Raw genomic sequence first — 72,089 nt, 5'->3', positions numbered from 1 at the left:
GTTTCTAACACATACTTCATCATTTAATTTTGAGCTACAGGTGTACCTTTAAGTACTTTCATACAGCTTCAACAAAATATGAGCGCTAGAACAACCTGTGTAACAAAAGTCAGGCTCTCACACACCTTGTCTTGATGTGGTCTTTAGGTATCACACTTGTTTAAGTGTTCTGCTGCTACAATATACCCTGACTTCAGTTTTCTTTTGCTTCTTATTGCCTTCAGAACTGCAGGCTCAGCATCTTTTCGTGAAGCAAAAGTAAAGAAAAAGAGAATAGCATGCCTGCGACCGCTGATCTCAAATAGATGCTAACCGAGTTCAGAGTGCAGGAGATCTGCTCTTGGGACAGTGAAACTTGCATATGCAGACACATTTCTCATTTGAACCATTATGTCATAAGTGGTAGAGATGTGTGTGAGGTTTTAAATACTTTTTTCAATGTCATTTTGATTGTTTGTGCCCCCAGCAAGCTTAGGGGACATGGCTGTTAAAATCAGGGGAGCTGCCTGCAGAATTATTCCAAGTGCTGATTGCAGCAAGTTGGTGATACCTGTGGTGGACCACTTTTAATTTATTTTGCTCTTAAAAACATCCTTTAGCCTAAGTCTATGAGAACAACCCTAGGTCTTCAGTTAACAGAACAGTTTACTGTACAAACAGGAAAGAATACCAACATGCATCTTGGAACTTAACTTGAGAAAAGTGTGACTAGAGTTATTTAAAAAAAAAAATTCAGCAAATAGAAAACCCCAAATATAATTTTTCAGAGACTTTTTCTCCCTCTACACAATGTAGGTACACTTCAGAGCATTTCCACACTGCTTTCTCAGTAGTCAATTTTATACTTAGATTGTCTCCAGCTAGCAGCTCCTATTGGCAATAGAAGCTGAATTCCTTTCATGGCCTTCACAAAAAAATAGGTGAGCCTCTAAAAAGTTTGGGAGTAATTCCAAAAATACTCTTTAAAAATCCCCAAGAACAAGTCCTTGTTGTGCATTTGTCAATGGAGAGAGAAGATAGATATAAAAGCAGCAATAGCTAGTGTTTAGGTCAGATGATGGGGAGTAAAACGTTAGAACTCCCATTTCAACTTCAATACTTAATCATACCATCTCTGACAAGTTATAGCCACTCTATGCCTCAGCTTTCCCCCTCTATATATCGAGGGTAATAATACTCACCACCATTTCTGAAAAGGTTTGAAAGTTTTATACAAAAAGCACCAGATAAGTATAAATAACCATCATCATCGATTTGGGTTATTAGAGAGCTTAAGGGGCTCCCTTCTCACATGGCTGATGGTTGCCTTGGGAGGAAAATGAAGTCTTTGGGGAAGATTCTGCCTTTTGTTACCTTTTCTGCCTTTAATTACACACCCAGCTGCTCCTTACTTTTCATCTTCTGATTAAGCTAGTGCTGACCTGGAAATCTTAACCAGAGTCCTAAGTGAAATAAACCACTCACCTTTTTATTTGACAGCGTTGGAACTCTTTCATTGTATATGGAGATACATTAATTCCTTATTCTTATTTTCCTTCCTTCCCCCCTGCCACTCAAATGAAGAGGCTAATCCTGTTTTACTCTTCCTGAATGACAGCAAAGGTGTGATTCATCTGCTCTAATTTAGGCACCATCTGCCCAAGGTCTGAGGCAGGTACCCTCAGTTCCCTTTATTATCAGTAGAGAGAAACAGGCATCTCCAGAGAGCAATTTCTCTTATCTTGAGATGGGGGTGTCTAAAATAGGTCAGAAAAAAATCACACTCTGGAGATATCTGTTGTATTTCTGTGACTATTAAGGGAGCCTAGGTGACTTGCTCAAACTTGGGCCCATAACTTTTAGACATCCCACCCAGAATATCCGCAAGAGCTGTTAAAATGATCGCATGGTAGTTGATCACCTCAGTATAATTCTCACTGCAGGCTGGTACAGTCTAAATGGGACCGATAGTACTTCCTGCATCTCACAGCACAGATGAAGTCTGGCACAGACAGTCATAGTTAGCAACTGTGAATTTGATGCCTGACATTAATCAGGAGATAATAGTTAGATTGTAAGCTTCGAGAGCCATCAGATGAACTCGACCCAGTCATCATCAATCAAACATGCCTCGCTTTTACATCCCATACATAGGGGTCTCCGTGCATGAGGCAGCAATACTAAAATGTGCCACTGAGCATCTCTTTTTCTGCGACAAGAAGTTCCTTATTTCTAATAGTAGTAAATTAGTTACTATTGATTCTCAGACTTCCCACTTGTCCCAGACTAATCGTTAACTTTCCTGTAAGGTAGGAAGGTTCCCTATTAAGGGGAATCAATTTTAGATTTGGGGCCTCACAAAAAAAAAAAAAAAAATGTTTAAGGTTTCTCATGATTGCTCAGAAACTTAGAGGTACTTTTGACAACGTGGTAAAGATGTAAGAAGATTTATTTTGTCATGTAACTCAAACACAATACACAGATCTCCCCAGTATGTGGATAATCATCACTGTAACCATCACTGAAATGCAATTGTCTCGCAGGGGACTGTGGTACATGTTTCACAGCATACTGCAACAGCATGTAACGGTTTAGGACAAGAATTAGCTAAACATATTGAGTTGCTGACACTCCTTCCCAATAAACTTTGGTTTATATGTTATTAGAGAAGAGGCATCAAGTGAGAAGATAAATTAACAAGGAAACTGCCAACAAATTAAAAAAAGAAGAAAAAAAATAAAAAGCCATAACTTCTCTATAAAAAGCTTATTGGTACCTATGGAAAGTTGTCTGAATCTGTCCTTCCCTTGAGCTTTCCTCTCCTGCAATCCTGTTGCCATCCTAATCACTTCATATTTTGAGTATTACAGTTGCTTCTTTTACGATCTTATTAAACCCCAACTCTTCAGACTTCAGGTGTTGAAGGTACTGAAGATAAATTGTATACTGCCCTGGAAAGGGACTATATTCTCAGCAGCACTAATTTTCTTTACTTATAAAGCAATTTTAATTTAATTCAGTGTGACAGACCACTGCACCCCCCTCAAAAAAAAAAATCTTCTCGTTTGAACTCATACCACTTTCTGCTCATTATTTCCTTATTTCTTAGTTTCAACTGACTCTCAGTCTTAGCAGCTGTCCCTCACAACCGCATCCATAATTTTTCCCCCTTTTCATCCCACATGAACATCACAACTCCAAAACCCAAAAGGAAATTTTCTTTTTTCTCCCAGAAATGCCTTTCAAGAGGCCTTACACTTCTAAGTCACTACAATTCTTGAAAATTTGACTTCGTATCTTCTCCCTTTTGAGAAGATACATTCCCCATTAGATATAAAAAAGGTGAAATTTAAAAAATTTGGAGTACTCACAAGAGTGAAGGAAGAAAGTGCAGCAACTAGCACTCTAGCTGCTTACTAACCCGTTAAGCTACAGCTGCCCACTTCTCCCAAATTTAAAGGGTTAGCCTGAAAGGGGGTGGGGGAAAGGAGAGGATTTCTTCTCTCTAGGAAAGGTGAATAAGAAATATGCAGACTTAAAAAAAATATATATGTTTTAAGAAACTCTTACTTCTCTGTATTAAATGACAGAAACTGTTGAGCTCTTCCATTGACAGTCTTGCTCTTTGTTTTATATAATTTCCCAGTCAACAACATTTTGCATTTTGTGGTAATGTGCACAACAGGGACCCTGTATAGAAGCATGCACATTCAAACTCTTTATATTTTCACTGGAAATTAGTATTGATTATGGTTTTTAAGCCAGAATTTTATTCAAAGAATCACGAGCGTGCAGGAAACTTGCATCCAAATAACAGTGCTAAGACACTATTCTCCTTGTTTACAAGAAACAAAATAGTTAATAGACTTACAGTAAAAAATGGATCTGTGAATAAAGCTCAGAATTCACAAATTTAAATGGGCATTTGTGTATAGATATTTGATAAGCAGTTGTACAAATGCTTCACTTGCACATGCGCATCCTAATTTACTGTGTTTATTAGGTTTAGATCTAGAGGCACATCCCTGTCTCAGAGTCAGCAATAATCTCCAATTTACATTTTAAATGAGTAAAATTAGACTAGAAAGATGGTACCAAGGAATAAAATGACTTCTATAGATTTACTACTCAGGCCAATAATGGAACTGGGAACAACAACAAATTCTCCTGATCCCTGGTCTAGTGTCCTTATCACAGGCCCAACTTTCCTTTTAATCAAAGTTGCTGCAAAATAGAGCAGCACTTTGAGCACACAGTCTAAAATCCGTGTGTCTCATCTGAATGCAAAAATGCAGTCAGATTTCAGGCTTCGTATAGAAGTCATATTTGTCTACAGAGGCTTGTGTGCTTGTTATATACAAATGATAATTGTCATGACTGGGAAAAGCTGATCTCTTACCCGAGTCTTAGGGAACAAAGCTGAGCTGGGTGCAGAAGCACAAGGGCTACAGCCTGCGTCAAAGGTATAATCGTCCTGACCAACGTAGTAAAAACTATTCAAGTCACACCACAGGTATACTCAAAAATCAACACTTCCCTGAATGCAAAATGAGACTGAAACCAATAGTTTGCCTGAAGTTTGTTCACAAATTCAAATTGCTAACAGCAGCAATGCCAGCTCTCACTGTTTTCTCTGGGACTGTTGTGATATTTGTTATTCTTCTTAAAGTCCCAGCACCTGTGGTCAAAGGATTAGGTGATGATCTCTGCTTTCTTCTAAAATAAAAGCAACTTTCTCAAATTTGAGGAAATGCTTAGAAATGTTGCCTGCACATAGCAGGCTACAGACTAGCTCTTCCCGTGCTCCAGATTAGCGAGACACAAACCAGCTCTGAACCAGAAGCCACACAACCGGAATGGTGCTTAGCCTGTGTTACTAACCCCTGCTGAGGTGTAAGTGCTCAAGCTGTCCACTATTAAGATTTTTGGAGAGCAGCTTGCTTGTGTCCTGCTGGTCTAAAGCACAGGCAAAGCAAATTCATGTCTACCTGTTAAGAAAAAAAGAGAGAGGAAGTGAAGAAAAAGGACCTCAAAGCCAGGTTTTCTCCAATATTTGCTCCAATCTCATTATTTTCTTGCCAGGTGAGACACATATGGGATGCAGGATGTTTCTGTAGTCTAAGAGGTTGTGAAAACACACCTGATACTGCATATGAGAGCGCTTTCCAGTGCTGTCCTTCCCATGTCCTGCTCAAAGAGTGCCGTACAAATAGTGTACAGGATACAGTTCAACTTTTGGTCTTGCAATTTCAATCCACTTACACCTTTAGTGGGACTCCAACACAGTCACTTTTCTAAACCTAAGTAATTGAGTGGAAGAGGAAGAAGAAGGTAAGTGGTAAAGGACTATTTTTTTTCCTTTTGTGATTTTGGCTATTATTTGATAGGCATTCCAAACAGATGTTGTTCCTAAGATACATAAGCAATATAAGTTAAAGACAAGAAAAGAGGAAACATCCTAAAAATATTCTTTGTGAGCAGTCACATGTGCAAAACCTGCTGTTATTGTTAATCTTGCAAGGACTGGCTAGTAAAAGAGAACCTTACAGAAATCAAAGACTGCAGATGACCAATGGAAAGAAGAACAAAGAATGTCTTCATATATTTTTGATTTTGCATGGTGTTTTCCTGGAACGACCTATCTGAATCTGAAGATTTTTGTTTATCATGCTTCTGGAGTGAAGAAATGAACATTCTCCTGTTTAGTGTATATAAACGGGGCTTCCCCTTATTCATGAAACACTTTTTGTTTCTTTTGTTGTTTGAATATCTCTTTAAAGCAAAAGGTTTAAAATACAAGTAAAAACAGAAGTTCAGGAGTCAAATTCTAAATAGCAGTATTTGCCTGGTCCTGGTATCTGTGACTTTCTCCCAGTCTTATAAAAAACATGTGACCCCAGTGAAATTGGGCTGGGTTTCCATCTTTGTAAGCAATTCAGAATCGATTCCTGTATGAATTGATAACGTGTGTTAAATGTGATCCATTCTGCAAAGCTTGCCTCAAAATTATTCATGTTCAAGGGACTATTATCAGAACAGTCTTAACTCTCAAAGTTCAAATTCCAGTTTTCCCAATGTTTGGATGAACCAGATTATTTACCAATACCTTTAAATGAAATCCCATTTCTAATATTCATATCCAGCTTAATCCTGGCACATATGTAAATCTATCTTCCAAATACTTTATTTTTTTGATAGCCATTTAATCCAAATGAAATAAACCAGGCAATGTACAGAATAGATTTTTACCTGCTGCTCTGAGGCCAGATGTGAATATAACCAACACTGGGAAAGTACATTTCTAATTTTGCTGAATCACAAGACTAGAAATAAAATGAGAATCCCCATTCAGAGAGAGCAAGCTTCCTTTTAGGACATGAAGGGAAGATGTATGAGGTAAGAAAGGTATATCTGGGTGTCGTCTGCCTTGATTTTACCATCTCTTTTAATTTTTCTAAGGAATAGCAAACTATCTGGCTTGAATTCTCAGCAAGTTAGGCTCACAAATATTACTGAAGTGTAATAGCTCCCCCTGCCAGGTTTAGATTACAAACTACATTTCACACATGTATACACAACCACACACCCACTCTCAAGAAATAAATTAACACCTATGTCAGTATTTGCTGTCACTACTTTACTCTTCAATGATTATTACAGCAAAAGAAAAAAAAATATCCGCAGTTGATACATAATGTGTATTAAAGTCATTTTATAAAACTTACAAAGAAGTAGATGTTAATATTTACAGTCAGTGTGGGCAGGAGAAATATAAAATTATTCCAAGCAGAAAGGGAGAAATAAACTAAGTACAAAAGCCTGATTTTGCTTTAATTTACTGTTTTCTTTTCAGTCTTCTATCAAATTAACCTATTTTTTGTCTTAAACACTTAATTTCATGAATGATAATTGTAGTCCCTAAAACTGCTGTCTGCTGGCAACCTAAGACCAAACCCTCTCTGTGTTGCACCGTATTTGGTCCATTTTTGCCTTCAGTAAAGCTGATGGCAGAAGTCCAGCCTGCAAAAACCTATGCATGTGACCAATGCCAAGAAATCCTATAGGATGATTTGTGAAAGTCAAGCTATACAGCTAAAACTGTATCTGAAAGGATAGAATTCAAATCTGTCATGAAGCACCCAATCTTAAAAAAATACTCAACAACTCTATGGACACACAAAAATGTCCAGGAGTCAGACATCTATGAAGATCAAATCTGTCTTTCCAATAGCACTCATTAGTGCAATCTTACAAGGAATGAATTATACTACACTGTTGCACTAATGCAGCACTTGTTTGCAGGGAAGTCTGTCAACTTTGATTCCCTTTCACAGGAGTCTTGGAAGAAAGGTAAGTAAAAACATACATTTTATAGGTAGCTAAATTAAGAAAAGCTATTCATTTAAAAGTATAGGATAACCTAATCTGATGTATTTTGTACTATGTCTCTGATACACAGTGGAACTCCAACAGCATAATCTGAAACACATGAAAGTCAATCTTTGGAGTAACCTTTATGTGAATTTAAATAGTCTTAATCTCAAGAAGCATAGTTTATATGAGACACAGTGGAATACATTAAATAAAACATCAGACTGAAACTCAAGAACATGGGATGTTTTTCCAATTCTGGAACTTGCATACTGGATTATTTTACATCTCTCTGTTTTGTTTTCTTCTCTGACAAAAGAGATATAATGTTAATGACTAGACTGAAGCCTTGAAAATCTGTGTGTGAAAATATCTGGTAATAATATTATGTACTTATTCAAGAAAAAAACCATTATTTTGCCATACTCTGCTCCCCCACCCTCGACCCCTGTAGTTTATACATGAATAGACCCAGCAAAATGTTTGATAATCTTGCAGTTAATTTACAATGAGTCAGTCAGGCATCCTTCACCTTTAATGCAAATTACCAGTGTATATGATGAATGAATTTTTTATTGCTGACTGTTTATACTATAGCCAGTTCAAAGCATTCAGAAACTATAAATTAGGTCCCATGGAAATCATGGAGTTGTTCAGGAAAACATGGTCATAATGTAATTAAAAAAAAGCAGGTTCTTCAGTTTTTGCCTTTTCAGCTCTTGCTAAGCCACTTATTTGGGATGCTTTTCACAATCATGACAAGACATAAAATTTTCCAGTGAGTTCACCAAGTCCTTAAATTCAAAGTCATACTCTGGAAGGAGTTGGATCCTGTGATAAGGATGAAAGGGGAGGGTGTGCCATGGCAGTTGTGCTATTGGGTAGCTGTGGGAATAGAAAAGGTGCTTGCCAAAAAAAAAAAAAAAATATCCTTCTGGGAAACACCAGTTATGATTTTAAGAGGGAAGGCACTGGAAGAGCTAAGTAAAGCTAGTGGTGGAGTCTCTTTTATTATCTCTGTAAAATTTGTTAGAATGATAAGTGTTTATATGAAACTAAAAGACCACTTTGATCTCACTGTGGTGATGGAGGTGACAACAGCAGTAAACAGTCACAGAGAGTCTGTCTGTCGTGATTTTAGATGCTGAGCTTTAAGAATACACAAGAGTAGCTAAAATTGAGATGAAGATAAATGTGCTTATTTCCTCATGGTTATTCCATTTTACTCTCATTAGCACAGAAATTCTCAGCCACAAACAGCACCATATTCAGAAAAAGTTATTCAACAGGCACATATTTTTCAAGGCTGTCCATTGCTAAGCAGTGAAGACAAGGCTATATTTTGAATTCTTTTGCCCATTGTTTCACCATTATTCCTTTCACCACTTTTAAGGAGAAAAATATGGAAGAAATTCCTTTCATTTAATGTTTTGGTATTAAACCATCAAATGCTTCTTCTGAGGCTGTGATCAACTCCAAGCTCATATCTTGTGCTGCTGACAACTGTAATAGTATGAGTATGGATCCCAGAAAAAAACGCAGTAAACTGAAGCTGAGGAATTTTGGCAGCTTGAAGTCTTGTGTCCTTTATAAGTGAAATGTGTTTTTGATGCCTCTTTCTATGAAAATCAAAGGCAAAGCTCCTGTTCGACATTGATTTATAAATAGGGATACGTTTTGTCCATTTGACCAGAAGTTTGAAAGTGAATACTGACTTTGAGTGCCACCAAATAAAGAAAGGAGCCTGACTTCCAGGAAATACTGGAAATAAAATTTGACAGCTAAAGTTCCAGACTCCCCAGATCATTAGTCAGTTTTGAACATCTTACCTTTCCCTTCTAGCAGCTGGTTTAGGAATCTATCTGGTAGGGGGGAAACTCCATAAAAAGAAAATGAAATTACCAAATTAAGCAGGCATCAGAGAAGAACCTTGTCTATTAGGTGCTTTGTCTTTCATAATAGCATTACAAAGACAGAGAATAAAACAATACATGTTGAATTTAGGAGAGGACAAGTAGCCAAGAATAAAGCAAGCCACTTAAGTTTGGATGAGAGGTAAATGAAATGCATAATAATCTGTTGTTTATAATTGTCTGCTTTCATCACGAAAACACTTTAAGTCTCTTTTGTATGATTAAGGTACATAGGTCTTAAAATATAGAGAGGTGAGAACAGGAATAATGTGTACAGAGGTAGAGGACAAAGTGCTGCTGTCCACATCTAGAATAAATTGTGGTACAGTTTCATTTGACTTTATATCTGTTACTAGCACAGGAAATTTTGTAAATGTATAATTAGCATGTCCATTTGACAGCCTACATGATCCACCAGTACATCTGAGGAAAAAGATCAAAGCAAAGAATTCACAGACTTGTGCATGCAACTATGAAGTTATTGTATGACGTTTTTCAGTTTAACTACAAATTCTACTTGTATGTAAAAATGTCACTTACATTTTTTGCAGAACTTCTTCTAAATTAACTTTCATTATTTATTAATTTTATCTGATGATGTCTTATAATTAGAACTGCTGAGAGATTGACTACAGTATGACACTCTCCTATAATTAGAACTGCATTGTTCATGATTGTAGAAGTTTTTAATATACTCACTCACACCTCTGGTTGCTTGAGGAAGGATGAAAAGGGATGAAGACACTGAAAATATGATCACGTGTAAATACACATAACTGTAAAATTTTTCTTCCTAAAATCTGAAAGCAATGGCAAGTTCCATTTGAGGGAAAGAGGAGAGAAGAGATAAGGGCAGAAGAATAAAAGAAAAAAGATAATTACCTTCAAGTTGAGAAACAGGATCTGAACTTAGGTAATGTGTCCAGTTCTGTACCACAAGCGTATGGACAGATGCATTTTCATACATAGATGTTTGTTTTTGTGTTCTGTATTATGTTACTGCTTGATTGCTGGCTCCTGACCTGTCCCAGGCCCTTTTACACACTGAGCATGAAAGTCCTTTTAACATTGCACATAGCATTTGTACATGCACATTTGCAACAATTGTGGAACCAGCCACAGCCACACAGCCAGTTGCCACCGCTCTGCTTACAAATGATGACTGATAAGCACAACAAGCTATTTACTTGCAAATATTAATCTGTATCTTCAAACAATCTTCCTCTTTGGTTTTTATACCTCTTGGTCATACCTGATTTTTAAAGGGGAATTATACTGCTATTTTTCTCTTGACTTACAATTCAAACATAAAATTTCGCAAGTTTCCACTGGCATATTTTTGGCTGTCACAATAAGCATTAAAAAAAATGTTACTTTAAACTTCTCATATGGAAAATTAAGCAATTATGTTTGTTACTGGCTAGGAGTTTGCCTATAGTTAGTTATCACAAGTGGTAAATCATTAATACATATTAACTTGATTATGTACACGGGAGGTTAGACTGTAAACTTGGCCAAACAAGTTGTGCATCAGAACGTCAGTGTGGTTATGAACACTGTGACTTTGTGCCCCTAAGAGGTAATAATGGTTACAAATATAGGCCAAGAATAGTTTATTTTAAGTGATTTAGATGGCAAAAAGTTATTCTGACATGGAAAGAAACAGTAGTAAAGTAAATGGTAATCCAGACCTTGTTAAATTATACATACCTGCTCCTTAGGGGTCTGGTTATATAGCTGTGCATTTCAATACAGGAATAATGACAAATGATTGTTGCATACTGTAATAATCATTGCTTTTTATTTATAGTAGTATGAGTTACCTCCATTTTATATTGGAATAACTAAGGCATAGAACTGGTCACTTTCTCCAACAGCTTTTTCAGCCAAAGAATGGCAGACCAAGAAATGACTCCACTCTCTTTTAAAAGAAAGAGAAATCACGGAGTAAAGAAATTGTCAAGCTATATCTCTAACTTGTTTCCCTTTATTACACATCTGACACATTACTTTGTGCATCTGAGTTTTTAATGAGCCCAGCAAAGACAAAAGAAAGATGTTCTGTTCTCGCTGACCTCCCTGGCTACGGCAAATCCCTGAGGTGTGAGGCAGGGAGGTGGGGAGAGCAAACAAAGTTTTTCAAGAAAGCTAACATGCTGGGATGGCAAAGCAGCAAAACCTTCCACTTTCCAGATGGAGCATTGTTAATATTCTGGATTTGTGGCACTGCGCTATTTTGAAACAAATAAACCCAAGCAATAAAAAAAAGAAGTTCATTTGCCATATGGCTGTTTATTTCTCTGTGCTACAGCTCAGAGATAAGTAATGTATGGTTTCTCAATATGGCACATCTACACACACCCCCCACAGGTGCATACAATATAGCACACCTAGATTAACACAAGACAAACTCCTTTTGATTGCATCGAACATGTGGCATCATGGCTTAAGGGATTTTCTCCTTCAGTTGAAGTATAAGATACATTTGACAGCCAGGAGAGTATGAGGAAAAGATGCATTTAGGACTGAATGGAAGAGTAAAGGGGGAAGAAGCAGGTGGATGTAAAAGCACAGAAGATAATGCATGTGGTTTGTTGTTCAACATTTTCTATCCGAAATTAGTGCTCAGGAATGATAGGGTTCCGACAACACAGACGAACAAAGATTTGTCTAAAGAGAAAGGGAAACATGATCAGCAGCATCCTTGGCTCACAACCATCAGGAGATTTGACTGGATGCAAATTTCTGGTACTCAGCAGAGAATGACCAGAGAATGGCAATACTTCCATTACACCTCAAACACTTACGGTTCTGTTCGGGAGGGGAGTGGGGGGTGATACACACTCCCCCTTGCTACTCCAAGTTTGTAGTGCAAGGAAATGCCTGTGTTACAGGCATTTCATGGCTTTTGAAAGTTACAAATATAAAAAGAGATATCTAGCTAATGTTAAATTATCTCCAGAGCTCTCCTATTTAGCATGGAGCAGCCACAGTCTGTTGGCCTTTCTGTCCTGTCCTCTGTTTTCTCAGCAGGTGTACCATGATCTTTTTTTTAAAAAAAAAAAAAATTGAAGAAACTTGATAAGGATCTTAAGATCATGAGTTACTTCATTTTCCTGAATTTGTCAAAGCAACACTGCCAAAGAAATGCTAACCCTGACACAGCTGCAAGAACCTCACAAGTTTGGAGCATCTGGGTCTATGTGTATGTTGTAGGAGAGCGTAGGGGTGCATTCTTGTACACTGCTACCTGAGTACGAAAGTGTGGTTGAGGATGCCAGCATTACAGTATAGGTCATTTCATCTTTGCACTAGAACAATTCAAATCCAGAACAGGTAACTTAGAGTAGCTGCTCCACTACTTTTATCTTCTTTAGTCCTGATTTGAGGTTTTCTATCTTATTTCTAGGGCATGACTGAAGTTGTCATTTGGAGCAGTAACACTACACCGTTGCCTGTAGACACAGAAGTATGCCAAGGGATAGCACCACTTCCAGTCTCACAGGTCAGTGATGTAAAATTCTGGCAACGTTAGATGACTGAGGCTTACCTTGTGCTGACCATATAATGCTCATGCAAAAAAATATATGTACTGAGAAGCTGACTCCCAGAGCAATTATTCTCACACTTTCTCAGTGCTGTTAATTTAGAACAGTCATTTAAGAAAATCAATGATAATATATAATATTCTTTAAATGCCTTTGCATCAATGAAATCCCAACCAAAGGCCTAAGATAAGGAAATAAAAATGTGGTGCCCACAGAAAACCAAAAATATCCTACTTTTTTTTTTTTTGAGATGAGACCTCAGAGATCCTGCAGGTTTCACTGTGCAGAAAGTTCTGAGTAGGCATCAAGAGTAACTTGAGGGGAAAAGGCATTGTAGATCCTCCATTTTAATTCTGGATAACAAGGCAAAACTTACCTCCTGATAGCTTTCTAGCTATTCTGGTGATAGGAACCTCAGTACAAAGCACTTACGCGTGCACTTAATTTTAAACCCAGCAGTAATCCTGATTAAATCAAGAGGTCTACGTTTGTGCTTAAAGTAAAGCATGTGCTTAAGTACCTTTTTGTATAGGGGCCTTAATTACATTATGTGTGTGAGAGGATATAATAGTTTCAGTTGGCTTTCCCAAGAGAGCCTTTAGTTAATAAAATAACTAGGTTTAATACTCCACAGGGTCATATGGGAACAGAATTCTGCTCCTCCTCCTATAGCCCAGCACAGGGTAGACTGTAATTTAATTGTTGGAAGCACAGAAAGTGCTGAAATGCTGTATGTCTTAATATTGTACTGCCAGAGCATGTTTGTTTCTGTTACAGAATACCTTGGGAAATCCACTGTGCAATGCTACCACTAGTTATTCATAACAGCTTTTGAATTTACTGACATTCAGTACCAGACTTTAGCTGTTTTAGTGGATCAGATAAGGGAGAAAAAGATCCAATCAACAGAATTTTTTTAAAAAGTGAAAGAATCAAAACAAAAAGAAAACTCCTGTTCTTTCCCACCAGAATCACCTGCTCCAGTAAGGAAAATTCAGAATAATAAAGAGTAGACCAAAATAAAAGTAGGGCAGATCACTGTGTCTGTTTGCAAATAATTCCTTCAAATTCCTTTATTATGATTATTCTATTTTATCTGTTTATGTGTGCAAAACAGTGTGTAAATTCAGCCCATGAAGTGCATGACTGTGAAAGACAGTAGTGAGCAGAGGAAGAGCTGGCAAACTCATTGTAGATCATCAGACATCGTTCCCCCATAGACAAAATTGTACAGATATTCAGGTGTCCATTTCAACCTTTGATTCTCCACAACATGTCACCAAAATGTTTCCTACACAATCAGCTGCTCCCAAAGCTGATTAAAAGCAACCCTTCAAGGTAATAGTTTGGGCTGGGCTACTGCAGGCAGGTGGAACCCAAGAGCCAGGTTTTTACCTGAACCTTACACTGCACAATTTATACCAACAGCTGTAGAGCCTGGGAGAGAATTTTCCTGTTTGGTAGGCATATTTCGCGTGGTCATATGTATATAGCATGAGTCTTTGCATAACATTACACTGAGTAAGACCAGACCAGAGCTTCTTAAAAGTAGTTTCCCACAGGGGTACTGACAATATGCCACTGACTTCAGAAGGTGCAAATTCCAGTAACTGTTCTGAAACAACTGAAACAAAGCTGATTCATATCAGACTACTTAATACGTATTTTGGTTCTATGCCATAGACAGGTTACATCACAGTGTGTTTTTGCTTAAAAAACAGTCCTCAGCTGGAAAAAAGAAACAAAATATTTTGAATAACCATTAGAAAGATATTAAAATAAAAAAATAAAATCATGACAAAGAAATAAGCATGCAAATTATAAATTTTTTACATATTTTTTTAAATAGAAAAATGATCTTTTACCTCAAGGTAGAGAATGAGATTCTATGTCACTGTTGTAATTTAGCATATGTTGTAATTTAGTATTAAGATTTACAAGGCTAAAGATTAAAAAAAAATCCATTAGGAAGTGTTAATTTTAATAGTGGCTTCCTAGAATTTTCTCCTCTGTTCTCTATGGGTGTGATTCACAAAGGGATTTATGCACCTAACTACTACCTCAGGCACCAAACTTGCACAGTTTAGCTCCTCATGGTCTATCATCAGATGCCACTTTTTGGCCATCAGCTTGCCTGTAGCTCTACAGGAACAGATATTCCACACATTTCCTAATGCTTGGGATGCAGTGATTCTTCTACAGCCACCCACCCTTCTCAGTGAAGGAGAAATGAATTAACAGCAGTGACTTATTTGCGTGGATCTCCATAGAAAACCTAGGTAGCTGCGACTGTGGGCCCCCGCAGGTGTGCAGTGTTGGTGTAGGTCCGGGCTGCAGTCACTTCCCGCACTGCAGAGTAGCAGAGAAATTGCTATTTTAATAGCTACATGTTCGGAAGTGTCCCCCAAAAAATGTGGGCAAAGTTGACTGCTTTTCCAGCAGTGCACTAATAGATGTGTGGGTGTACAAGCCCTCACACATGATTTTAGGGGAGAGGTTTGATAAAACGAGCCTCAGTGTTAGTCAGGAAATTGCAGTTAAAAAAGTGATTTTCAATAATGTTACTATTTACAGGCTTAACCTTGTTTCCATCTGAGTCAGCAACAGACATCCAATGGCTTCAATACTGGAGGCTAAAGCACTCAATACCTTTCAAACTATAAGGTCAGAACACAAATTCTTGATGTATAGACCCCCTGCTGGTGAGGGAAAGAGGGGAAGAGATGAAGGTCTATAACGTATACGTTCAGAAATTTGAGACCTCAGTTCATCTGCATCAATTTTCTATTTAAATATGTATAAATTCCTAAGCAATAGAGGAACTAAGTTGGCAAAGTACACATATATTAACCTAAACTCAGATTAAGTTCAGATATATGTAACAAACAGCATCACTTGAGTAGTTAAATTGCTTGAATGGCTTAAATTTAGTCATATGCTTAAATCTCTACTGAACAGAGACCAGACTGTGTTTTTTGGGAAGTTTTACATTTAACATTTGCCTAAATACTGACTTAAGCTCCAGGACTTAAATCTACTGAATAATTTTAATTTAGAAAGGACAGAGGTAGGTAGGGGGAGGAAATTCTTTCCTTCTTCTGAGAAGAGATGTAAAATCATAGACAGAAAGGGACCCTGATATTTCACGTAACACCCCTTGCCATCCTCCCCCTTCTACCTTCACTGTACATTGAAGTTTACTTATTACCATTCACTCACAGGAATCAACTAATTTGAAAACTGTTGTTACATCTCCCTTCAGTTTTCTGATCTTCAGACTAAACAAGTCCAATCCTCTCAAATTTTGCTTGTAAGACATTTTGCTACAGGTCTTTGATCATTTTTGTCACTTTCCTCTGGACTGCCTCTGCTTTCTTCACATCTCTCTTAAAATGTAGTAACCTGCACAGGAGATGAGAGTTGAGGGCTTTACCAGAAGATTGAAAAGATTACTTGCTGTGATTTATATGTGACCCTTCATTTTATACATCCTAGTACAAGTGGTTAAAATTATTGATTTATGTACCGATTATTATCCCTTATAACCCCAAAACCATTTCTGGCAAAACTGCTGCGTAGGCAGCCCTCCCTCATCTTGTATTTGTGCAGAAGTCATGAATTTGGTCAGGAAGAATCAGAATAAGCATAGCACCTTGGTCTGGACCTTATTAAAACATCTCTTATTTTTCCAGACTATGATTCTAATTTGCTGAGACTGTTTTGAATTCTAATCCTGTCCTCCAAGGTGCTTGTGAGTCGTCCCGATAGGGTATAATCCACAAAAATTATTACATATGCTCAACTCCACCTTTCATTACTGAAAATGAGGAATAATACCAAACCAGGACAGGTCAAAGTATGACTCCTCTCCTCCTTTTCTGTATTGCTCTAGTTTAACAGAAACCTATTTATAACTATTTTTTTAATTCAGTTTTCTAACTTGGTGTGCTTACAGTACTTGCTCATTCTGCATTTTCTTGGTTTATTTATGGTAACGTCTTTCAAATCATGTCAGAATCTGATGGTGACTCACAACTACTTCATTCCACAAATCCTGTTACCCTGCCATTGAAGGAACTGTGATTGGTTTGACAGATTCTTAGTCTGATGTATCTGTCAGTTGTTACTTATCACTGTTATATCCTTTGCTTACAGGTGGGTTGAGTGTTGCTCCTTATCTATTTGGCCTAGAATTCCTTTATCTGCAATTCTCCCCTGTTTAATAATCAGATACTATGCTTCCCCATTTCCTGTATTCTAGGTTTCCAGTCATTCTCTCATTTTCCTGTTCACCTGTTCTGGATTATTCCAGCCCACCCAGAAATAATAGGAAGAGTTCACGTTTGTCAAAGTGATCTCTAATTTATTCTTTGCTTATATGAATCTCCTATTTCTTTGTGCTGGACAGCTGAATTTTTTTTTAGTGAAGAATAGAGCAAAAACCCCTTCAGAATTCCAGCATCATCTTTTAGCCAGTCCAGTAGCTAATGGGAGGACTAATGGTGGGGTTCTACTGGGCAGAATCAAAACTAGCAGAATCTATCCAAAACATACCCCAACAACTTAACCGAAGGCATGGGTTTTACTTTATTGTTTTTCCTTTTAACATCAATTCTGTCCTTCAAATCATCCTGTCAGCTGATTAAAAAAGGCCTTGTGTATTTGATCTTCCTGTTTTGTTGGTGAATAAGACAAAAAAGACATTTTGCATTTCAAAGAAGACACCTTATTGCTGAAGCCTGGTACTGGATCACAGTAGTGGAACACCAGTTTAGTATGTTCATAATACACCAGTTCACAACTGCATTGCAAATGTGAGCACTTACTCAAATGAGCCCATTTGCTCTCATAACTGAGATGGGTGATTACGGTACGGGCACACATATATACAAATATATATATAACAAACTGCATACTGAGCACTTGAAAAATCAGATTAGCAAGAAGATGAAATAGCTTGAAAGCTATTTCAAAAACACCTTTCAACATCCCTAAAATTATTAAAATCTTGGAAAAAATCTAGCTTATATTTATTCTTAGAACTACAAATACAATAATTATAGTTTTGTGCCATGTTGTTCCCAACCTATTATAATAAATATTTTGCATACATTTCTTTTTTCACTTTCTCATTTATTGAGCCCCATGCAAAAGTGTATTTAATATGAATACAGAAACATGAGTTAGGCAAGATTCTCCTTTGCATTTGATGGGAATAATTTATACACGCTTCATTGATGGTTTCTCTACATTCACCTGTATATTGTAATGTTTCAGTATATTTTATGAACAAAGGAAGTATACATGTAAAAGTGTTGGTATAAACTTGGTGACATGGTAGGGCTTTTACTTTTTCAGCCTGCTGAGCAGAGAAGAAGAGAGGTTAAGGAAAAGACGGGAAAGGATCCATAATAAAGGAGGCATCCAACACCCGGGCATAAATAGAAAGTTTTAGATTTGCCAAAAGTAAAAAACAAATAAAAAAACATGACTGTAACTCGGCACTATCACCCTAAGTTTCCAAGTCCACTTAAGACTGCACCCTAGAAACGAGGAGTTTGTAGTTGTTAAATTAGACAGACTTTGCTCTGTGATGCAAACGATGGTTGTGACCTAAAGCAAGAATATACAATGCCTTTCAGTTAGAGAGTCTGTCACTCTTACTTGCTTTGATGCTCTTCCTTCACTTTCAGGAAGAGAGCACAGGGAGTTAAGGTTTGTGTCCTGCTCCCCTGTTGTCCCTCATTTTGCAAGCATTGAAATCCAGATGAAACCTCAAGCTGCATAAGAAACATACACACACACAAAATCCTGTTCACATTCATCAGTAACTTTTTCCTTTATGAAAGTTTCTATCAGAGTGCCAGTGAGCCTTATTATACAGTCATCCAGCTCTAGTTACCACACAGTCATTCAAAATGAAGCATTATAGAAACTCCCATAAAAGGTTTCTTCATCTGAACGAACACTCACCAAGGTCCTTTCTTCCTCCCACTTTGAGATGCAGTAGAAGTGAATGAGTCTCTGCGGGCGCTTTGGCTCCTGCAGATCACAGGGGCCTCTGTGGCCCCTCATAACCTTCTTGGTTGTCTTTACTCTAGTGACAGCATCCCTATATATATAGGGAAGGCTGAGTCAGCAGCCTAAACCTATCATCCCTTTGTTTGAAACTTGTCCATAAATATTAGCTGTAGGCCTACGTTTAGTTACCCTGTAGCAAACTTCTCTCTGCATCAAAATTACACATATTTATCACGTCTGGCGTTTCTGGTTAAAGGTGGTACAAAGCTTGCAGTGTCTCCTGCAACTAACTATTTGTTAAAATCAAAACAGGAAACTGGACCTGGATTTGGTCAGAACTACCCCAAATATGTGCTATGGGGGCGCTCCCCCAAGAAGAGAGAGAGAGGTGGTTCACGCTCTTCTGTCCCTCGCTGAGTATAACACAGCTGGACCATATTTAACATATCAAGGACGCGGGCCATCTTCAGCAACTAGCATAAGATTGTAGACTTGTTTTGTTCTGTGTTTGCATCCTGAGTAGACTGCTATCTGTGTTGTTTATTCTTTGGAAAAGGTACCAAAAACAGTAGCGTTGCTTTTTGGGACTGATGGGAACCTAACTCAGTAGGGTTAGAGCACATGGCAAAACGTCTGGAGCTCGGTCTATGCTAATGCCTCTACTGCTGCTGCTGCTTAGAGGAAACAACTGGAGATGAATTACTGGTCTTAACTTCCCTAATTAAGGAAGAGCTGGAGGGAATACATCATGGGCAGTAAGAAAGAAACTGAAGAAAAAGAAATTTTTCTGGTTTATGCTTCAAATGATTCATGACCTGTAATACATCATATGCAGTCCTGATTCAACAAGATTCTTAAGCAAGTGTATTGCTTTAACTTGTAACCCTCTCTGAAAACTATGGTAAAATTAAGTAGTGTTTCATTTAAAAAATGAAAGACTAAGTGAGGACAGAATTTAGACCCAAGAGGAACTGGGTCCGTTATATTGTTTTCACCAATTTTTAGAGACACTTTTTTCACATCAGACATTTGTAACAGATCGCCGCCTTCAGTGGAACTATTTGTGTCTCTCAGTTCAGAAATGTCTATGTCTGTAAGATGTAATAGAGTTTTTAGGGACACAGATCACAAACAAAACTGAAGTAATCTACTCTCAGCTGTGGTCATCTCCATGTCCACCTGAATAGAAGATATGATCTCAGGGTCTCTCATATATAAGTAACATCTATATAGCACAGAACAACAGACCTAGAACAGAATTAGATTAATGTTTTCCTTCTCTTCGGTCATAATTTCTACAAAACTGATACCTTCCTGAAGAAGACTTCAATTCAGCACTCCTACAAGGAAAAGCACCTGCCCATGTCATGTACACCACTCAAATGCAGTTCTCTCTGGGAAAAATATGGCATGTGCTGAAAGACATGGGATACTGCACAACAGTTTGTCATGAAAAAGATGAGAAAAATAGCTCCTGTTGGAAATGGAGGAAGAATTTAAGGAGGCAAAATTCAGGAAGATTGTACCATGTAATTCCTTGCATTTAAAGAAACCATAACTGTGACACTGGGATTGCAATTCACCTTGGAAACAATAAATGAGAAGTGGTCAGGAATCACAAAGCCTATGACTGGGTGTGGAAATACCATGTCCCTTAGCACACAGGGACAGTGTGCTATCTCCTTAGGAGGATAAAGGCCCCATATTAACTTGGAGTTTTGTTCCTATCCCCAGAGCAAATCCTGTTGGAGTAGCAGAGCATTTCAAGGGGGGGTGTCTTGTTTAAGTGGATAATGCAATTTTCAGCAACATTTTAAATTTATGTATTTCTGTGTATCAGCTAAATTTCCTAGCCGAGGTAAATGTGTGAAGGGACCTTCACCTAATAGTATTGATATCAGGTATCCTGGATTTTCTGATCCTTTAATAGACTCCAGAAGTTCTAAGAAACATTGAAGGAACATAAACATCATCCTACTTCCCCACTAAAAAGGTCCCAAGAAATATCTATGGCATGCAAAAAGGCTTCCATTTTTAAAGATATGAAATACGTTCAAGTTCTTGTCAGAAATAAAGCATTACACTTGCGTTTTCATTTAAATATGATTTCTGAAAACTAATAAAAAAAATAGAAATGTTGATGCACAGAAAAATGACAAGTGAGAAAAAAATTATATAAAAATATCCAAAGGATAGCAGAGGGAACTAAATGGGGGAAAATTACTTTCGCTTTGGAGAGAGCATTATGTAGGCAAGGCAATTTTATTAACACGGTTGGATAAAATATAAAGGGTTTTCCTAATCTCAGAGACTTCAAAAGAGACTTTTTTGGAGACAATATTAATATCAAAGCCAGTTGTCACTATTATTAAAATGTTCTTTGCTCTTCATTAGTCACAAATGATCCCCTCGACTCACAAAAAGGTACTCGGTAAATTAAAAGCTTTTATGTAACACTCCAACAAAAGTTGAATGACTCCAGAGTTAAAAGGCAACTCTTGTGTCTGCCAATATACAAAGTGGTACCCAATTTCTTCCTTTTTTAAAGTAGCAATTTCCTTAGGGTATTTATTCATTTATAGATCTATTAAGAGACTGATTAGGAATGGACGATTAATGGAATGCTTTGTCGTTCTGAGTTCTCACAAGCAATCATTAAAGGCCTGATTTTGCATTGTGGGCAGCCTGCTGGTGCCATGTAAAATCCCTCTGGAGGATAAACAGGTCCATCCATCTACAGGGCTGAGTGAAGCCCGGATTTATGTCTGCATGAAGGCAGAACAGTAATTCCTCGCGCTGGGTACTTTTTCTAACGCGGTATGTCTAAGCACTTCAAAAGAGTTTGTTTGCCGATCGTGTTAGCCAGAACACAGCTCATCCCTCCAGTGGGCTGCATTGTGTGACTCTTAATCGCTGCTTAATTGCAGTCTCACACCACTGAACTTAATGGGAACTCCTCACCGACTTGCATGGTGAAGGACTGGAGGATAGGATTATGAGATTTTCTTCATGTACACTGAGAAATACTACACATGATGCGGTGAAGTTATCGTGATTTGCCCACCACTGGATGCATGCGGTAGCTTGCTTGAAATAATGGCCACGGTACTTAGAGATTTCTTTTCACTGAGCCTTGCATCTTTCTGAGGCTGAGATTTGGGGACTGAGGATTGACCGTTGTTTTTCATTGTAGCCATTTTCAGATAGCGCTGCTGGTGGCACCTTTTTTCTGTTATATCTTTGCTTTGCGGTAAGATTGGTGCCAGAACAGTAGATGCAGCACTGGGAACCAGATTTCCAGAATTTTATGCCTGCCCTGATACTGATTTGCCTTGTGCCTTCAGTTAAATCACTTTTCCCCTTTGTGCCTCAATTTTTCTATTTATAAAATGGCAAGAGAAATGGTGGGCTAAGGCTGAATTAATACCTTTGGTCTGCAATAGAAAGGTAATAGAGTAGTACAAAGTATTAATTATTATATTATCTCTCTCTCTTTTTAATGGATTTATATTTAATTCAGTTACAGAGAGACGCTTTGTTCGCATAATAACATTTTCTACTGCCTTTGAGGCTCGTAGGAGCAAGCTTGTGGGAAGGAAACTGGTAAGTGTTTGAATTTAGAAATGCTGCTGGTTTCAGTGTATTTAAAATGCTGTTGAAGTCAGGACGATTTAAATGTGTGAGATTTCAAATGTCTCATTGACACACATCGCAAATTCCTTCATTGCCTGAGGGAGCTACAGCAAAAGGAAAAGTTGGAGTCTTTTAGTTTCACAGTTAAGGCAGCTTTTTTTAAAGTGAGTTAATGATGGAGCGTTTGCCTGTGTGGTTGTAACAGACCAATCTGTCACTGTGAGAAGACTCCTGGGGTGACTACCAAGACATGTTAACTAGCAATGGTACCTCCATTTTACATGACTCGTTGCTCACCCTGGTGTTGCAATATACTCTGGCCAGATTCCTGTGTGAGTAATGTGAATAGATCCACATTTCGAATAGAGAGATGGGCCAAACTCAACTAGTAAAAATTAAAGGTAAGGGAACTCTGCTGATGAATGCAAGTTGAGGGTCTGTCCAATATTCTTTTTCTATTCTTGTCCTAAGCATTCAGATAATGTTGCTGTGAATAGAGGTGCATCTGTTGTGTTTTGTCATGGAGTTGGCTCCCTCTCACATTCCCTTTATTGCACACCCCACAGCGCGCTGCACTCAGGACATATTGTAAGTACACGCTCATTGATCTTTACTCCATATGATGACAGATATAAATTTGCTGCCACTGCACCTTATGCTAATGTTCAAATGAAAATGAGTAGTACACATAGCAGCACACCAGGTTGTGCTTTACTTTCTTGTATCCCCGTATGCATTTATTTGGGAATATGGTGGTCACACCAACCTTCTGGGCCCATCTCCATATCTCAGTTTCAGAACAGCATAAGATTTTCATGTACATGAGCTCCCCCACATTAGGACTTGTTTTCTTGGCAAAGGAACCAAGGTTTCTGGGTTGGAAAAAGCTACAGAGTGGTCTGACAAAATTGTCACCCTGGGCATAGGAGAATCAGGACCATAGTTTATGCCTTAGCTAGACACAGATACTAGCCTATTCATTTCAAGGTTGCATTTTGTGTTTAAATGAGACTGTAACAGTCTTTTAGTTATGCTGGATTGGACATGATTGACATGGACTCTGCCATTCACGTCTTCCATGATGACGGAATATTAACATGGATATGTTGGACATTTGGAACAGAAAAACGCCAAAGTGAAACAAGAAAATTGGTCTCTTACCTTTCCACCTTCATTTGGTATGTGATGCAATTGTAAATGGCATATGGCTGGAGGAAGTACATCTCAAATATATGCAGTGATATTCCACATGAAATTCTCTATTACAGTCAAAAACCAAATCCCCCATTTGACTCACCAAAGCCAGAATTTCAGCTGATGTCTATATACAAATAAAAAAGCCAAAATTAGAAGCAAAACAAATGCAATATGTCTCATATACTGCTCCAGCTCACAGAAGATAACATAACCTGTATATCTTAATATTTTTTCCAGTGTCTGAACTGATACTATGGAATTACAGTTGCTGGTTGTGAACGGCCCTTGAAACGAGAGACCCTAACCCAGATCTCAGAAAAAGAATACAGTCGGTGTTTTGTAGCAACGCCAAAACGCAGTCATGTCCAGCTTATTCTGTCCTAGGTGACTTGGAGCCAAGAATAAATATCCTAATACTCTATCAGGGTAACAAAGTCACCACACTTATTAAATGCTTCCAGTTTGAGAAGCATTTTTTCCATCACAAGCTGTAGCTGGGACTCAGTATTGCAGGTATCTTTGTTCACTGCTAGTTCCAGCAATGCGTGCATTCAGGCCCAGTCACTTCCAGGTTCCAGATGACATGATGGTGTACTCCTGTCACTGTAAACTGAAGCTCAGGCTCAGAAGATTTGTTGTGGGGTCATCTCTACTTTGTTTCTGTCATGATCCTGTTCAAGGATTGGAATGTGATTTTCTTTTCATGTCACACTGCTCTACACCCAAAAAAATGATTTGTTCCATGCACAGCAATTAACAAAGTCTCATTTTATCTGGAATTTTGTTCCATACCCTCTACAGATACCAACCTCAACAAACTCATTTTCTTTCCATCCCTCTCTTAAGAGCCTGTTCTAAACTCATTTGCCCATGTCATCCTACTTCCCCAGTTCCTCCCTGTGACATGATGGTGTTTCCCCAACCTGCCCTCAAATACCCTCTTGCTCCATGTGGTCTATCACAGATTCTCCATCCACTTTGTGTCCCCTACTTGAGTTTCTTTGGGGCTCAATAAAAGAAAGCACATGCCATGGCTGATCTGGTACATTAGGCACGCTGACTGATTGATTTGCCAGGCAGCTATGACCAAACAGCAGGGATGACTGCTATTTTCCCTGTCTTTCCCTCAAGGAAATAATTAAAAATGGTACTCTTCTACCAGCATTTGTGGAAAATACCAACTTCCAGAAGACTCAAAAGAACTGAGGCCCTTATCCAGTCTCAGATTTGACTGAAGTTGACTCATAAGTGTGACTGACAGACAGATCAAGCTATTTTTATTTTTAGTTTGTTTCCTAAGAAAAAAGATCAAGTTGCAGTATGGTTTAGTCAATGGGACTCTGAAAAGAAGATCAAGGACCTTTGTCATTTTGCCTCAGTTTTTTACACCACCCTTAATCTGACATATCTAGTTATACTCTGTATCTTCTGATATGGGGCTGATACAGGGCATTGGTTTGTGTAAGACTGAGTGTTAACGGGCCCTGAACTCTGCTGGGACTTCCAGATATCACTGTAGTAAAACTAAGTAAAAGTAACCTTATGAAAAGTTTCTCTAAGCTGTAACACATGCCCACACCTGAAGGGAATAAATATATTAAGGTACATTATGAAATTACCCAGAGTATGTTGGAAAGAAGAGCAACATTAGGGAGGACTCTGCGTTGTCTCAATCTTCGGTTTTCCCAGTGCAAGTTCTCCTATCGCTCTGGACAAGCCCATTACCTGGGCGTTAGGCATTGCTTAACTAGTGAAATCATCCCTGCTTTCTCAAAACCAGAGATGCTTAATGCCTGTTCACACACCGCTTGGTTCAGGCTATCTTGCGTTCTAATGAACATATCACAGCAATAGCTCAGAGCTCCCCATATTTCCAAAAAGCATATGTTAAACAATGTAAGCAAAGAGAAACCATAACAGGCTTCACTTGTCCTAACAGTCCATCTGTTTCCTACTCCCCACTGAGCACATCTCTTTTCCTGGTTCCCTTTCAGGTGCACTCTTACCTTATGTAACGTGCTTTTTATTGGAGATTCATGCTGTGACCCTGTCAGAATTGCTACAGCAGGGGTGACCTCGGTAATGACTGTCCACAGCCTGCCAAGCTAAGTTGGTCAGTGTTAGCTGATTAAACTTTTAACAACATCCCCTGTGCGATAAAGGGCAAAATGACAACTTTGCCCATCGTCAAGGTGTCTGTATAATAAACTAATTAGTAAACCACACAGTCTGTGGAGCTTTTAATGAGTGCTATCGTCTGGCCTCTGTAATAAAAACCCAGTCTGCCCCCTTTTGGGATTCAATTAAGGCACAGACTGTCATATGCTTGGCCTGGCTGATCAATGAATCCATTCCGACCTTTGTCGGAGCTGTTTGCAAGGTCAGTGGCAGTAGCGAGGGAAGCCAGCCTGGTGGTGGGGAGACATACCCAACAGCACCCGACAGGCACCAGTATCAGCTGCTAATGTCCTCCTGGTCGTTTGACATCAGCAGAAGTTTCTCTCACACAAAGGTTAGCTGAAAGAGAACGTGGCAATATGTATATCTATATATGCATATATAAAAAATTATATCTATGGGAACTGCTATTTCTGAACAGAAAGGTTCCCCTGTTATTTAAAATGTTCATTAATTCTTTCACATCTGCATATACCTAGGCATCTGTGGTTTTTTCATGTACCACAATGTGCTATCAAATGTTTGCTCTCTAAACTGTGTTTACTGATATGCTCCAGACATACAAAGAAAACAAACACAAAAGAGTAGCTCTAGATTATACAAAACACCCCCATTTTCAGGTCCTTGCATACAAATAATATTTGTATGCAGTTGGACTCGATGATCTTAGAGGTCTTTTCCAACCTTAATGATTCTATGAGTCTATGATTTATCACTATACAATTCCAGAAGGGGTCTATAACCATTGAAATAATCTTTATGACACACCAGTGCAACAAGTAACTACATTTTAATTTTACAGACAAGAAAACTGAGGCAATGACCAAATCAGATACCCAGGCAGGGCAGTGAAGGCATCTTTAAAAGTAAAGGCTTCAGTCCTTTCACCTCTGGTTTCCATCCTCAGGAGGATGAACAGGAATTGTGGGACTAGTACAGCGAAGACAAGATCTGTAGTTTCATTACCATCTGTCCTGACCAGTGGCTAAATACCTGAGCTCCAGTCAAGCCTATCGATAGGCGTATAGACTCTGTCCACAGCCACACTGCCACCACAGTAGAGCCGATGATGCAAGGAGCATTGGTTTTTATTTCGGCTCTTGTAGCAGTATAGAACCAGAGTTCCCTCTCAAACATAACTTCCTTCAGCAAACAAGAAAGCACTGCATTAGATTATATGGCAGGGCCACTAGAGATTGCATCCTATTGTGAAATGTGTATGCAACCATATGAGCAAAAACTGGATGGAGTTTGTGTCTTCGCTCTTCCCAGGTGAGAAACCTAACCTCTAAACAGAGTGTTTTTTCTCTTCTGTCCTCTTCTTTCATTTGAAACAAATCTTTCCTCTGCCACCTTCTCATAGTATTTTATAACCTGGGGACTAAGGAGGTGTCTGAAAGGTGACTTTTAACTGCCATGATGCAAAGAAAGGAAAAAAAAATCCGGTCTCAACTGTCCTGCTGATTCAGAAATTGAGAAATCTCCATAGGCAGAACCCACATGAATTTATAACAGGAGACCAAGTTCTGTTGGTCTCGCAATACCAAAGAACAGAAACACAAGGTGATTACAGTGATACAAAGGTGATGCCTAGTATTTGCATTCCTGCTATTTGCATTACTTTAGAGGCGGAAAACAAAGGAAATGCAGAACTATGCCTTTTCTAATTTAGGCAAAATAGCACTTATCTGCTATCTCTTGACTATCCAGTTACAGCAAGCAGAGAGTTTAGTTAGTTATCAAACAAAAGGCCTATTAAATACATGTTTTTTTTTAATTCTCCATTATCACTACTCCAGTGCCTCTATCCTATGCCTCTCTTCCTATTTTTATTTGGCACTTCTACATGTAACCAATCTTGCATTGTTTACTGTGATTCCTACCTGTATCTCGGTTGCCACTATGTTCCTCTCTTACCAGAGCTGTTACAAGTCACAAAGACTGGTGGTATTTAAGACATAAATTTCTGTATACCGATTCCTTTCAGTAGCGATAAGCAGTTCTCCTGCTGAGGGTGTTTACTGTTTCCTATCCTAGCCCCATTTCAAAACCTAATTCAAAGTTATGGGTTCTGGTACGGCTTGGATAGCTCTATTCAGCTCCGTTTGTGATGAATAAATCACACTATGAACGTAGTTCTATCTACACCCATACAGAGGACAGACGTATCTGGAGTCACAAAGTTATTTCAGTCCATGAATTATATATTTTAGTGAGAGCTTTGTGTCACCAGCCAAGTCCCTAGTCCCAGCTCTCCACTAGGGCAGCATACTTTGCTAGAGCTCAGGAGTACCCTGTAGTATTCCTTCAGTTATTGCCTCAAAACCGCAAAGGAAAAGGTGCTCACAGCCCAGGCTGGTTCATGAAGCAGAGGACAGGCTAAGTGCTAAGTAGAAGAACATAATTTTGCATTTCTCAGGCAAGCTCAAATGGTTATTTTTGCTGGTGCAAGCCTTGCTCTTCTACACCAGTCTATCATGCACCAGCAGGAGGTTTTTGTATTTGGTAGATGTCACTCTGCTTTCCTCCTTCCAAATGCAGCTATAGCAATTAATTTCAGAATTTAGCCTGTTAAGATGATTGAGAGTATAAGGAGTCACTGGAAGGGGAGACTTATAAAAGAAAACTAAAGAAAGAAGAAAAGCAAAGACCAACTTACTAAAAATAAGTCTGAGAATTTTTTTCTTAATTTTGGAATTCAAGCAGGAAAAAAAGAACACTTTTAATTAAATGTTGTGATTTTCTCCTCAAATTTTTTCACCTATTTGAGTCATTTAACATTATAAACAGGAAAATGCTCATTTTATAATATATTAAGATATTGTTTATTAAAACTAACAGAGTCAAATCTGAATTTAGATTTCAAATACCTCAGATTTAAGACAAACAACCTGTATACCTCTCTGTGAATTTTTCATGGAAGGCATGCATTTTGGTACTGTGTTCTGCTGTTTCTGAGCATGGCTATAGGCACTGGAATCTGTTCCTTTGTGTTCTATAATTTTTTCAAGCAAAAAACTGTGACAGAAAGTAACATAATTTGATAGCTCTAATTATGTTGCTCTGTGCTGTTGAACTAACCCTCAGATCTGTAAGACAGGTTATACTCTAAGTTATGCCTATATTGTCTTATCAACCTCAAGACTCTCTGTGCATATTTATAGGTGTAGTAGTATGTTATATGCTTAGAGGGAAAAACTTTGACCATTTTGCAAAGAAATAAACAGTGGAAAAGGTGTATGTAGATATAAAATAATTTTATAGTGTTTTATTTTACCATTTCTGAGTTTCTCAGCTCTCCCTTTTCATCAGCTGTCCATTTACAGTCCTACACTTAGAAATAACAAACATAGTATATTTAGAATCATAGAATCATAGACTCGTTTAGGTTGGAGAAGACCTTTAAGATCATCAAGTCCAACCGTTAACCTAGCACTGCCAGGTCCACCACTACACCATGTCCCTAAGTGCCACATCTACATGTCTCTTGAATACCTCCAGGGATCGTCGCTCAACCACCTCCTTGGGCAGCCTGTTCCAGTGCTTGACAACCCTTTTGGTGAAGAAATTTTTCCTAATATCCAATCTAAACCTCCCCGGCACAACTTGAGGCCATTTCCTCTTGTTCTATCGCTTGTTACTTGGGAGAAGAGACTGACACCCACCTCGCTACAACCTCCTTTCAGGTAGTTATAGAGAGCAATAACGTCTCCCCTGATTTTCCTTTTCTCCAGGCTAAACAACCCCAGTTACCTCAGCCACTCCTCATAAGACTTGTGCTCTAGACCCTTCACCAGCTTCGTTGCTTTTCTTTGGATGTGCTCCAGCACCTCAATAACTTTCTTGTAGTGAGGGGCCCAAAACTGAACACAGTATTTGAGGTGTGGCCTCACCAGTGCCGAGTACAGAGCGACATTTGCTTCCCTAGTCCTGCTGGCCACACTATTTCTGATACAAGCCAGGATGCTATTGGTCTTGGCTGCCTGGGCACACTGCTGGCTCATATTCAGCTGGCTGTCGACCAACACCCCCAGGTCCTTTTCCTCCAGGCAGCTTTCCAGCCACTCTTCCCCAAGCCTGTAGCGTTGCATGGGCTTGCAGGACCCGGCACTTGTCCTTGTTGAACCTCATACAATTGGCCTTGGCCCATCGACCCAGCCTGTCCAGGTCCCTCTGTAGAGCCTTCCTACCCTCGAGCAGATCAACACTCCCGCCCAACTTGGTGTCATCTGCAAACTTGCTGAGGGTGCACTCAATCCCCTCATCCAGATCATTGAGAAAGCTATTGAACAAGACCGGTCCCAAAACTGAGCCCTGGGGAACACCGCTCGTGACCGGCCGCCAACTGGATTTAACTCCATTCACCACAACTCTCTGGGCCCGGCCGTCCAGCCAGTTTTTGACCCAGCGCAGAGTCCACCTGTCTAAGCCGTGAGCCACCAGCTTCTCTAGGAGAATGCTGTGGGAGACAGCGTCAAAGGCTTTACTGAAGTCCAGGTAGGCCACATCCACAGCCTTTCCCTCATCCACTAGGCGGGTCACCTGGTCATAGAAGGAGATCAGGTTAGTCAAGCAGGACCTGCCTTTCATGAACCCGTGCTGGCTGGGCCTGATCACCTGGTTGTCCTGTACGTGCCGCATGAAGGCACTCAAGATGATCTGCTCCATAACCTTCCCCAGCACCAAGGTCAGACTGGCAGGCCTTTAGTTCCCTGTATCCTCCTTCCGGCCCTTCTTATAGATGGGTGTCACATTTGCTAACTTCCAGTCAACTACATTTGCTAACTTCCAGTCAACTGGGACCTCCCCGGTTAGATACTATCAAGTTAATTCTTACCAAATGCACAAAGCTGTTATGAAAATTTACTGGCCCAGATCCCAGATTTAATCTCATAGTTTTAATAAGGAGGTGACTGGGTGAAATCTACTGTTACCTCTTGCCTATGATGAAATTTACTTTTCCTTGGGTTTGTGGATGGCTGGAACAGTACTCAGAAATGGAATAATATGCGAGAAGGTATCATGGAGCTATATCACTTGTGGCTCACCAGTAATGCCTAAGTCACCAACAGACTTTGACCAGTTTGACTTTTGAGCTGATGAAATTACTGTGAATACTCATCTGCAACATGACTGCACCCACTGCTAGAGATGAGAAGAAGGTGCTAAGAGTACTGTAGGTTTCCACTGTACTCAATCATTATTCACTGTGGATCTTTCCTCCCCAGTCCCATGAAATCTAGCTCTTCTTCACAGTAGTGAGGATTAAGTGGCAGATGACTGAATAATATAAAATCTTCTAGCTACCCTTTTCATTCACATTGCAGAATAATGGAAAATATTTTAGGAAAACTCTCTGAAGGAGCATACTAAAGATCAATACAATAAAAATAAATATCCCATAAGCAAAATATTTCTTTGTTACACTTTGCAGGGGTACTTTGCTTCAACCCTTATGCAGATTTGGCTGTGCAAGATGTGGCTGTGCAAGATGTGGCTGTGCAAGATGTGGTTTATCCACAGGGGTCCTCTATCCACAGAATACATCTGGGACAGGTAAAGTAGGTCCAATTACATTTGATCACTAGCATGGGAGATGTGATGTAGGAAGGAAGCATGGCAACAGCATCCTGACTCGAGAGAAGGCAAAATATCTTCACTAAATCCAGATTAGGTGAAGTCTTGAAGCTGCTCCAACTTTTGAGAAGGGCTGAAGAGCCCTGACTGGCGCCGAGATGGCTTGGAGACTGCCTGCTGCTGGTGGTGTGCCATGCAGGTCCAGAGGATAAGCATAATCTAACTCTGTGTCTTTCAAGTGACTGGAAGCTCGTTTGGTGATGCAAAAATGTACATTTCTTCCTTTTTCAGTGCTCTTTTCTTGCACAGATATTCAGTTTAAAGAGCTAACATTTGATCACAGTTTCTTTGGGTAGAAACTGAGCCAGAGGTTCCTGTGAATATTCATAATAACTAGACTATTACTAGTTTCAACCTAGTTTGTTAATTTGGGATCAGAGTGGCACTTTAGTTCAGAAGTAGCTATGAGAATTGCTCATGAATTTTATCTGGCCTAAGATTCTGTGAGCGAATGGGTAAATTTTGTGTGAGTGTGTAAACACGAACTCCTTGCTGTCTTTATTTTCCTTTAAATGAATTTTGTGTAGTATTTGGTATGAAAGACTCGTTGGGAAGCTGCAGCTAGGTAAAAGGCAAAAAAATAGAGGCAGAAAAGTATTAAAGAATTGGAACTTTAACATAGTCTCTTCACTCTATTATTTCAAAAAGGCTCTGAAAGAAGGCTGCTCACATGGATTTACTGATAAAATCAGGAAGTTAAACTTTTTCTCAGGTCAGCTATTGCTTCTTTACAAGAAAGCCTCAGATTTTGCTACTTGGGTTTCAGTATGAAGGAAATGCTTATAAGAGATTAATTTCTTAATCAAGGGTTTATATAAAATTCTGATTTAGCATTCTTGAAATTTCACCAATCACAGTTAAATTATATTAATTAGTCTGCTTTTTAGCTCCTTTGAAATAACTCTAAGTACAAGAGGCTGTGAATTTGTAAATCTTCAAGAATAAAAAGGACTGCTGAAAAAGATTTGGGCTATGATTTTCAGTTGTTTATCAACTGGTGTACTAGCAGTTGGCTTTCTATTGAAAAGGGAAATGCCTTATAAAAATTGACCATTTAAACTTCATACCACCTCAACAGGCCATATCACTGTCATCCTTTTAAAATGGAGATGTTAAGACCAGAATTTTCATAGGTTTGTCAACATTTTTTCTACTCCTATGCTAAGACATTGGAGGCCTGATTTTCAGAAGTACAGAACATCAACTCCAGCACAAATCGGTAGTTCAAGCTGCTGCTCAGTGCCCATGGAAAAATCATGACCTGCAGATGCTTTTCAAATGTGACCTTAGTGGCTTGCCCAAAGCCAGCTAGTGAGATATAATTACCGCAGAAATAAGAGTTAGTGACATTGGGGGTTTTTTTAATGCTGTTATGTATTTGTATTGTGCTAAAATTGAAAAACACTATAAAGAGCAGGTCACCTCCCAAAGATATTTTCTTACTATTGTTCTGGTTTTCCCTTACATTTTGTCTTGTGCAGTTTGAGCATGATGGCACTCAGTTGTGGTGTGTGGCGTGAGATCCACAACCAGCAGGAAGACGCCTGGCCAGAAATCCAGGTTTTGCAGGGGGACTTTTGTCTCTTTTGACCCTTTGCAGAGTCCGAGCTGATTCAGCACGGTACTGTGACCTACCATAGCATCTTAGTACACACTTAACTTAAAGGGAGCTTAAAAATGTGTTTAAAATCAAATGCTTTGTACTTAAATGTGATTTTAAGTGCTTACTCCAGAATTCAGGCCCTGGTATGTAAATTTTGTTAATATATCATCTACAAACATGATGAATATACATATGTACAGGTAAGGGAAGAAAGGCATTGCAGAACATCCACATCATAGAAAATAAATGTGTTACTAAGAGAAAATTGCACAGAATTTTTGTCATGAGCAGAAAGGAAAGAACATTTTCTTCAGCAAGACTCAGCAATCCCACTTGTATTGCAGGGCAGTAGTTAGGTGGAGATCCAAGCTGCGCCCCAGGAAAGCATGCAGAATATGCTGCATTCAGTGAAGCACATGTCCAAATGTTTTACTGAATCGGGGCCTCAGGGAGGATATTTCCTCTCCCTGCCTCTGAAATGACCGGCAGATTATTCTTTTAAGACTCTCTCCCATCTAGTGTTTAACCACTCTCACTTTCTTCTGAGCTTGCTCACAAAGCCTTTATCTTATTTGTCAATGTTTGATATTAAAATAAAAAAAGGTATTAATCTCTGCAGTGACCTTTCTGCTTTATTTCTCCTGGAAAGGGATGCTGCATCTTTTGTAAGTAACTTCAAGGCAAGATATTATGTGGCATTCAAACATATGGCTTTTATCCAGTTAATCATTGTGCATTACCTACTTTCATCAATGTTCGAAACTTAATTCCAGGATTACTCATCCCCCCAAAAACCCAAATAAGAAAATCAGAAGAACAGACCCAAACAATAGAACTTTTATACCAGGATAATTAGAAAAGGAACCTATTACCCAGGATTATAATTACTGACTAACATATTAAATGACCTTTAACATTTACCTTAAGCCCCAGATTTCTAGAAAACCAGCAAGGTTATGAATGCCATATTAGTAATCTTTAATCTTTATTACTGCTGTGGACAGAATTTTAATGATTTTTAAATAGGCACCGGTCACTAACATATCCCTATTAAAATAAAAAAAATCTCATAAAAAATTAAATGGATTAAGACTTCAAATGTACCATCATCAAAAGTATTATCTAATTATGGAGTTCAGTGAACAGGCCAAGTGAAATGGTTGGTAATATTAGTTACTTACCACATGGGAATGCCCGGGATTTATGCACAAATAGATTCTGCTTCTGTTGCAACATAGTAATTAAGAATTTGTCAGGGAAATTTGACCCTCTAGGGTAGATATTACTTTGTAAAATAAGAATGGCAGAGCACTAGTCTCCTTGCTGCACATAATTTAACTTGATTATTTATACATCAAAGGGAGTCTGCAGTGACTGCAGTATAATATTTAAGTAGAGGGATATTAGAGAAAGAAGCATCTAGTGAAATCTTTTTCCCAAATCTCCGTGAGAAAATAGAGGAAATTTTCATAAAGCATTTCATTTTGCATATAAATTGGTGCCTAGATTGTGCCTGTGAATTTACTGCTGTCAAATTTAATTTTTCTTTAATTCTTCAGGCCCAGATGTGAAAAGCTCTGTGTGCAGGCTGCAATTTTCAATGCTTACAGGTAGCACCCGGATCAATAATGTGTCTTTATGAGAAATTACCGTTAATGTTATTGAGTATGCATTTTGCTTTATAGGATAATAAGGTAATATGAAATGCCAATTCATTCATTAGGAGAAAGCTAAGTGCTTAAATGAAATGGGTGACAGGTCTGAAAAAAGATGTAGTTGTGGGCAGGAAGTCAAGAATGGATTTTTAATGACCTAATACCAAAAGGTTTTTACCACTTATTTGCATTTGCTTCCTATAAACAATATTAACTTTAAAATAAAAGTGCTTGAATATTTAAATTGCAGCAAGTGATTCCACTTGAAAAGGCTATTTGGAAATGACAGGTTTCTGGGAAACTCTCTGCCTAGTCTTTTTGAAGACCACAAAATGAACTCATCTGGTATAAAAATTAAAACAAAACTCATTTAAATTGGCAGGCATAAAGTGAGCATATTGTGGACATGACCAAAAGCCAGAGGTTAGTATGTGGGGAAAAAAAAAAAATCTTTAGCTCTTTGTTTTAAGTACAGCATGCTCCCAGGTCGGTAAGGTAAAAATAATAGGTACTGAAAATAAGACCCAAAGGGTTTGTGCAGGGAAAAACTTCCAAACCAAACCCAGATCCTGTTTAAAGAAAGACTGTAGCCTTGTTAGAGTCTTCTTCAATATTGTGAAAGAAAAAAAAGAAAAAGAAGAGCTGTTGTTGCGTGAAAGTTTCTTCACAAATTAAGAAATCAGTTGTTTTCTAGGTGCATTCAGTGTCTGAAACCATGGCCACATGAAGGAAAGTTAATGGACTTTTTTGTGAAACCTCACTTGGTTCTTTTTTCTCCTCAGCTGAGTCCTAACTAATTTTTCTGAGTTTTACAGTTTTCACCACGTTGTTTCCCCTCTTTTTCTCTGCATTGTATCCCCCAAGTGCGATCCCTGGAGCACAAACCGTGCCGGCTGGCCCTGCCAGCCTGAGCCAGTGCAGGCTGGAGCCGGGGGAGGTTTCTCTTCCTCCATGGAGACAGGACCAGAGCCTTCACGAGGTGACTGCCGGTGACTCAGGTGCCTGGAAGCAGGGCTGCCTTTGCTCGGAGCAGCCCTGTTAGAGACATGGCCCCATTCCCTGCTCCTGTCCACCAAGGAAAGCCTTTGCCACCCAAGCAAAGCCTCCTACAAACTTCTGACTTAAAAATGCCAAGTTTTACCTCACCGATGTCATTTATTAAGATGTTTCACAAGGCAGGAGAAGGGAGAAATTCATAAGCCTACATGGTGAACAGCACCATCCAGGTACTCCAGTTTTCCTCATTCCCACTGCAAAGCATTATCCTAGTGATGACTAAGTATACGTATAGTCTAATGCTAGTTTCCAAAGCTGTTCTTCCTTCTAGAGAGATACGGGTACCTAGCTCCCATTAAAAAAGATGGCATTCTCTTCAATTAGATATCCAAATCCTGCAGAATTTCTCAACAATTATTTTCTTAAAGTTTTCATTTGGTCTTTTATAAAGTCAACATTTTTGCTCTTCAACAATAAATGAGATACTTTATTTACTATCAGCACCTTAAGACAGCAGTTTGGAAGCAGAGGGCTTATTCTTTTTTTTTTTTCTTTTAAATAGCTTACACTATAAAAACAAAGGACAGATACCAGAAAAACCTTTAAAGTTTTATTTTTATTTCTACTTTAACTTGCAATAGCTGTTTTGCCTAAACTTTTTTCTTTTTTTAATTTTTTTTTAACTTTTATGTAAGACTTTTTTTTTTTTTCCCTTGACCTTCAACATCTCAAACTATAAAGAGAGCACTTTCTCTAACACTGTTTGAATATACTGTATTTTCCTTTTAAGGAGCCTTCCACTGATTTTTATCCTTCAGGGATCAATGGTTCCTTCAGTTCCATAATCTGACAAGCTATAGTAAAAGCAAAAGGCCCCCATTTCTAGAGCCATAAGTGTTAACGTGAGATGGCAACGGATGTATTTTCACACTGAACTCACAACAGCCTAAGGAGAGCTTTAAAGTATCTTAGCCTAAGTCTCTCTCTTTGGGAGGAATGAGATATGGGAGGAACTTCAGTATTATTGTTAATCTGTATTACAAAAGCACCTAACAGCCTCTACTGAGTTCAGGGCCCCATTAAAAGCAAGGATGGATAAAGCTGGTTCAAATGTGTGTTCATTTCAGCATAACCTATGCATGCCTTTGCTTTCTGGTAGCCTGACTCTTTTCCACAAAACTCTTGATAAGTTTGGAAAGGGAGGAAAAGAAAGAAAATGGAAATGCTGATTCACTATTAAATTAAGCACTGCTCATTTAGCTGCTACAGTTATTTGGAAGAAACACAATTTGTTGCTGTAAATGTTAACATAATCAGTTGATTTCCAAGGGACTTTTTGATCAAATTCATCTACGTATCAACCCATACTTCTTGGAATGACTCCTTCCCCATTGTCTCCCTGTGGTCCTCTGCACAGGGTACAAATACTCCCTTCTACTCCATCATATACTATATGGAGAGTTAACTTTCTTCATTTCTTTAATACTTCAGTACTGGTCACTTTGTCTCACTGACATCCAAACACTTTGACATGATGCTGACCATTCCTAGAGATTGAGAAACCAGCTGGGAGGTCTACCTGGAGGAGCATCCCACACAGGGACCATGTAAAGGGAGAATGGATTGGCCAGCTGAGGTGTGGAGGATGAGGAAGCTGCCCTCCAACACTGGTTGTCCTTCAAAGGAGGCTCAGAAACCTGGTGAGTCTCTGGGTGGTGCTCCCTGAGGGAGAGCAGCCATCAGCAACAGTAATTCACTTTAAGTTCCCAAGCGTGAAAGTGAGGGAAGTGGAGCTGGGCCCCTGTTCACATCTTGCTCTGACACTATTGTATTGCCTCTAGAGCATGATAACTTCTAAAATAAGAGGGGCATCAGAGGGACCTTGATGATTTAACAGCCCTTTGATATGCATTGGCACTCACACTGGGATGGTACCACTGAGGTAACGCTGTCACCATTTCAGATTTGTTAAAGTTGATGTTGTAGTAGAAAAAATATTAACTAGGGTTTAATGTAAAGCAGCTGAATGGGATTCAGAGGGAAGATAATGGCATATATTTGCAATCAGTCATATATTTATGTCCATTTTCTCTAGAAAACAACAACATATTGCAAACAGATTGTGACAGTTTTAATTTACATATATGCTTCAAGTTCCTGTCTTTAGTACTTGAACCATATGGGCACTCCAGGCACTCCAGTTTCTACTTCTAGCATCAAGGTATACAAAAGGCTTTAGCCGGGAGTAGGTAACAAGCAGCCTTGGCAAAAATGAAAATGCATGTGACCAGCAGATCCTCTATATTTGCTTGCCATAAGAAAAAATTACACTACCTCCCCTTCTACCTCCTGTGGATATACAGGCACTGCTCTTGACTTCTTTGACCTTTCTATGTTATCACTGTTTCAAGAGCATTGTCCTCTGCTGCAGCCAGGGCTTTGACATTCCAGCTCATTTCAAGTCTGCTGTTGAGATCTCATGATTCCTCTTTCCCACTGTTACTTTGAATCAAAATATTTCTAAGCTATGGTTTATATGACACATCCAAACAGTATTGCTCTGAAAAATATAGTTATCTTCCAGCAATCAAGTAGACCCACTGAAATAAAAGAAGCTAAGAGACTGAGTCAAAGCCTATTAAACTCCCTAGATATTTACTCCAAAGAGTTTTGGATCAGGCTTTTGACATACTTCATCTTCTATACATTGTCTAAGGCTCTAACAAAGATATTTACGACCAATTACCAACAGTAACGATTGTAGAGGTTACTGATGATCTATAGACTGCAGTGGGACAATCACGGTGATAAGACATTCTTCTCTTCTCATTGCAGACATCTGGGTAGTATTGTTACATTGCTACTGTTAAAGTGGTTGTGCAAGTGATTTCTCTTAATAATCTAATAAGTGCTTTGGGATCTTTCTGAATAAATGGATTTCTAGAGCACATGCATTCCTCTTATTATTACTTATCTGCCTGAGTACTGTCACCCAGAAATAGGGATTCTCTCCATTTATTTCGTTTTGAAATAATATATAATCAGTTCAGCTATAGATCTCAATCATGTCATGGGAAGCAAAGCAGTATCTGTTATAATATATTAGCCAAATGTATTCAGACAAATGGATCCAACAGCAGCTTACCACAGACAACAGATTTCTCTAGTCCTTTAAGAATGTAGAGACGTGTGGGTGTTTTAATGTTGTTGTTGTTGTTTTTATAAATAGGCATCTAGTCCCATATATAAAATATCAGGATAGTTCCTCTGTCTCATTTGCACAGGCAGTTACTCAGTCTCTTTATATATCCACCTGTTCGGACATTGGATGCAGTTTCATACATTCCTTCCCTAAAATGAGGCCCACATTAAACACATTTTTCCCTAAACTGCTATTATCTCCTATGTGTAGTTAACTGAAAATAAAGCAGCTAGTTTGAGTATAATTATTCATAATTTGTTGAGCATTGATAGCATCCATAATTCTTCTGTCAGGAGAAAACTTGATTCCTACACCAAAAAGCTTATCAACAAAATCAAGGAAATTTATAATTGATACTAAAATTACAAGCACAACATAACCCCCAATTATATCTGTGGTGAATTCTGACTGATATTTGGCTTAATTTCCTAATTTAGGCCAAACAAGTCCCATATGCTAGAGAAATTCAAATTTAGACCCTGACTCTGCAAATCTAGTTTATAATGGCATTTAAAATATGTGAAGCTTAGGAGTTTCAGAGAGGGGGACAGAAGTCTTTCAAGATAACTACATGTTCAGTGCATGCTGAAAATCCTGAGATAGCAGAGGCTATTTTTTCCTTGTTTTAAAAACAAGAGGTAAGGATGATGCAAATATGCAGTCTTACTCTTTTATACACTTGTGTGTCTATATCTATACAAGTACTTAATGGTTTATATTCATGTTGTAAGCCAAATAGTGATTTTTTTGTGGGGGTTTGCATAGTTCTGGCCACAGAGAAGTCTTCATTAATGACTTGGACTTATAAGCACTGCACCAATGCAGATAAATACATAGAGAGAGGAGAAAGCTGCAAGTGTAAAGGGCAACATGGAAAGAAGTTCAGTTAAAAAAAAACTTTTCAAGTTTAGCCTAAGTTTTCAGTAGAGTCCAAGATTTCTCTTCTCTTTTCTGGTTTGGTACTTTAGTGGATTCAGGAATGCCAAAGCTTGCAAAAAGTATATTTAATGCCTGTATATAGCAAGGAATATGATACCTCATAAAGCATTAGAAGTAGCTGAACGATGGACCAGTAGTTAGGCACGGGTGTTCCATCCAACTTGGGAAGGATCTTGACTCTACTTCTTTGTGTTGGTTATTTGCAAGCAGACACATAAATAATGTCTATTGGCCTGCTTGTCTGGTAAACTGCTATTCTTAGTGGCTTAAGTAGACCTTTAGCTGAGGACCAGTTGCCCTGCAGTTGATGCAGCACGACTTGCGATTCATGCGAGCCCTCTGTGTACTATTCAGTAGAGCTTACACAGTGCCACCTTGACCTGGATCCCTGGTCTTGGCAGCAGTTTCTGCATGGGTAAACACTCACATCCACATCATCTGGTATTCCTATGGAAAAGAGTAGTCATTATTTTACAGCCTTGTTTTCCTGGTTGAAAATGTATTTATCCAGGTAGAATCAATCCCATCCAAAATAAGAAGCCAATTATGAACCAATGAACCAATGCTAAACGAGGGAAAACCAGCAATAATAATGAACAAGAAGGTAGAAAAGGGACAGTGGGAAGAAATCCTTGCTTAGCCGTGGTACAAATATGTTTTTGCTGGCTGGCCCTGCTTCCTTACTGAGATGGGATCTGGCATGTATTTGTATAGCAGCAAGGAGCAATGGTGACACACTGACCCACGGCTGTGGGTTTCTCACACCCATTTTTTGTGTGTGCATATTTACTAGTTTACTGCTTTTCTAATAATTAATGAGTGGCAAAATTAATCTCTCTGCATGAGACCATATAGACAAAGATTAGCAACATCTAACCTACCACAGGAGAAAAGAGAAAAGTTTATGTTCAATTACGGAGTTAATCTAAAAAGCCAGGAAAGTCTCCTTCACTTCAGGGAGGAAACGGAAAGTTCTCATCAAATTCACAGCCTCTGAAGAAGATTGAAATCTCTTTCACAAAAGCGTAACTAACTTTTTGTTGTCTAAACACTTACACCTTTTAATCTTGCACTTGACATAAAAAGACGAGATTTCCTCCTTTCAAACAAGCATCTCGTGGAATGAGACCATGGAAATTAACAAACAGGGAGGAAATAGGTGAAGGAAAGACAATACTTTCACTAAGACAAAAAGTCTTTCTTCTCTTGGCACATATATTTTTGAAAATGGCTTCTCATCTGCCTGAATATCAGTTATTAGTATCAGTAAACAGTAGTTGTTGCCTTACCGACTGGTGAACCAACAAGTCTGTAAGGCACCCAAGTCCTCCATCTTAACAAAATATTAGTTAGATTATTAATGATACCTAGGGATTCTGAACTAATCTTCATTCAGTCTTACAGAATTTAAATTCAATATGCAATTTAGTGGAAAATAAGTTTGCAAGACATTGCACAGTTTTCAGTTCATGTTTCAATTAAAAGGAGCAAGGAGCTAAAGGTAGAGGGCGAAAAATACATAATGTAGTCAGTCTCTTTTTTGCACAACTAAAGTGTGAGAATTTGAGACAGCTGTTAGTAGTCACCAACGCTTTTGTGAGCAGACCTTGTGGGGTCTAACTCTTGAACAACCAAGAAAGTACAGGGATTGGTTTTGGTGTCATTTCCTCAGTTACATGGGCTAGAAGGAATGGTTTCTTGATGCTGAGAGGTTTCCTATGCATTGCTCTGGAGTATCTACTTTTGAAACTGGACAGGGCTCAGAAACATCAATAAAATATGAAATAGATTTTTTTTTTTCCTCCTCTTTAATTCTACACCACCACCCCTCAACGCATCATTCAGGTTTTAGGTGAAGGGTTGAGTCATGTCCTCTCCATCAACATTTTCGTAGATTTGTTTTCATGCTTCTGCAAACTGTATCTCTTTCCATTGCACAAGAAATCAATCACAGTGTTGGGAGAGTTGAAAATATGCCACTCCTCAAAAGAAAGAACTGTATGGCTGGAATGTAATTATATTGAGAAAGCTGTTCTGCGTGGACAAAGCTAACCAGATCACTTAAGAGTGTGACAAAATGCTAAATTGACCTGAGCTGTCTAGAGACAGTTTACAATTTCTTCTTGGGATGTTCTGTTTTAAGACCTTATTACTGTAACTTCTCAGTGACTATATGTCACTATCATGAGCTACTCCATTTCAATGTGTATTTATTTTCTGTTAATGTTATAACTTAGGAAATTCAAAAGGATGGAAAGTGTACTTGGTTCTATCCCTAAATGTCAACCATGTAAGTGCTTTGACTTTTATTTTCTATTTGCTTTGGTCAGTGTAAATTTCTATGGGTTTTGCTGGTTGGGGGAAGGGGATTTGGAGATGTGCAGTTCTTGGTTATTAATATTTGACTTTGTTAGTGCTATCTGTTTACCATATGGCTTCTGGAAAAAGATAGGAAATATTAGCTGGTGAGTTCTTAAAATGCACGATGTGTGGGCGCACTCCTTGTGCCTGCACATTCTTTGCACCGCTGCTTCATTTAGCCTGTGAATGGCCATTCAGGGGTTTTGATATTGTTTTTTGATACTGCTTTGCTTTTACTTCATTATTTCACTCTTTTTACTTTTAATACATTTGGATGGTCAAGTTTGTTTAAGTGAATTCCACGTGCTTTATACAGGCTGCTTTTTTGCCATATTTCTGGAATAGAAAATATGAAGTCTGTTTTTAGCCTCTGTTTACATTCACAAGGCTGGATCCTGCACATAAATTAGTTTTTATACAAATGCCTGGGATTTTATACAAATCCCATTCCCCTTTTGCTCAGAATGAGTTACAAGACAGATGTCTCCTAAAGCAGAAAGGGCTGTTGTTAAGAAAGTAGTAATAGGCCAAGCTTAAGATCCTTAGCAGGGCTCCTTTATTTTGGGACTTCTTTTACCAAAGGCTGAGAGGGACCCAAAGAAAATATCAAATATCCACTAATGTCAAGGGCCTGGTACTCATACTTGGCAGGGTATGAAATTTGTTTCTATAGGAAATCACCTTATTTTACAGAAAATTAAAGCTGTGTGAAGGCTTTTTTTCTTTTCTTTTCCCCAAACTGTACATGAAAATTTTTGGGGTTGGAGGTGATGGCATATTGTACTATGAAAAATTAATTCATGCTCAAATGCCTCTTGCAGTCACAAAATGATTCCTCACCTCTTCTTGCATGAAAAGCCAAGAGTCAGAGGGAGGTTCTCCTCTGGTTTTTTTTTGCTGAGACCATTTATGCTTTCCAAAGCTGGATCCAGGTCCCAACTGATGGAGCAGGACTGTTACTGCCTGAGCGCTGTCCTGCAGCATGTTTTCTTGTTTACTCTACCTTTATTTTTCCCTCTAAAAGGTGACTAAAAGAGAAGAGGGCGTCGATGTCAGTTAGATTCACTGAAATTCCCTGAAATGCTGCTGTGACTTTTATTATTTCATTGCTACTAAGGAGGTTACGCAGCATGCAGCGTGGTGTGCAATTGTGCTGGCGAGCCACTGGGTGTCAGCAGGAATGTAAAAGCAAGGCAGCGACACTGGCTTTCCCCTCTCCGTAAAATGCCTCGATTCACACTATGTTTATAATAACCATGAAAAGCAAATACTGGGCAGAACTTTTTCACTGTGGAACTTGAATGGGCAAGTGACCCCTACATAACTCAGCTCAGCCTGAAGAATAAAAGTCTCTCAGTCCTTCTTCATCATCCACTACCTTTAAGAGCTGATTTTCAGCCAGTTTTTAAAAACAGACTATGAGCTCAACCCAATGCCTCAGCCAGCTAGCAGGATTGCTCAGAATCAGAGCAAAATCACCATTGAAATGCATGCTGGGGCATAACACAAAGTCTTTTTGGCACATCTGCATTTCAGAGAGTAATGCAGAGTTTGATTATACTTACCATTAAACTGTACCAAAGTTTTGCACAGCTTTCACTGGATTACTTTATATGAATTTCAATAGCACCCACAGGTCATGCTCTGTAAAGCCAGATCATGCATGTAAAGCCTGCTCTGTTCAACTAGCTGTTATACCAATACAGAATAATCCTTTGTTAATTTGGACCTCGACCCTCCTAAACCTCAAGGACTCATCTTTCTTTTGGATCCCACAAAAACAGTGGAATAATTTAGGTCTATATGTCTTTTTAAGGTTGGCCTGTTTGCTGTTATTGGTACAATGGTCTGGCTGGTTGAGAGAGACAGAAACTGAGGCAGGCAACACACTCCAAATATCAAATTCAAAATAAACTCAGCTGGTTTTGAAACACGAGCATTAAAAACATCTCGTAGACATATTATTCTGGGTCCCAGTGTACGTCTTCTCTAAATCAGTAGCAGAAACAGTAGGATGAAACAAGGAAGAAGCAGCCACTGACACTTCTAGTCCTTCTGAAGGAGGAGATGTATACACCAGGAAAATTTTGGATGATATATTTTCCCCTAGAGGCTTCTAGACTCACTACTGCAAGGTAACATCTGAGGATCAAAACCCTGTAAATCACAAAATGTCTTGAACCTTTGTGGTCTTCAATAAGAATGGAGAGCACTCAGCTTCTTGCACAATTAGGCATTTACCCCCATATGTGTTCTCCAAGTATTTCAGTGTAAATAACGCAGGCATGCAGTCACAGTGGACTCAGTCAACGGCTGCTGAGAAAATGCTGTTCCCCTTGAGAGGCATGGCTTTCAAAATACTGGCAACGAAGTATTAGCTCATGTCTCACTCTGTGGAGTGGCCTGATTTAAATAACTATACTTTATTCATAATGAACAGGAATGCACGGATTTACTCTCTCTTTTCCCTCTCCTCCCCTTTCATCGCCCTTTTAAGGTGCAGAAGGTCATTTTAATTCTACTCAGAATTACTTCTCTAAAAATGTTGGTAATTCTGACAAAGCATCACACTTTACTGTAAAGGCACCCAGTGAGCAACACTATGAAGGTTACAGGAGAGCACCAGCTATAGCTCTGTTGTTTTCATTTGCATACAAATTGTCAGCCAGAAGCAAACATTTTCTAACACTCTGAGTTATATAAAACCAGCTTTTTGGACTGAATTTTTATTTTATTTTTATCCACAAGAATTTCTAAAGAAATAACAATTTTTTTTTTAAAGCTGGAGATCTGAACTCACTCAAGGTAATTTCTCCAAATGACAGATATTTTGAAATTGTTTTATAGGTTCTTTGTAATATAGCAGTATTCAGAGATTAAGAGAGATTAAGACCCTATTATACTAGGTACTTTACGAATGAAGACAGTCTTTGGGCCAGAATTGCCCAAAATTTTGCCAGAATTTTAGAGGTACTGGAGGAGACTAAGGTTTTACTTGGGAGCTTAATAGTCTGTGAAGCTTCCTCTGTTTCTTTCAGCCTGCACAGGAGAAACTATGAGCTGAATTACTTCCACCCCTACCCATGAGCTTTACTTGTATATTTCTAACAATGAGACGCAAACATTAATAGTGATTGATATGAAATAGCGATAACATAGAACAACCTGAGTTATAACTTACCCGCTTTATCCCTCTCCAGTATGCCGTTACATTTACGAGAGCTTCACTTCTCACAAAGGCTCTTCTGTGTTCCCCATGAGATAATGTGAAATGGGAGGTGTCTGGCTCCTAAGCCACCTAGCACTCATTGTGGTGATGGGACTGCTGACACTTTTGTTTAGCGGATCAGTAATACCTTTTTTCTATGTAAGGCAGCAGTCTGTGGCTCCTGCCAAGCTGGAAACCAAGAGCTTGTGTCTGGGAACGGAGGCAGTAGACATAAGGGTCTTGTGGCAGGAGGCTGGTTATAAGGTTATATGTTGACTATGTATTGTGCAAGGTAATAACATTTTGTTACTGCTATTTTTTCCCAATAAAAGTTTGTTACCCATAAAGAAACTAAACAAAACTGTAGTATTATACAAATTAGTTTTAAAATATTTATCAGTGTTAAGTCTGTGACAAATAAAGGTCAGCAAAGTTTAATGTTGTATTGTCTAATTGTAGTGGTAATTCCAATAAAAATATCAGTGAAATACTAATTTAAATGCTGTTTAAAAGCTTGCAGCATTTTGACATTGTACATTTTATTTTCTTTGCTCTCGGATGGTGAAAGATTAGGCACACCTGCACTAAACAGATAAAAGTTAGCTCAGAGAGATTTTATTGTGGTTCTTTTTTCTATTTGTTCTTCCTTCCTTCCAGAATAAAGACTAGGGATGAGATTCTCAGCTGGCATAACTGGCAGAGCTCTTTGGTTAGGGAACAGCGCTGTGCTGGTCTACAGACATTCAAAATAAGGCTTAGAAATCTGATAGCTGCTGAAAACCTGGATCTGTTGGATCTTTCTCAGAGATGTATGCATATATGCACACTATCACATTTTCCCACACTTTGAGGTTACCATGTTATTTCAACTTGACTATTGCTGCTATCCAATTCACCTAATTAATTAATTTCTTTTATGATATTTGTAAAGTTTTTCCCCCTTGCCTCCAGCGCTCCCAAAGACTTTCCTTTTGGTGTGCTATACTGACTTAAATTCTGTCTCTCTAAACAGGCCAGGATGATTTGATTTAAAGAGCAAACGCCTCTTATGTTTGATGGCTTACTGAGCTTAACAGTTGCAAATTACTCACTCTATGCAAAATGTGTGTGCGTGTGTGCATGGGTGTGTCTGCATGTATGTAAACTTCAGGATCTAATTTACAGCAACACGTAACTTGAACACACTCATTGGCTGACCTTGTGACCATGTTAACATTTGAAAGTTGGGAGAAACCAGTCATTAAAATAGGCTTGCTATAGATTGCTCTGAAAACCTTCTTTAACCCAAAGATTGTCAGCTCTGAGCTAAGCACCAGCAGAGATCTCTTTATAGGTATCACATAACTGGCTGATCAAGTTTTCAAAACCAAACGGTACCACATAGATTTCACTTTGTGAAAGATGTTGCCCTGTAACTTTGAGTGGGATCCCTTTAACCAGTGGTAAATGTATCAGTTGCTGGCATCTAGATCTGATTTAGCCACTTAGACTCCTTTTATATTCACTGGAGTGATTTTAGAATGCAAGGTTTGGAAATGTCTAAAATAGGTCAGATGAGTTATGAGCTAAATGTGCCTATTCCTCTTTATCGAGTAGAAAGGGCACTGAGGATGGCTGGATGAGGTGTAAAAATTTATGCTGCAGCCATCTAAGTCTAGGTGAGGTGAGTCCCACACTCACTGTCTTAAATAAACTCATCAAAATAACATTGAACGAGTGTCCTTAACACCGAGTGTGAGCAAACGCACGGCTCTGAATAGCATCTGTGTTTGCACAACTTTTCATTTCAAATTGAGCACTCCAGTACATCATCAGCGGAACAGAATAAAAGATTGGCTTTGCATAGGAGTATATTTTGTGGAAACATGCTAGTATACTTGAAAAACAGAAATCTTAACTGATGAAATGAAAAAACCCTTAATACATTCAGGTTACTATTCTTAAGACAACATATGAAATGAAGAGGCTTTTTTTGTAGATATTAGAGGGACTGGAAGGAAACACATCCACTGTATCCACGTGGCAACAAACTGTATGGACCTATCATTTAAATCTCATTCAGACAGCCCAGGAGAGAGGTTCTGTGGAACTATGAACAGACTCACGCTGAAGTACCAAATTGCAAGGCAAAAGTATCTCTGAGTGGTATGGACCCCATTCTCAGCCCTGGGCACTTCTACATACATGAAGTGGAAGCTTCTACAAAATCAGAAAGGCTGCAGTCCTGCAAGCTGCTGTGCAAGGAACAACAGAAATTCAGGTCTTTTGACTGGGACGCAACTCTCCAAGAGTACTATCAGTACGCAAATGTCAGCACGTGAAAAACATGACACAAATACCTGGCTCTCAGAGTGAAAAGGCATGTTATCTGACTCTGAAGTGAATTCCTACCTGTGAAGATGTAAAGGGAGAGGGGAGGAGAAGGTCACTATGTAGTAAAAGACAAACGTATCTGACGCACGCAATCAAGCAGGGTCCGTAAATTAATTTTCAGCTCTAAAAATTGACTATCTCCTGGGGAAATTCTATTATCGAAAAACAAGATATATTCCAATTAGGAGAAAGGTCATATAGAGGGCAGGACAGAAAAGAGAAAAGGAAGAAGACAAAAAAAACTTTACAAATTAGAGCTCTAAAGGTACGACCGTCACTAAATGGGACAAAGGGGAGGAGGCTCTTAGGAACCTTAATTTGGAATGCCCTTGATTTCTGTCATTTTAAGTTAAAGCCTGCATATTTTAACACAGTGGTGCCTTACAGGATTCCGGCACATTGTGTGTACTGCTACCTGCTGTGGATCTGGACCTTGGATCACTGCTCTGTCTCTCAGCATGACATGAAACACTACGGGGTACATTTTCAAAGCAATACGTGGGGATTTCACTGCATGTTTCCCACTGAAGTCAATGTAAGATATGTAGCTGAAGCCCTGTGGAATTATTTGAATATTTCCCATATCACTTCTCAGAATTGCCAAAAGCATTTCTGGTATATAATGGGGTACCAGAAGTTTCCAGGGACTGCTATTTGACTACAAGACTTTACCTTGTAAATTTTGGGCTTCGATAGGTTTTTGGAAGTAACCAAATATTGTTACCATCTGTCTTCTGTAGGTGGTGTTAACTGATCAGCTCATTATGAAATCTGCTAATTGTTAGTGGAGAGAATAGATATCCATAGAATGCTTCACTGTTTTGTTTAACAAAAACTATATAAACATTGCACATTTTGGTACCAGCTTGCCTGTCTCGTTTGTTTTGTAAGATTTTATAGTATTTTGGATCACAGAATGGTACTCAAAATTCTGTAGTAATCTGAGTTTTGCTAAACTTCTGCAAAGAGGAATTATTATTTTTCAAGCAGCCCCCTCCCTCTCCCCCCCAAAAAAAAAGCATACTTTTTAAATTTTTAGAACAGAATGATTTTTTTTTTTTTCCCCATGGAAAATCAGATATTCTGAAATAGAATAAATAAATTTTATTTTCAGAGGAAAAAAAATTAAAATGCAGTCCATCAACTAAGTGAGAAACTGACATCAGCTCTCAGTAAAGGTAAAAATATTGAGCAGGTAAGGGCAAAGCAGGAGGCTGAGGGTTTGCACAGGCAGGAAAAATAATTTTAATATATCTCACTGATGCAAAGTTAAAGATGTTAACGTGCTCAGATAAAAAGAACTAAAGGATCACTGTAGCAGACTCTGGAGAGAGCTGGTACATGGAGTGAACGTTAATGTAAACCATCATTTTTATACAGAAAATAATAAAATTACTACCTGTAATGAATACAGGTGATGTGCTGAGTGATCTGAGCAACTACCTTCCCATAGATTTGAACACAAGAGCAATGTACCTTTTAGATAGAACTGGGAAGCCATTCCTACCAATACAGTACTGTAGACAAGGTAGTGGCTAATGGTAAGACTGCTGTGGGTTGTTCTGAGAAGGAATGCTTTAAGTTCGTTTAATTTCATGTTTTCACTGGTGAACTCGGCATAAAAAAGAGCAAAACACTAGAGAAGTTTGATGACAGATTTGGGAGACATGAGCAGTATGGAACAAGATTAGAAACACATCTAGAAAAAAAATGAGCAAGCAAGTAGAAGTACAAGGTTTTTAGAAGCCGAAACAAACGCTTGTTCTGTACACTCTGCACTGAACATGACAAAGAGAAGGAAGAGTGACTGTGAACCACAAATGCGATGTAGCAACAAGACAGGGAAATATAGACATAGGATATAACAGGCATTTGAGCTGGAGAAGTGATTAATGATACTGTACAAGTGTACAACACCTGGTGAGACATGAAATGTTGTATATAATTCAGGTCATTCTCGTACAAGAAATATGAATGCAAATTGGAACTGATATAGCAAAGTACTAGTAGGTTGGTCAGGAGAAGGGAGACCCTACTTCATAAGAGAAAATTAAAAATGCTCTAAGAAGCTGTGTGTCTGTGCTCCAAGCTGCTCTGTAGCCCAGCAGCCACAACTTAATACAGTGCTGGAAGCAAGCTAACATGTCCTTCCATGAGGGTGGGTATATTAGGCTGAGCACTACACGACTGTAGCTGGATACTTTTCAATTAGCTTGACGTGTGAGAACACAAGTTCCCCAAAATCTTGAACTTGACTTGTCTAACACAATGGTTAAAAGATTTGAATATTTTTATAGATATAGTGCAAGGATGAATACCAAAGAGCTAGATGAGATAAAGTTCTTAAGTTTCAGAGTATTCTGGCAAGAGGAAAAAAAAAGGTCACTAACTTCCCCTGGAAAAACTTCAGCTGAAAAATTATAAAAGTCTTTCTAACCACTGGTGGGAGTTGTTGAAACAGCTTCCAGTAAAACTAGTGGAGAACAACTAACTAATTTTGTGATGAAGCTTGACAAGTTTAAGAAATGGAGTATCTAATCCCAAATGACTTTGGGATGCCTCTGAAAAAGACACCATAGACATATCTGGTGAACAAAGCAGTCATACACAGTCCTACAGAGTTGTGAGAAAACAAAAACATTTTTCTCCAATTTAAATTAATTTTATTTTATATTACCCTTACCTTTTGTTAAAAACAAACAAACAAACAAAAAACTATGAAAAGTAAAAACCCTTTTTAGTTTTATTTCTTAGATCAAAGAAGTGGTGGCTGGTGGAAAGTTTGGTTTTGGCAAATCAGCATTTGAACAATGGAAGATATTCCACCAGAGAGTGTTGACAAGCTCTGGTTTCCTGGCTGTAGCTGTAATGCTAGTTCTTACAGCTATTTTGAAATAAATATGCTGAAGGGAGTAATGGGAAAAAGCAGCAGTGTGCAGCAGATGCTAAGTCTACACTTGCAGTCTCTGCAGCAAAGAAAAATCTTGTAAGTAGGGTCAATTCTTACACGTTGCAATTGCAAAACAGCCTGTTACCCTTATTCAGTGAAGGAAGGAATGATCCCTGATCAAAGCATGGAATAAGGGTCAGATTCAGTAGCAGCAGAAGGCAGACACCTAGTCATTCTTCTATGTATCTGGCTGGCAGGACCTGTCCCAGTACTCATTCTCTGAGCACGCCGGCTAGATTGGCTCCATTCTTCTGTTAAATGGGTTCACTGATTAGAGCATTCATATGGGAAATGTGGGTTCAATTCTTTTCTCTCTCTGAGCATAAACAAACCTGCATCTTCCAGGGGAAAACTCCAACCATTATGCTAACAAGTGTTCGGGAATGATGATCTTGCTCAGTCCTTCTTGTTGAAGCTTTCTATGGAATAATAAACATACATTAGGCCATAGAGGAAAACGATGTGTGAGCAAGACACTGTAGCCAATGGTTAGCAGACTCGCACAAGTCTATGTGTATCTATACATGTGTGTAGATTTGTAGACATATTGTGGCAAGTATTTACTGGAGCAGTGAGTAGCCCTCGGGTTTCTCTACTCCCGAATAGCTCCCATTGCCAATAGAGAAGAGATCCATGCTAATCCTTGCTTTTTTTTCCACCCTGTTTCTGTTACATTTAGTTCTTATTCGAGACATGCAGAGTGGGATGGATGGACCAGTGAGACATCGACCCAGGAACACACTTTTGGCTGGCAGGTTCACAGAGAGTCGCAGGTTCAAACCCTTTTTCACAAAGCAGGAATATAAATCCAGATCTTCCACTGGATAAGTTAAGTCCTCTGGGCATTTATCAACGTGATACAAACAAGGGGGTGGAAGTGGCTTTTCCTTCAACATGTGTTGTGAAGTGAAGTGGACACCAGTATCAAACTCAAGAAGACTCAGGGTTGGTCAAGGCATGGAAAAGGACCAAGGTTTAAGACGCTTCTGTGTCTACTGCAGTTTGTAGAGGCTAGTTTGGATGACCCAGCTTTCTTTACACTTATATATACTTTTCTGGACCTAAGTTTTAGGACCCAATTGGCCTCATCTTAAGCAGCCTGCGGTCCAATTGGGATAGTACATTCTCTTGGTAGCAGGCATTTGAGACTGGGGGTGCTGGAAACAAGCAGCATTATGATCTGTTGTGAATTTAGCCCTAAAAGAGGGCTGTAGATCTAGTCTTGGGCATATATGCCCTTTTGAAAATTTTGTTCTAAGAGACTGAATAATAATTCAGTAGTTATCCATTAATTACTGAATTGTGAAAAATGGCAGAGCAGATGAAGAAATACTCACACAAAACCAATGTATTCATCTCAACAGCTACATTTGCCTGATAACACAGTTCAAAATTACGCTCATATTTGCACTGCAGAGTAATGATAAATGTTGTGAAGTATTATTTTTTATAAAGAATCAATCTCTATATATTTTGTAAAAAGTCAGGAAGTTACAATAATGTGAGACCTTACAAAATATTGTATCTGCTATTAATGATTTGGTGAGAAATGGTGAAGAAACCATTGTCTTTTATGTCAGTTTTATGGGATACATGGATAGGTAAAATGCAACTTAGTGAGCTTTTACTGTATTGCTTACTGATTCCAGGCGTATAATTTACAGGATCGGAGGACAGATTTGCATACATTTGTCTTATTACATAAACCAGAGATTTCTTGTAGATATCAAACAAAACCTGTTTTGAATATATTCCTATGGCTGCCAAAAGGGGGTTTGTAATGAGTTGCTAGATCACGCTTGTCAGTGGTAAACAAAATTCAAGAAAACCCCAACAAATGTGCAGAGAAGAAATTTGAAGGTGTGCTCTTTTGCTAACAATTACATTTTACTGTTTTGTGAACTTGTTGATAGAAATTTTCTAAGCAGCCGGTTCAGGGAGAGCTGTGCTGATGATCCTCTCTGGCTTGCAGTATGACCAAACACTTTATCAAATCAGGACAGATGGCCCAAGATGTGAACTTGTCAATGGAAAGAAAATGCAGGAGGACAGTGTATCTCTGCTATAGCAATACTGCAGGAAGAATATTTGACAATGGGTAGAGTATTTTTCCCCCTCAGCTTTGTAAGGCTGTAGGGCCATCTCCCCATGACATATTACCTTCTGTCATAGAGACAATAACAGGTAAGGTTTCAAAGAGACATTGTGATCTCATTCGCTGAATTTAAAGAAGGGGGGAGAAAAACGCCTCAGATTGGAAAGAGGAAAAATGAACAGGAATTTTTAACAGTGATGGTGGGATTTTTTTATGCAGTGAAGTAAGAAACTGGAGCTACCTAAAAATCACACCACTTTAAGAAACATGGGGTTTGTCACAGCTGATCAGACAACTACTCTAACTTCTGCCTCCAGCTGTGGCCGATACCTGATGCTCTCAAGGGGGGAAAAATAGCCCCATAATACATTTAGGTCAACTGAATGGAGAAAAACAATCGAACCTGACTGTTATAGCCCAGAGCATGAGGCCAGAATTCCCTTATTTATCTGTGCTGCCAGAGTAACATCAGCTGAGTGCAATATGACATTTTTTGCACATTCAACCCTTCCTGTTGAAGTCAGTGGGAATGTTGAGTGCACATGAACTGCAATGATCATAAAATTAGTCAGACTTATTAGAAATCCACTCACAGCATTTAAAACTCCATGACCATCTGTTGAAATACATTCCACAGGCCAACTAGGGAAAACTGAATTTAAAAAAAAACCAAATCAAAACAAAACACCACTACCAACAAAAATCCAGTCCTTACTGATTCCAGTTAGACAACCGAAGTTTTTAAGCTTAGCCACAGCTGCAGGAGGTATGAATGGCATGCAGGTTGAAAGAGTACAGAGCAGGAGACAGAAGAGTGTGTGATGGCCTAAGTTGCAGTTTGAAGAACATTTCTTTCAGCAACAGGTCTGCATAAATAGCCTCTGGGCCATCCTGCCTGCCACCATTACCACATGCTGTCCCTCTTAAATGCTCATGCAACTGTTTGGGGTTGTCTGTGGGTTATTTATAACCTAATGATTTCCCTGACCCTGTTCAGAAGTAGCCCCAAAAACACACAGCAGAAGGGGAAGTATGGGGATGAGATTAAATGGCCTGAGGGCCTGTGAGGTTTTTGTGACCTTGATCTCTGTGAGCAGTTTAAGAATATAGATCCTTATAGTGCTTTTGAATAGTCAAAATGTAGTTGAGACTACGCATTTATTTTTGGTTGTTTAACAAACCACTGTGCGGACAAACAGTAGCATATGCTGTGCTCCCACACTGGTCGTTACGAAGCCATGCTATGCTTCTTCTGTATAATGTGATCAGTCAGCTTCAGTATGGGGTGTCAGATGGTATCACATCTCTTTCCTCAGTGGAAATGTCAATCATCTTTTCTGTTAGTATATTAGTTGTTCCATTTATTATGTATAATTATTTGATTACATCTCTTTTGTAAATAAAGTTTTTTGTAAAATATAGGACAAAAAGAGCTTATCTATGTGGCTGTGAGAGGCTAGCTCTATGGATGTGTTACCAGTTGTGTTAGCATCTGGGATACTTTTGTTTCCCAAGGAGATTCCTGTAAAAGAAATGTGCTTATCACCTGAAGGTTCCTAAATAAACCAACACAGGGGATCACATGCGCCAGCAAGGTGAATTGATTATCTTTGCACATAAAAATAATTTTTTGTTCTCCTTACGATAGTGTCTAATTTCTGTCAACACAGAGTACTGGAATTTCCTCTAGAACACCCTACAGGTGCTATTACACATTAAAACATGGTAGATTGCATCTTAGAAATTTGTATGCCCCAAAGCTTTGCTTCCTGAGTATGACAAAATCTCTAATTAAAATATTTATCCTTACAACACCTATATAAGCCAGGAAGGCACAATTGTGGCTGTTATACAGATGGGGAACTGAGATAGGTAAGATTAGCTCAAAGAAAAACTTTTGTTCTGCCTAGGTAGAAAGTTCGCAAATCCTCTGTATATTCCCATTTGGTGTGTGAGAAACTGTAGGAAGCTGTGTTTTGACAAATATCTTTATTAACGGGACTAATTTTTACTTAGACTACTGAAGTTCTGCTATTGACTAAAACAAGGCTGTCTCATCTTGGCTGAGCTGAATATCTCAGCTCAGGTTAGCATCCCCTATCAAGTAAAGTCACTGAGGACCATGGGTCAGCAGTTCAGAAGTCCTGTGAAGCCTCTCCCGTTCAGTATGTGCCAAGAATCACTGAACTGCACTGACAATATTGAGTGTAGGAGACATGACTTGATCATCTATGATTAAAAAATCTGGTCAGAAGCGTTAAGAGGGTTGTCACTGTCCCTTTTGTTTAAAGTCTCATTGACTTGATAACTTTCCAGAAGGTGTGAAAGCTGGAGTCGGTGTCTTCATCAGCTCAAGAAAATTCAGACCCATATCACCCACATCACATTACAAGATGTAATGTAAATATGTCATGGTCATGCACTGTGGGAACTGTAGTTCTCTTACCTTGTGCTCCCAGACTACTCAGAGGTGAGTCCATGGGACGTCTCTGGTACTGCCAGGTTCTGGGGACTCTGCGCATGGTGAGGGTCATACCCTAGAGACATGGAAGATATCTCAGTTTTAATCTTCACTCCCAACAATCTTCTCTCATTTTTCAAGAGATTATTTTGTGCAAAATAATAAACATAAACACTCACTAGAATGAATTAAGGGTTCCTCAATCTATCAAATAGTATAGAAAAACTGTAAAAATTAAATTGTGATTCTGTTCATGAAAAAAAGCTAAAGATATATGACAACTCCTTATGCCACAGATATTTTCACAGTGCAATAAGGATCATACCAGCATAAACCAGTGAGAAAAATACACTTTTATGCAGGTAAAACTTACTTACTTGTTTTTCAGAAAGATTTTTTTTAATTGTTTGTACTTTTATGATATTCTTAAATATGTATGAAAACTTCCCATATTTGTAGAAATTTCCAGTCTAGGAACATAACTGTTATTGCAGTCTATGACTGAAAGAAGTAACTTTCAAAGAGCTAAGTAGGATATGATGAAAAATCAAAGTTCTAGCTGTTCCTGCCAGGAATAGTGAGTTAAAGCACAGGATAGATGTCTTCTGTGAAGGGGAATACCTCGGGTGGAAGAATTAATTTTTGTTGCATTCTAAAAGGGGGGTAAAAATTTTCATAAGATTCTCATTGCGGTCATTTAAAATATGAACAATTCCACTTTAAAATTAATGAAATTTTCCCAAATATATTGTTTTTCCTGTGGGAAATTATGTTTTCAACTAGAAGAATCTTTGAGCATTATTTTTTCTTTGTATCAAAAATACTGTTTTTCTTACTGTCTAAAAATACTGATCTTTACTATCATAGTGCTTCAAGGGAACTATAGTCCATGTCACGTTTTCTGTCACTCCAAAGACTGGTCACTGTCTTTTCCCATAACACGTAACAATATGGAATTGCCATTAAGATGCGTTCCCTAAGCAGGGAACGGAGACATTACAGCAAGTATTGTCTGAAAAGGAAGTTGGACTCTCAATAAGAAGTGTTGGAGAGGAATTCTACTGTGAGGGACTGCAGTGGCATTTCTAAATCAAAATATTCTGACCTTAGCCAAAATGTTTTTATTGTCATTATTTAAAACCAAAGCAAACCAACAAAACCTTTTTGGAGAAGTGTTAACAATAAGTATGTTTTTATTTTCACTGAGATTTTTCTATGAAAAAATAATTTTACGAACTCTCCACATACTTAGAAACCAATAGAACGATCAGTGTTCGGGTTCCTTCTAGATCTATGTATATTAATACATTCAATTCAAAATTCCTCTGGCTGAAAAAAGTGATAAGAAATAGGTGAGTGAATATACTAAAGTAATGGAAATAGATATTTCATCTGAAGTAAAATTTAAACATTGTATGGGATTGTTAAATAACAAGATAGAAAGGACTGAAGCTTTTTTTCAACCACAGAAAATGAGCTTTGCAGGTTTTCCAAGGTCAAATTAGCTATTGAATAAAATGTTCTTTATTGAAGTGGGAGAGCAGATTATCGCAAGACTGATATTTCTGCAAATGAGGCACTTTGATGCCACCATTGTTATGAAATGTTGTGATGGTCATGTAAGCTCTTACTTAACTCTACCAGTCCTTTCTCTAAAGAGACGGTGCTGCAGCCAAAGTGCTGAAATAGCACAAGGAGGGCTCCACTATTTACATCCACAATGTAAAATGTGAGGGAACTTCTTAGGGACAGTCATACTGAACTTCAGCGCACAGATTAAACAATGATGAAAATAAGGTAACAGCTACCAGGAGGGAAAGGGCAAAGTACACACATTCAAGAACTCTTCCACAGCTGTCATTAACGTCTTTTACTTTTGTTGGTTGACAAAGCAAGATGGCAAGATGCCCTGCACTCAACGGCATTTTCTGGAACCCTCAAGAAGATACGTCTGTGCTGTCATGCAATTATTGACATTTACACAGGGTGTGAGGAGAACTTTTATCAAAATGCAGCAGGGATGTAGCCAGGGGACTCTGTAAAGAGACAGTAAGCCTACAAAAGCAATTGAAGGAGGTTTTTAGGAGGGCTTGACAGATTGTAGTCTGGTGGCACTACTGTTATTTTCTCAGTGGCAAGCTGGCTTGATCTGATTAACAACAAAGGACTGGAACAGCACAAAAACAACACTGAAATATGGCTTAGAAGCCATGGAACTTTATGAGGTTTCTTTGTTTTTCCAGAGAAAAAAGAAAGGAAAAAAATCTACAGACTTAATTAAATGAAACACAAACTCATATTTCACTCTTACCTCTGTAGAGAGAGCTAGCTAAGATCAACAGCTTAGACACTACTCCATGTTAAGCAATATCAACAGAATGGCTTCCATTCCAGTAAGATCTATCTACACAAAACTGCTGAAAGAAGTCATGCCATCAATGGTTTATGCCATATAAGGAAACCTGAAATATAAGTGTCATGGGAAGCAGCCTAATTTGGCACACAAAACCTTTCTACTAATGGGGGAGGGGTTGTGCAATGGTAAGAAAAGCTTTTGGGTTTGTCAGACTAGCAATTAAAAGAAAAAAATGCTTTGTTTATAGACTGGAAAGGTTTTACAGAGAATAACTGAAAAATGTTAAGCCTGGTGCTGTCTTAATGGAAACAGATTTTAAAGTCGAATACTTAATATAAGTTGCATGCATCACGCAAGAAATTGACTAAAAATACATGGCACTCCCAGGCATGTAAAATGGGAAAAATTACAAGACAATCTGCATATGCATCTTTGCCATCTGAAGAGTCAAGTACAAACCTGTTCCCAGTGAAAGAAACTGAAGCTCTGTCACTGAATTCACTGAGTGTGAATGTAGCCCCTTTAGGTCTTATAGTCAACGTCTATATTTTAACAGATATAAATTCACACTATCCACTGGTTAGAAATCACCTTTTCTCCTGTATAGATTTACTATCTGATGGTGATCAACTTTAAATAGATGAAAACCAATGACCTAGAAGCAGAAGAGCTTTACCAGTTTAATGTTTCCTCAGGCTACTTGCAATAACTACTGAAGTTGAAAACAAATAGAAAACAAGAAATACAAGATCAAGAAACTGATTAAATAGGGCAATATGTTTGTGTTTAAGCAGGCTCAGCAACCTCCTAGGAATAACTAAGCAGATTCTCCCTATGGGAAAAGTGGAAAAGAACACAGCCAATTCACGACAAGAGCCACAGGAGAGGGAGAGAGTTGAAATATCAATCATAAGAGCACTGATAAAGTTTTAAAGGGCCATAAAAATATCAACACTCTAAGGTGCTAACAGCATTATTAATAATCCCTAGGTTAAAAATTAATGATTAAGGTAATCATCAAAACAAAGTTCCATGCAATGTGGAGAAGGTGGCTTAAAAGCAAGTCTTCAGGTGTGTGAACGGAACATTTCTAAATATGAGCAAGATTTGGGCACAGTGCTTATATTAGCTAAAACCCCCTCCCTTAATTGGAAGGCCTTAAACTTGCAGCACATAGCCACTGCTTTATATACCTATCTGTCTTTGAAAAATATTGCATATATCCACTGAGAGGAGAGTATTCCCTCTGATCTGCATAAAGCAGAACAGACTGCGAAGTATGTCGAAATGAACAAGAAGGTACACCGGTAGTCACAGAACAAATTCAGATGGTGCTGCTGGCCATGGGTTTCTAAAAAAAGGAAAGAAAGATCAGTGGAGTAAAACATTAATACCTTAAATAATTTCCCAGTCTTCAAATCAAATTCAGAAAACAGAATCTCTTACACAAACGAATCATACCAGCAGCAACAATAAAATAATTAGACAAGCCCTGATACATAGTGGAGGATTTTCTGCTCCTCTTTTGTTGCAACTTTGGTCAGTCAAATATAGAGAGAAGCCAGATAGAAAAATAGACAGAAAACAAAGAAAAATCCATTCTGAAATCAACCTTCTCAAAAATGGAAAAGCAGTTCTAAAGAAGATGTTGATCTTTTGTTTGCATAATATTAAAGGTGATTTTCAGGGGTTTTTAACTTGAATTTTAGATTAAATTTTTGATTTATCTTCTTTTTCATGTAATTAAAGCTTTGTTTTCAGTAAAAATCTTGACAGCTATTTCAATAAAACTATTGATGAAAAATGTCATGACAGATTCCACAACAAGAATTTTGGAAAAGATGGGAATTTTGTATGTAAATATATTCATTTTTGAAAAAGGTTCTGGCTGATTGTTTTGCAATAAGCACATGCAACTTTTTACTGCTTTTATTTTATTGGAAGAACTTCAGACTGTTTCAAAATTTGGATCTATATTTGCATTTTTGAAATTCAAGACAGCTGTCAGTTTTCATATTAAAAAACCCACCCTCCTCTACTGAGAATTTAACAGTATTTTAGAGCATTGTGAAAGAATGAAAACATGCAAAATGTTTGCTTAGACATTCCATACTTTCTCTGTATATCTGCCATGATGTTATAAATTTAAATTTTCCAAATTTTGATGCTTTTGTGCTTGCTGTTTTGGTTAAAACCTTGCCATCACTGAAGCAGCCAAAAATTCTAGTGAAATCAATTTGCTTCAATGACCTGAAGATCAATTTTTTATGCTGTTACTGAAGGAACAAAGAAACCTAAAACAGTTTATCATGAGGATAAAAAGAAAAATTAACTTTTGATTCTTAAATCTCTGCAATACTTAGAGGAAAATGCAAATCAATGCAAAATGGAAAGAAACTGTAAAATTCAAATTAATGGAATTAAAAAGAAATACCATTCTGCACTGGCATACAGTCAGACACATAAGAAAGGAGTTGTATCTAAGATGTATTCAAGTCTATATTAGAGGGGTTACTTGAGAAAATAACTCTCTGTTATAGTACCGATTCTCTAGTTAATCTGTCACGTTGCATAACCGACAGTGTTGTAACACTGCCAAATTACTACAACTCAGGTTTGGTACTGCTGTACACCCATCTTGTACTCACAGAGCAAACAAAAATATGAATGCAAAACAATGAAGAAATAAGCACATTTTTGTCCCTTACAACTTTATTAATTGGTAACTGAATTTCTAGCAAAATCATGCAACATATATACTGAGGAACATGGAGCTGGGCTTTCATTCCTTTTTTTAATTTATTTTTCGTGATTTCCAAAAGGCAATATTGTAGTTCTGTGTTTCTTGAAAGAATTTCACTTTTTTTTGACTGTGGAAAAGGAGAGGAAAAACATTTTCCAAATCCCCAACATATTACGCAAATGAGAGTGAGCTTCCTGATGAACTCTCGCATCTATCCAGACATGGTAGGTCTCCACAGACAGTTCTCTGGTGCCCAGGCCAACCACAAAGAGGATTTATGGCGCTATGACTTCCCCTCTTTCTCTCTTCCAAACATTCTCCCGGTCACCTGGTTTTGCCTGTTCAGCACGATTGGTATCACAGAGAAAGGGCAATACAAGCTCAAAATCTCAACATAGCAGAGATACCTCTCATTACACCCACTTTTGCCATCTTCCAGCACCATGTGCTATGGATCTCTGAAACAACTTCTGAAGGGCTTTATCTGATGATGATTTACAGGGCCATGAGGACTTTCCTATGTACATTGGAGAGTCCAAATAATGGAGACACGTTGTGTGCAGATAATTCGCCAAAGGAAAAATGGGAGGGAGAGACAGATAAGAGGTAGATAAACCATCTCTACTAATTTGTGAGCATGTAAGGAAGATAGTTCTTTACACATGAATGTGATATTTAAATTAGCCTAACAAAATGAAGTCCCTGATCTGGTAAAGATTTAAGCACATATGTAGCTTGACACACATGAGCAGTCCTTTGGGACACAAGCCTGTTAACATTCAACAAATGAAGCTCTTGCAGAGCACTTCACCTGCAATATATTCAAACCAAATTGAGAAATCTGAAAAAGGAAACAGCTGAGATATGAATATTTAAAACTTTGCTGCAGCAGTGGACATGTGTAATAACTTTTCAAAGAGATTTTCAGAGGATTTTTTTTAATACTGTACACACAGCACTTGTCCTAAATACATATTTACATGATGGACTGGAAAAGCTCTTTTAGAAACTGTTCTGGTCTTCTGGGTAAATAATATTCCTTTTAAAAAATTATGAATACATATTTAACTGATAAACTAGAATGGCTCTATTAGGCACATCATAAACAATTTTTTTAACTGTCTAGTGAATATGTTTACTGCTGCACAAAAAAGATCCAGATTATTTAACCTTCTGTAATTTATTTTTCAACTGCAGTTCTTTTGCAATATTAAGCCCCCTCCACAAACAAAAATAAAAAATTCTCCTTCCTTCCCTCCTCTCAGTACTGTCCAGTATGAAGCTCAGTGGAAGTAACTGTGAAGGAAAACAAGAATTTTTCTATTAACGTTATTGTTGAAGCACTGTGTTCCACACCATACATCAATCATTGTTGGCTCCTAGACAAATGATGTTTAAAAAACTTGTGATCCAAATAATTATTCTGTCAATGATATGGGTGATCTGGAGAGTTAGAAAAAGAGGTTGGAATAGTCTTCCCCTCTGCCCCCAAACAGAAAAGATAAAATCCCAACTGATCCAAAAGAACCTAGTTAAGAATTGAACTCATCTATATGAAGCTCCACAAATTAGTGCCGAGACAGTGTTGATTAAGCCATGTATATTCAACAGAAGAAAGACAATTTTGTCTTTTTCCACTGAGAAAATATCTAAATAAACAGATTTGTAAAAATGGTGACCATTCATAGGAAAAAAAAAACATTGAACAAATGATTCTGCCTGATTTATTTACTCAGCTTTGCTCAATGTCTGCACTGTTTGTGATGTGTAAAAAGCATGGCAAGTTGGTACAGATATCCACCTTATCAGTAAGCATCTTTGGGCACCATTCTTCCATGACTATTAACTACTTTTAATACAACTTTACAAATTACCTGTTTAGGTCGAGTTTAAAGCTAAACTTTGTTTACTTAAAACCATACACAGGAATATAGCATAACAGATACCACTGATTTTACTAATGTGAAATAGAAATAGAAGATATAGAGAAGGAAAAAAAAAGTTCTCTTCTATAGGGCAGATTTCCGAAAGGTATTGGAGACAGGTATTCATGTGCTCAAGATTTTTAATGGCACCACATTGTGAACAGAGTCCCAAGTCCATTTAGACACCTACATGAGAGCTAAGATTTTCAAAATGCTTCTTAACCAAAAGCTACCATAATGATATTTTATAGCCATATTTTCAAAAGCACTCAACATTCAAAGTGCTTTTGGAAATCTGGCCCCAGCTGTGAGCAGTGACCTCTCCTGAAAATCTGTAGGGAACTGGCATGAAAGCATATGGAACATTGCATTTAGTTACGGGAATCTTAATTACCAAAAACATATTGACAAATTAGAGAGAGTTCAGAGAAGAGAAACAAAAATGGTCAGGGGACCAGAGGAATTTACATATGAGGGAAGATAAAAAGAGCTATATATGTATGGCTCAGCTATGAGATAATTAAGAGAGGATATATGTTAAGACTCTACAAGTGTTCTAATCTTGTGTGGAGAATGGGGAGGAACAAATTAAATGGGATATGAGGGCATAACTAGAGCTACAAGTAAAGAAGAAAAAAAATAATCATCTGGGTCTTCAAAAGAGCACCCTGGCAGGGAGGTCAGTTAGGCTGTGAAATGTGGTCTGAGGGGACAAAGTCCCATTGCTAGGGTTGTGTGAAAGTTTACCTGTGGGATACAGCTCTGAATGCTCCAGAGAAGCTTGTTCAGATTCTACTTTCAAAACAGATGGTAATTTGGGGTTGTTGGCCTGAGTGGAAGTCTCTTTTGAAATAGCTAAAGTTGCTCTGATGGGATTAATATAAATTCCTGGAGAGAACCAAAAATCGAGCTAACTTGGGGCCCAATTTGTGTCATGTGCCAGGTAGCATACCACCTACTGGAACCTGTATGGACTCATAACAGAGACACACACCATCTGGAATTTAGAGGAAAGATGTGAAAACACTGAAAAACAAAACCAAGAAGTCAGTACACTGGGGGAATTAACTTGTGAGGAAAGTGTACATGCAAAAAAACCAAGTAGTGGGCTAGGAACTTGAGGGGAGAATATTCCACTGAAGTTCTTCAAATCAAATCAGGACACACTATTTGAGACTGTCATGTTGCTAAGGCACATCATATCATAATTTTAAAAAAGTAGTAGGACTTTTGGCAGAAAAATCAAAAGCATACGTAGGGGCAGGTTTTGGAGGACCGTGTGAAACTCAGTGTTAGTCAATGTAGTTCAATGCCTTGAGATGCAGGAATGAGGTTTGATAGAGGTATGACAGAAACAACTGTGTTCATTGCCTGTTTCCAACATTATTCTGTCAGGTTATAAAGAAAGAACTCAGGTATTTACAACATTCTCTTATTTCTTTATTTTTCATTCCAGATGGTTAAGTATTGTATATAACACTGTTGCTCTTATTACTATCTGTTGATGTTACCATTCAGTCTGGTCATATGAACGCCAAAGATACATGATTTAAGAACACTTACCCAAATATCTTCCTGGACATGACATTATCAAGTGTTTAGATTTTTAAAATATTAAGAAACAAACCCATTTGAGAAAAAACATTGAGAATATGTTTTCCAAAGTAAAAAATTGTAATTGAGTCATCATATTTATTAAGCCTCATTCCATTACTTAAAGTGTTATAATGCATAGTTGTTGTTGCCCTGATCTCAAAGAAAATACACACCAGATCCTGACCACAAATAGTATTTTCGAACTATGGGAATTAAGAAGAATAGCAAATTGTGACCCATGAGGTCAGGCAGGTCACCAGAACCCTGGCTCAGATGAGGTGGTAAGCATGTGATTTTGCATACCTGTGTGTAGACATACCCTTGTACAGACAGCAATTAATTAGTCAGTATACCTAGGCTTACAATGTAGACAATTACTACTAACCTTGATTGATAGCTGGAGGAAGTAAGGCAGGCAGGTGAAGCGAGCTGATCTGGGCTGCAGAGGGAGTAGCATCAGCCCTGTGCTAGGTCCCTTGCCCGACTCCATCTCACAACACATAGCTTCTGGTGCCTTGTGAACATGGTGCATGGTCAGCTATGCCAGCTGACACAGGAGGAAAGTCTAGCTCTGGATATGCAGTGAGCCACAGTACTTATCAACACACAAACTGTAAACAGCCCTTTGAAAAGCCTTAAGAGGTCTGTATCCCTTGGACCCCAAAGACATCTTTGAGCCACAGAAATCAGAGACAATCTTTCCCCTTGAAAGTCTTGTTTCCCTCACTGCCTCAAGCCTCACTTTGCAAAGAGAAGGGCTAAAACTACACATTTAGTAAAGGAAAGGAAGAATCTCATTTCTGCTTCTAATCCTTGAAGGAGAGGCTTCCAGAGGTGGCCTCCAAAAGGGCAGCTCCCAAGGAGATCTTATATATCAGCCTCTCAGGCACTAATCCTGCCACAAGCATGGCACAGTGACCCTGCAGCAGAGGGATGCCTTGGGGGCACTACTGAGGTTCTGTAAGGAAGCTGGAGTTGTGTGTGCGGCACTCACAGCAATGTGGTAGCGCCAGCTTTACTGATATTCACTGAAAATGACTGCTAGCATCAGGTCAGATTAAAGTCTGCATTATGCATGCTCCACATGGGAAAGAAAAACAGTCCATCTCAAGTAATTAAAATTCAGGGTCAGATTTTTTTTAAAAGTTACTTTTTGCTGGAGGACTCTAGCATCAGCTGTTTTGAAAGGATGGCACCCTTCTACCTTCTCTGGACCTAGCTCCAAAAAGGGGCAGTGTCGGGCAGGACTAATGACACAAGAAGCTAATGACACAAGAGATCAGACAAAATAGACCGATCAGAACATTCTGGGGCATTTTGACAGTGAGTTTTTATTCAGCTCTTCCTCTCCTACCTTGGCTAATTCTATAATCAATACAAATAAATTTTCCTCAGCAAAGCATAGTCCAAACCCGTGGAACCAACTGCTGCAGGAGGTCATTGAGTCAGATACTGTAGTTAGATTTAAAAAAGGGCTGAATACATTTTATGGCCAAACAACATCTGTACAGTCATCCAAGCTAAGATAATGGTGATGAAATTTCATGCTTGAGAGTGTAAAATGATTGCTACATCACTCAGAAAGGATTTTTTTTTCTTCCCAGGTAGAGGATTACACAATTGAGAAGATGCATTATAAAGAGGTTTCTGAGCTTGTTTTTTTTTTTACCTTTCTCTAAAGGTATGAGTGAAAGATCAGCTCATGGACCTCACAGAATAATAACTTAGCCTTCTACTTCTTCTCTTCTGAAACATAATGAAGCTCTTAAATGAGATGTTTCATTTCAGGGCCTCCAAGTTTCTTTCATTCTCTCCACGCTAACTGATCTCACATGCAGGTAAAATAACTGAAGCAAATCTTAGCAGCTGCCAAGGTTACTAATTCACCCTCCTGAACCCAACAGGTGAGAAATGGTGAGTTTGCATATGAGCATGGAGAGGCCTGTGCCTGATATTTGATGCAACAGCTGGCTGCATTTCTCATGCAACTTGCATTTACCGTACATCTGGCTTCATTTAATTAGAAAACAAAACAAACAAAAAATAATTGATTTTCCTTCAGTAGTCAGCAACCTAATGATAATTTTGACCATTCTTTCCTGTTTTCATCAGTTCAATTTAATTTCCAGAACTTAATCAAGGAATGAATTAGGCAGGGACAGAATATATATCTAGCTAAAAATTTCTGTGATATCTTGCAGTAGTTTTAATTCACTGGGAGTTCGTAGGGGAGGAAACTGTGGGGTGGAATGACTGCCGAAACACTTAAAACCTCATTACCACATATCCCCACTTCACCCTAAGAGCCCCCAGCCTGTCCATTATTGTCCTGCTTCTACTTTCTGTTGGACTTTGAAAAGAAAAGGTTCAAAGAGCAAGACTTTCATGCTCCCCTTTCCATGTCAAACACTTTCAACTCCTGATTTCAAAGTGCCACTCTCTTGCTGTTCAAAGGCCTGTGGACACGTAGGGGGTGAGATAGGAGTAAAAGGTTGCACTACAAAGCCTGCTGCATTCAGAGCAATACCCAGCTCGGAGATACAAATGGTAATATAAACTCAAGTACCTATCAATAAAACTGCCAATATATGAAAGGAGGGTTGGAAAAATTCTAAATGGCCTTTTCTGCCCCCTCTCTCACACTGGCATTGTTTTGTTATTGGTTTGGATAAAAGCCTAATTGATATTTTGAAGTGCAGCTTTTCCCTCTGTTGCAGTTATGACCAGGGGACCGTGGAAGCGGGAGAGAAACCCAAACCCCAAATAAGTTAGCTAAGAATACCTAAAGAAGTTCCTACCAACATCTGAAAAACCTGCCTTGCTCTTGTTGAGTATTCATCTACATCCCCTTCTCTTTCTGTATCCTTTTCATCTGCCTGCCCACAAGATTTGGAACACCATTAATTGGTCCTCAGGGAGGCTGACAGACCTGCGCTTTTATGACTCGATTCTTTGTATTGTACACATGTGGGCATCTCTCAGGAGATACAAAGGGAAAATGTGCTGAAAAGGGGGGCAGAATTTATATAAGACTAAACGCAGAACAAACCACCTCTTCAATTACCACTAATACCCTAAATTGCATGAATAAATCCATCCCCTTGCCCATCTTCCCTCTTCCCCACATCTGCTTCTCTTAATCTGCTTTTCCTGATTGCTACAGGCTCGTCGTCTGAGGAATTCCACTTCTCATTTGAAATCAAACAGTCTAACTCTTTTTTTGCCCCCCCCTTCTCCCTCCCCCTTACCAACAAAAGAGTGAGGTGGTCTTATGGGAAGATAAAAAGAATAGTTGATCATAAGAACTAACCTGGAGCCAACACCTTGGTCTTTCGTCCCTTCAGCAGTTTATAAACTCTAAGCACCTGCAGCTAATTCTCATGGCTTCCAGCCTTGGTCTTGGATTTGCTGAGAGTGAGAGACTTTTTGGCACAGCTTTCACGGCTCAGGAAAAATAAGCCTAACGCACTCAGAGACACACCGATGCACAAGCATGCACGTGCATCTTTGTGGAGAAAGCAGTTTGTGTTATACTGAGGTAACCGTAATTTTTAAGAATGTGTACTAACAGCCTTTACTGCTAACCAACAACATGCCAGAATTTCCACCAAGTTTTTGCATTTACCAATGAAACAGGCATGGGACATTTTTTCCCCAGAGCTGAACATTTGCAAAGGAATTCTGGACAAAGTCCTCCTGGCTTTACGTGCAGCATGTTTGATAGAAAGACAAGGATTTATCCTGCTCTCAGATCTAAAAACTAATGTGAATTTATGAATCAGATTCACAACTGGGAGGCAGGTGCGAGTACTTTTCTGTGCACGTCAGCACATCCCAAAAATCTGGTCCTTAGTGTCCATGCTTAGAAGCTAAAACAACATGGGTAGAACAGGACTTGGGAATCAAAATCCAGAATTTTCATTCCATCTTCTTCCTCCCCTTTCTCCCTCAGCTTGCCTATAACCCATGGTTAAATAAGTCTTCCAGAAAAGGAAACGTATTTGAAACCTCTGACAGAGGAGGAGACTGAAACTACCTCTTTCATGGCTGGGAGGAGTGCTCTGCCTCCTAAACCTCTGTTTAAAATGTGGCACCTTCTTGTACATTCTAATTTTTAAAGACAGAAGTGGTTGGTTTGAAGGAAAGGGCCTAGGTAACCACAGTATTGAGTATTGCCAAGAAAAGCGTCTAAGAGAAAAGTGGAATTTATTGCGCTCTTGTCCTGAGCTTTCTTCCTTATTACGATATGGAGTTCCTTGCTCAACATGCCAATTTTTGTGAATGATGCTCCAAGGCAACTAACTTTTCCTTTCATGCAGGGACTACGTATATGCTGTGAATGCATTTTGGAGGTTGGACCCTTAATTTGAAGTTGATGGAGGCAGAGTGTATTGTAATGACATAAAACAGTATTTGATGCTAAGACTTCAGAGCCTAGATCCTGCAGGACTTTTTGAAGATCTTAGCTACATGAAAGCCTTAGCTATATCTCTGACTCAGTTTAGACACCTGAAAAATAGTAAAGTATTCACCAGTAATAAACAATGCTTTAAAATTCTTAGGGAAAAAGAAAAAAATCCCATTTGCAGCTTGATTTTTTTTTTAAATCCACAAAGTGTTTTTATTCTCAACCTTTGAATATATACTCAGTATCAGGGTACTATGGCTTGTTTTACATTGTTTCAAGAAGAACTGTGTATACATGGCACGGGGTGATTTTTTTTTAAATATATTTATTTTTTCCCAGAGGATGGCCTGTGAAAGCAAATTTCTGCAGGGAAACTAGAGGAAAGGCCACAGTGAACACTTTACATATGTCTTCCAATCTTTTACTGAAGCATGGCAATGTCTACCTGGCTTTCATACCATACTCAACAGCAGGAATTTCAGTGTAGGTTGTAAAACCTGCTTAAAAGCCTGTGTAATTTACCTCATGTTGATTACCCTGTGTGGAACAGCTAATGGTACATGAGTTAATTAATCTGTAGCTGCCTTGCCTGTCTGTGCTAATATAGTTGTAATGGCTATATCTTTGAAAATCTTGAGATACAATTTTTTTGATCATTGCCAGTGACTTTGTGCACTTGGCAGAAATAGGTATTTAAATGACAGGCTGAGGTCTGATTCGATCCCAAGGTCTGAAGGCATCTGTAATAGGAAAAATTCCTCAGAGAGAATTACAGTCCTGCAAAGCAGCCACTGCTCTCAGCCTGAGAAGACCCTGCAGCCAGGCAGGGCAGATTTCAGTACGGGTGGAGGAGAGCTGAGAAAGGCAGTAAGCTGCAAGATATTGGTCCTGTATTTTTCTCACTATACTGGCTTGAAAACTGGAAGGGCAGTGTGAAAGGCCCCACATGTTAATACAGTTATATGAAACACTGTCACTATTAATTTCCTCTAGTTTCCCTGGAAATGAGCTAAGCAACCACTACTAAGCAAGTCTTCTATAAAACAAAAGTCACAATTTAAATCTACTTATCCCAGCTACGTGTAATGATACAAACACAGTCCAGGAACTGCCAACCACGAACCACCACTGCGAGGAGCAGTGCTCCTCACTGCTGCCATGAGGAGCAAAGGACTGCCGTTCAGATGGTCACAAACTGCTGGAATTATTTGCAGATCCAGACCTCCCTGTAGCACCCATCAGAGGTGTGCACTGAAGTGGCAGTGGGGAGGAGAGGGGGAGGAGCTCAGCCCAGCTCTGGTTGATGCGCGGGACCTACCTCTGTTTCCTCCTGAGAGCAACCGATGCTAGAACTGGACCAGGAATGCCAAATGCATTTTTCAGCGCACGGCAGGAGTGCTGGCTCCTAATGCCACCCAACACTTCTCTGCAGCTCAAGACTCCATTTGTTTTCATTTGAAAACTGTAGTTCAAGGCAGAGCAAAAGTGGCAGAGTTTAGGTTTGCATGCTATTTTTCTTGGCTGTGCATCTGTGGGCAATAGAAAACCACAGTCATACTCCTTTATACAAGACAAAGAGATCATTTAAATATAGTTGTTTTGCACTGGCTTATAGCCTTTCTGGCACCCGGTCCCAAATATCAGTGTCTGGAGCCTGACCTTCAGAGATTGTGTGCCACTTTACATGAATACAGGACAGGTGGCACAGCTTTTCCTTGTAATGCTTAAGAATACATCGTTGCACTAAAGTAGTCACTTTTCAACCCCAGCTGAAAATGCCCCTTTGGGAATTCTCAGTGTATGGATAGTTACATTGAAAATCAATTCTTTTGACATTCAGAGCTTTCTTTTGGAGCAGTTTATTTGCTGTACTAACCATTTTAAGCCTCTGTGGCACCTTCTTACTCACCATAACTGCCGTGCTTAGTATCTAGCTCATAAGCATTATTTGATTTCAGTACCCTGTACATTGTGTCACTTTTTAAATGAATATAAAATTGCTTCAGCAGTGTCCTTGTTTGTGGTGGTATTAAACAACTCTCGTAGAAACATGAGTGGTGATGGAGGGTGTAGGGCATTAGGGATCCATGATCCCCATCTCCTCTGGCATCCTCCCTCCCACAAGTGCAGCTGTGGAGGGCTGTTCTCCCTGAGCCATCAGGTACGTACCAAAGGCGCTTTCTTCAACACTGGTGATGAAAGAGGTACACAGCTCAGCTTACAGGTCCATTTCTGCTGGAATATACAGGGCAAGTTATCTAAGGAAAAACTAAAGCAGCAAAATGTTGATTTCAAGGCAGCTGGTTGAATAAGAGCGGTTGTGGAATGTCACTCAGAAGACAAAATACAGGCCACGGGTTTACTTGCAAGATGTCATCTTATACTAATAGGCCATAGAAAATATAATGGATTACTTCCTCAGGGAAAGCTCCTTGAGCTGAAGTGGTAGTAGCTTACTTCAGAAGGGAAAATAATCTCTGATAACAACTCTATTCTGTAGATATTACAGCAATGTCATCTTTTGGCTGCAAGTTTCTCCATTGCTCCAATTCTGTTAGGGACCAAATAAATCTGTTCTTTTAGTTCAGTTAAATGTTTTCTACCAAACTTATTTTTCTTTTTCTTTTCTTTTTTTTTTTTTTTTTAGGAGAAGCTTCCATCTGGTGAAATCTTTCAGTATTTTTAAAGAAAACAAACGAGAACAAAAATATTCGTACCAACTTTTGTTTCCTGAAAATAAAAAAAAAAGATAGATATCAATTTAGAATATGAAAATACTCTAAAATAAAAAATAATCTTATGAAGTAAAAGTTTATTTCAAAAACAAACAAGATTTTTTTAAACGTGTTTAGTGTTGAAAATTCTCTTGGAATAAATGGGATTTCAATTTAATCCTCTGCAGAAGAGGCTGTCGTTCCATGGGACCACACTCCCACTTTAAACTTTAATGTTCATTTCACCTGTAGATTTTCAAGGTCTCTTGTCTGTAACAGTAAAAATATAGTTAGTTTTTCTAGAGTCAATGCTAAATTGTTACAATGCTCTGAAACTGGTCGGTCATAGATGTTAAGAAATAATGCATCAAACAACAGCTATCTAGAGACACCCTGGACAGACTATTTTTTCATTCAGGTGGAGTACCACCAGCAAGAGAAAAATTCAAGCACCTGTTTTGGAAGACAAGTTTTATACAGCAACTGATAGAGTTAATCCTTTTTTTCTTGCTAAACTAACCCAATCACTACAAATAATAGATCAGTATCCATAGAACAATAAACTATTTAAACATTTTTCTAGTTTATTTTTAAATGTCTTACTGTGGCCTTCTTCCCTATTGCCATCACTACCCTACTTTTTGGCTGAAGTCTCTTTAAGATGGGGAAGTTACATCAGCAATTTCACCTACTCTGAAATCACCTCATTCTGCCCTGATTTATACCCCATGAAATCCTATTGCCCTCAGAGGGGTTCTGCACAGTGTAAGGCTGGGCAGAGTTTGATCCAGAATGTTAAATACTGGAGCATCAAAGTTATAGGTTTATTGCAATTATTATTGGTCCCCATTGGTTATTTACTTATGCTGTATCTCAGCTACAGTTAAATTCTATGCTACAAGGTACGTGGGGAGAAATAAAAGCACAAATAGCAAGTGAGTGGATTGATTTGGAATGGGCTTGAACCTATTTTTATGCCCCAGGACACTGCAGAAGTGGAGGGATTTTAAGGCTCCTCACAAAGTGA

This window comes from Aptenodytes patagonicus, chromosome 1 (assembly GCF_965638725.1).
Source record: "Aptenodytes patagonicus chromosome 1, bAptPat1.pri.cur, whole genome shotgun sequence".
Lineage (NCBI taxonomy): Eukaryota > Metazoa > Chordata > Aves > Sphenisciformes > Spheniscidae > Aptenodytes > Aptenodytes patagonicus.
The sequence above is the reverse complement of the archived record's forward strand: the minus strand, read 5'-3'. Positions refer to the sequence as shown.